The sequence below is a fragment of the Sorghum bicolor genome, chromosome 6 (genome assembly GCF_000003195.3).
Source record: "Sorghum bicolor cultivar BTx623 chromosome 6, Sorghum_bicolor_NCBIv3, whole genome shotgun sequence".
Taxonomy (NCBI): domain Eukaryota; kingdom Viridiplantae; phylum Streptophyta; class Magnoliopsida; order Poales; family Poaceae; genus Sorghum; species Sorghum bicolor.
In genome coordinates, this window is record NC_012875.2 from 896,051 (window position 1) to 968,139 (window position 72,089).

The 72,089-nt window shown below is 44.7% G+C and overlaps 3 protein-coding genes and 2 long non-coding RNA genes across 5 annotated transcripts; all 5 read left to right on the forward strand.

Annotated features, from left to right (window-relative positions):
• Positions 18,651–23,333, forward strand: LOC8057346 (serine carboxypeptidase-like 51). Its single transcript, XM_021464058.1, has 13 exons — positions 18,651–18,781; positions 18,920–19,124; positions 19,263–19,387; positions 19,550–19,657; positions 19,781–20,021; positions 20,202–20,245; positions 20,364–20,431; positions 20,925–21,030; positions 21,750–21,940; positions 22,024–22,144; positions 22,691–22,743; positions 22,838–22,988; positions 23,060–23,333. The coding sequence occupies exons 2-13, from the start codon at positions 18,953–18,955 to the stop codon at positions 23,141–23,143; spliced, it is 1,464 nt and encodes a 487-aa protein (XP_021319733.1). The 5' UTR covers positions 18,651–18,781; positions 18,920–18,952; the 3' UTR covers positions 23,144–23,333.
• On the forward strand, positions 28,069–28,565 carry LOC110436237. The gene is made up of 3 exons (XR_002454044.1): positions 28,069–28,155; positions 28,317–28,381; positions 28,525–28,565. It is a non-coding gene; the product is annotated as an uncharacterized LOC110436237 (long non-coding RNA).
• On the forward strand, positions 30,617–33,050 carry LOC8057347. The gene is made up of 2 exons (XR_002454043.1): positions 30,617–30,899; positions 32,766–33,050. It is a non-coding gene; the product is annotated as an uncharacterized LOC8057347 (long non-coding RNA).
• On the forward strand, positions 39,008–39,657 carry LOC8066530. Its single transcript, XM_002445988.2, has one exon. The coding sequence runs from the start codon at positions 39,097–39,099 to the stop codon at positions 39,511–39,513; it is 417 nt and encodes a 138-aa protein (XP_002446033.1). The 5' UTR covers positions 39,008–39,096; the 3' UTR covers positions 39,514–39,657.
• On the forward strand, positions 55,872–56,559 carry LOC8065955. Its single transcript, XM_002445989.2, has one exon. The coding sequence runs from the start codon at positions 55,977–55,979 to the stop codon at positions 56,406–56,408; it is 432 nt and encodes a 143-aa protein (XP_002446034.1). The 5' UTR covers positions 55,872–55,976; the 3' UTR covers positions 56,409–56,559.

A 72,089-nucleotide genomic window follows, 5' to 3' on the forward strand; every position in this document is an offset into this window, starting at 1 on the left:
TGATTTGATGATGAACCAGGTTCTACCATATGTTCAGAAGGCTTTTAAATTTGCTCTGCATACTGGTACTAGCTAAACCGTTTTGCCATCTCTTTATCTTTATTGTGCAAAGAATTCTCAACATGAAAACACAAAGACAAAGGTCTGATCTTCTGCAAAGCTATAGATTGCTTAGCTTTGATGCGGCATGCATGGTTTAGACAGACGATAGAAGAGGCCATGTGTCGTCACACAAGTGGATAACATGAAGCACACGTAGATGGCAATGTGGTACTGCCGTGCCCATATGGCCGCCCAGGGGCCCGAAGAAGATGATTGATGGATGCCAATTAGAAAGCTAGCAATGAAGTGAGCCTTTGTGGATGCCGCCCAAGCACGCCAATGTTATCATGGATGTGAAGTAGCTGCTATCGATGGATGCCAAGCTAGCTAGCAAAGTGGGAAGCTAGAGATGGAGTGAGCCTTTGGCCGTCAAAGCCAGCACACGATGATATCTTGGTGGCTCTACATATATGAGTATATGAGAAAGACAAACTATGCATAGGAGCATGCATTATCACTGGAAAAAGAAGAGATACATATTCGATATGTCGAGATAAAGCCTTTGGTGAAAGCCAGCACGCAAGATGATATCCTGCTGGCTCGATCTGACAAGCTATATATGTATAGTAGCATGCATGCACGGCAAGCCATGGCCGCCACAGCCGAAGGGACGACGGACGGACTCCCAATTGGCGAAGAAGAACCGACGACGACGACACCAGAGAAGCCATCCTCAGAGGGTGGAGCAATATGCGCCGCCCTTGTCATCGGCGTGGTGTACTTGTCCATCAGTGTCGTGCACTTCTTCAGCCACGGGCAAAGGTTGTTCGACCAGCACGACCCCGTCGAGTACACCGTCGCCATCGCCGCCGTCTCCGGGCTCAACCCTGCCAAGGATCTCCACGCAGGGCTCCTCGACCCAGCGTTCAACCTGACCCTCCGCGTCGCCTCTCCTCGCACGGCGAAGGGCCGCGAGTGCGTGAACCCCGGCACCGCGGTGGAGGTGTCCTACCCACGGTCCGGGGTGCCGCTGGCCACGGGGACCGCGCCGGCGTTCTGCGTGGACGTCGGGGAGCGAAGGGAGGAAGGCTCCATGATCGCGTGGGGCGACGGCGTGCGCCTGCCGGAGCTCGTGCTGGACAGCCTCGCCGCCGACATGCTCCGTGGAGCGGCGGAGTTCGGCGTCAGGCTCACCCCGCTTCCGGACTGTCGCAGCTGTGAGAGGTTCTGCTCTGACACCGTGGACGTGGACATCGTGCTGGGCAAAGGTCGGCGGCGATCCGGCTCCATGTAATGTTTCCAAAGAAAGAGTCTGGTTTCCGCTTCCGCCGGTGAAACATCCCGGCGTCAGGGACTCGGCGGCCAATCCTCCACAGCCAACACCGTAAACGTAGCGATACAATATGGGCCTGCATGCTAGTCCTTTGACTTTCATGTTGTCCTGTTTTGCATTAGTAGTGTACTGCTTGGGATGTGTACTTTTTTATGCTTTCATTTGACTATTAGTTTGTATTCACTGTTCATGCATGAGATCATGCATGCGTTTGGTATGTCTTAGTGATTTCTTAATCATACACATTGTCTAAGGTTTTCGTTTTTTCTAACCAGTTTTAGAGCATCTCCAAGAGACTAGATAAATTTATATTATAAACTACAAGATTTAGCCATTGTGTACAATAAAAAACTCACTTAAAGCATAGAGTTCCATAACAACATTTGTATAGAATAGTTAGTGGAGGACGACATGCTGTATATGACAAGCGAAAGTTTAGGAATAACAACCTTGCTATTTTAGCAAACTAGATAAAAAAACATCTGTTGGACTTTAATTTCTGCTCTTAAAATATAAAAATAGTCTAGATAACATGGATAGCATATCTGTTGGAGTTGCTCTTATATAACGGAAAATTGCGGCTGTCACTTTTAATTCCAACCACGGGAGCATGATGAACTCTGATTGTTTTCACTGTTACTTACCAGCTACGACGAAAACTATAGGGTAACCAAGATTTTCAGTAGCTAGTACAATATATGCAAGAATCTAGCTAGCCAAACTTTGGCAAATAGTAAATCACCAACGGTAAGCTGCTCTTGCCACAGCAATGCTCAAATTGCCAGTTCTGGCCTGGGTCCTAATTCTTCTATTGTGGCCCGTTGTAGGCTGGATTAGGTTGATGGTTACGCTGAACATTTTTCTAAAAAAAGTTTGCTGTTTGATTTTCAACTAGAAACCGGTTGTTTAGGAAGCTAAAGGCTTTGTGTCTCTTCCAAAACTTCCGCCTCTTTTCAAGCAAACCAAAAAAAAATCAAACTCATCTACAACCGATTGGAAACTTCATTCCAGAAAACTTCTTGTTTCATCGAGCAGCAAGGAAGAAGGGACGGCCACTGTCACTAAACCACAACACCGCATTAACATCAGATATCTGATGCTAAAAATTATATTTGCTAATGGATGATCTGTCACTAAAGATTACTTAAAGATCATCTGACGCTAATTCTCGATTAGGCTATAAAAGGTCTGTCGCTACAGATAATAATGTATAACGTCGAACTATCAAACGCTAAAAACCTATACAACGTCACTTGGTCGACGCTAAAACTAAATGGACCCCAGCCTGTTCACGCACCTCATCTCGCGGCCCACTGTCACACCAAATTTGGGCCTGGCGCCCACGATTAGAGAAACCCTAGATGCACCTGTCACCCCAAATTGTTCGTCTCTTGCGCGCCGCTGTTCCCCGCGTCGTCACGCTCTCCCTACCCAAAGCCCGCTAGCCCTCTCCGAGCTCCTCCCAAATGCGAGCCACCCCACTCCAGAAGATTCCACTCTCAATCTCCTGCCCACCATAGCCCTCCATCTCGTCCAAAAACCTAGCCCGCCCCATCCCCAACGCTGCCAGTCGCTCGCCCTGTCGTCCCCTTGTCCCGCCCTGCCCATCACAGCAAGCGTCAATGGAGCACACCGCCCCCTAATGGTGGAGCATATCGCCCCCAAGGCTGAACGCGCCACCTAGAGCAGCGTTTGTGGAGCACGCAAGCAGGAGCGCTTCGACGGTGGAGCAGCAGTTGTAGCCTTCGAGAGCACGCGAGTGGGAGCGCTTAGTGGAGGAACATGGGAGCGGCAGCCTCCGCCGGTGGAGCACACGATCAGAATTCTGATTTGTGCTTTTGTTGCAATTGGTATGTCCAAATACCCCACCCTAGCTAGGTCTTTCTTTTAAGTGGTAAAAAATAAAAAAATTTAATTTCGTTAAGTGGCGATTAAGTAATCTGCAACTAGTTGGTGTTGGAACATCAGTACGCAAGAAATCCTGACAGATGCTTTCTAGGCCTAAAGGCGTGTTGCTGACGTGAATCTTATTTCAGCTAAAGCTTTTGTTAGTTGTTCTTATTTCTGTCTCGTGATTCAGTAGTCATTAAGAGGTTCTGGATGATCTTGTCAGAGTTTTGGTCTTATGTTATCATTGTTCTAGATGGTTTCCCCATCTGCAGTATGTGTTGTAAACCGATACACTGTCTTTAAGCTTCAGTTATAGAGACGGGTCTGGACCTAAAATTCTAATAAAAAAATAATCTGCGTCTAGTGCATTAGCGGTACTTGCCACTTGAGAATTGTGTGTATATAAGTTGGCTAGTTACAGAAGCACAATTAACATTATGGTACAATTTCTGTCTACTTATTGAGTCACGATGACTCTAGAAATGCAGCCTGCACCATAACTGAATGTGCAGTACATAACATGCACACGAGTTTTTGATTTGTCCAGATCTCAAATGGATTGAGTTGCTTTTATCTATCAATGTGACTACAAGAATATAGTATAATAGTACATAACATGCACACGAATTAATGTTATGTAATATTTTGGTGTCTAACTTTAATTTGTTGGATAACTACAAGAATATATGTTATATAGTTGACTTTTATGTGATGTATGTGTGTATGTGATGGACCTTGAGCTTGAATTTGGGTATTAAATGTATTCTAATTGTATTTATTTATTTATTTGGCATATTTATATTGTTCTATTAAACAGTCTGACGCTATAAATACACGGTAACAAACTGTCTGACACTAGAAGTGTTGTCTGATGCTAAAAGTTAGCAACAGATTGTCTGACGCTATATATATTCAGGGCAACAAAGCGTTTGACGCTGAAGATTTTTAGCGTCAGGACTGACGCTATATGTTTTAGTGTCAGATCGTCTGCCGTTGTATCTGCTTTTAGTGTCAGGTTGTCTGCCGCTAATCTCAGTATTGTGGTGTAGTGTGTGCATTATTGCAATAGGTTTCTAAGATAGAACCAGCATTTCTCAAATTTCAACTAAAGTTAATGGTTTAGTTGGACTTGCTCATGAATTCCTTATAACACACATAACTATATAAGATCACACTATTTTTTGGTTCAATTTATTTGAAGACATAAATTTCAACTAAATAAGTATCTTTAGATTAACTATAAAATATAATTCTATTACTAAACCTGTTTGAAGACATAAATTTTGATACTTTTCTCAATAAAATAGGTAAACTTAAAAAAAATGTTTGACTAGTCTTAAACTTACGATTGTATTCTTTTTTGGATGTATAGACTAGGAGTACTATTATGTGATAGCATGTACTTATGTGAGGTGTGTTATTTTTATATCCACGATGTCACAGGCAGTGAAGACATTACAACTCTGCTTATATATACCCAATTTCCCACTAGAGCTTAATTACCATTCTTTTGTACTTGTGGTTTGAGGTTAATAACCTGGTTTGCTTTACGGCAATAGAACTCCTGCCTCACCACTGTAATCAAAGAATGTTTTCGGCACTGCTTCGATGAGTTATGATGTTCTTTATATGATAAGATCCTTTGATGTTGTTTGTGTGCAGCAACATGTAAATCTGAAAATACATTGATAATTTAGTAAAACACTATTTTCTTCTTTTTTTTTCTGGTACTACGTAGGCACAGATTTTAAAGCTATTGTTTACACATTGATCCATGCACGGGAAATAAAAAAATCTCCCAGCGTATGTGAAAACTCAAAATATCTGCATATCAAGAAAAATGATTATTGAAAGACCTGCGAAAGCTAATAAATCGCTCTTGTTTTGGTTAATATAAAATCACGGTTATCATGCTGCCCTACTTTTTTTCTCTAGAAAAAAACTATAAAGGCATGATTTGCATAGTGGTAAATCCATCTATCCACACACATACGTACTAGCAGCAAGAGGCAGAGTGAAAGAGATGTAGTAATGTACACATCAGCTAGAGAGAGAGAGAGAGAGAGAGAGAGAGAGAGAGAGAGAGAATCTTGGATAATGATGACAGTGTGCCTACTGCACATTTTGGGACTGAAGCTTGTTGGGGGGCGTTGATGCCAAAGGCGAATGACCGGGACGGAAGGGCACGCACAGGCCGGTCCTTTAATTTGGTGCCCACGATATGGTGCTGGCTCGGTTTTGGCAACCTAGCTATCTCGCGCATATGTTGTAGCTTGCATATATGCGACTGAGCCTGACTGCACAAATTAAAGAAGACGTTGCATGCCGCAGACGGGAGATGTGAAAGAAAGTCCCCTGTGCAACATAGAAAGGATAGCAAAGAGAGGCCACGGCTCTCCCACTCGACCATCTCCGGCTGCTTCACTCGTCGGTCACAGCAGCAAGCCGGCCAGGGCAAAGCAGGCAGGCCAAGCCAGAACGTACAGTCAAAACCATGCCCAGATTTTCAATTATGTTACATATATAATCATCGTCCTTTTGATTAATTGTTAGCATCTATATATATATATATATATCCGACCAGTACGAAGCAATGGAACAGGGGAAATCCTTTTTGCTGAGGAATGAACCCAAGAACCTCGCACATGGGTCCTCGTAATTGCCGACGAAAGGCTCTGGTGGAACCCTGCTACTGCTTAATTAATTTTAATTGTTCAACCATGCACTGATTTGATTGATCATTCCGTACGGTTGAAAGCCTACTGTACGGTCGATGGCATCTCGCTTTTGCTTTCTCGTCTGATGGCAATCATGCCCCCCTCGCTTATGATTTCGTGGGGACCTTTTTGAACAGTTTCACATGCATGCACATTGCATCGTATATAGCTGCATGCAATGCTCTCGCATGGTAATTAACAAAACAATCAACATATATATATAGCCGATGCATCCTATATATATTTCATTGTTTTTTTTTCCAAAAGAGTTTCCTCCCGGCTTTTATTAAAGTCATAACAGGGTATTCCAAAGTATACATGTCTGCAGGGGAATCCAGCTAAACAGAAAGCATATAAAGGCCTAAGGGCGCCTGGACTACACCCTATTACAAGGATTTTGTGATCCATAATATCGTCCTGTACTTGTTGGCAGGGGCAAACTTTTTTTCCTGTGTCAAAAGGTTGATGAGGAACCTAAAGGATCGCTAATGGTGCATAGTCACTATTATATTGCTGGAAAAAGACTGTTGGGAAACATTGCTACGTACACAGTAGTCTTTTATTACCTTTGGGCTACTTTTCTGTTTCTATTACACATTCTGCTTTTTGTTGTGCATAATCTCGATCAGTACCATGCACTGCATTAGTTTTGAATTACCAGTATATGTGAAAAAAACATATTACAGACACGTGTTCAGGGTGTTCACAGATCACTAAACGAGCGTCTGTAATAAGGACGGTTGCATTGCTTTTCTCTGAGGAACCCAAGAATCTCGCACATGCGTCCTCGCAATTGCCGACAAAAAGGATCTAATGGAACATTGTTTATATGTTTGATCATTATTCCGTACAACCTGAAAGCCTGCCGTACGGATGGAGGCATCTCGATCATTGCTTTTGTCTGATGCCAATATAATCATGGCCCCGTGCTTGTTATTTCGTGGGACCCTTTTGAACATCTTCATGCATGCAGATTGCACGTATATGGCTGCATGCACGAACTGGCCTTCCATGGTAATTAACAAAACAATATGTATCCTATTTCATTGTTTTTTTCAAAGAGTTTCCACTCGGCTTTTAATAAAGTCATAATAGCTAGGTTATTCCACACATATGTCTGCTGGGGAACCCAGCTAAACAGAAGGCAAATAAAGGCTTATGAAATGGACTACCCTGTTACAAGGATTAGTGATCCTGTACATCCCGGCAGATCGAGGTACCTAGCACAGAAAGATGCCACGATTTGTCTATGCCTGTTCTCCACAGAATATTCCGTTAACTAAAAAATATATATATATATATATATTAGTTAACGGAATATTCTGTGGAGAACAGGCATAGACAAATCGTGGCATCTTTCTGTGCTAGGCTGCGTGTCTTGAACAGCTCCACGAACTGCTTGCATTATGTATTACGGAGTGGCACAATTACAGATAAACAATATCTACATCAATAATACAGAAGTGCAAAACACCTGCGAAAACATTGAATCACTCTTGTTTTGGTCAGGATCATCACGTCCTACATTTTTGTCTAGCAAAATATCTGAAGGCAAGGCACATGCATGTGTCCCATCACAGGTGATGCATAGTGGTCATGATTTGGAATAAAACAAAAAAGAGTTGATGCATGTCTATCCACACACCATACACTAAAGAGAATACTAGCAGCTAGCTAGAGGGAGAGAGAAAGAGAAATACTAGACGCAGCTAGAAAGAGAGGAAGTTGGATGCATGATGATGTACTTGTGCCAACTCCTGGCTGCGTCAATACTATAATTGATGTGAAATCCTTTGTTTCGTTGTCGTTCTCGTTAGTATAAAATCGTAGTAGGATCCTGTCTTTTATTTCTCTAGAAAAGTTTTATAAACTAAAGGCAAAGAGTGCGAAATGGACGCATATATATTCCCTCACACGCACCGACATATATAGTGGTCATTCTTCTAAACTCAGGGTACAGTTTTATTTGTTTCTTAGTCAACTATTATTACTCCTTTTAAGTGGATGATCGAGTTTTACATTTTTTTTTGAAAGAACAGGAGAGGCTACAGGGACCTCTACTGAGAAATTTTTATTACCGTAACCAAGAAGATTACAAAATTGAGAGCAAACAGCAACCACGAAACAAAGCTAAAAAGACCAGGAGCCAAAGGACAGGCTCAACGCTCAAGACACAAAGAAGGAAACAAAGAAAATTGAACTTATTACACAACTTGCTCTAGCCATATCTCAATTCTGGGAAAATATTTTCACATTGATTTGGTTTTTGAAGCTCTGAAATCTTAGGAATGAGTTGGGGGTACTGACGACAGTGAGCCCAATGAGTCCCCAACAGGCTCTAGCAAAATCACAATCCAGGAAGAGATGATCGACAGTTTCCTCACAGTTTAAAGAGGGGTAAATTGAAAAGAGAGGTGAATGATTCAATTGATTTTGCAGCTTTGAGAGGGAGAGTTGGATTCTTTGCAAAATAGTGAAGCTCAGGAAATTCTAATTTCAAAGGTTGCCCTGCCCAACAATCATCCCAAAGGAGGCAAAGGCACCATCAGCCACAGCAACAGAGGCCATACCTTTGAATTTGTCAAGTAGTTTTAACACATCCCTCCATCAAAAGGAGCCCTTCTTAATCTAATTGTGGAGTTTGCCATTGGAGTAATTCTTTTCCCAAACAAGATGAACCCAGATGATGTCAGCTCTATTAAAGAACTTGTCTAACTGCTTTAGGAGGAGAGCCTGACTATGTGTTTTTAGGTCAATAACTCCCAGCCCTCCATCATTCTTAGATCTTGTAACCAGAGGCCAAGTAGCTTTAGCATTGATTTTGTTGCTTTCATCTGAGCCATGCCAAAGGCAATGTTTTCTGTATTTATCTACTTGTTCTCTAACTGTGACATGAAGCTAGAAGGTTCCCATAAAGACGGTAGGCAGAGATGAGAAGACAGTGTTAACCATTTGAAGCTTTCCTGCTTGGGAGAGAGTGCTCACTAGTCTTCTTTCACATCTATTAACCATGGGTAAGAGAAACCATCAATTCTGGGCTTAGTGAGCCCAAGTGGGAGCCCAAGATAGGTGAAGGGGAAAGTTCCAACAGAACACCCAAAAGTGGCAGCAAGGTGAGCAGTCTTTGCCTCAGATAGATTATTAGGAACAAGCATGGATTTGAAGAAGTTAACTTATTTAATGACAGTAGAGGCAGCAAAACTATTGAGGAGAGCTTTGAGCACAAAAAGTTGTCTTCCACATCCCTCCATGATAATTAATGTATCATCAACATATTGGAGGATGGGGAAGTCATTAGTGTATCTATGAGGAATGGGCAAACTAAGGAGTCCAAGATCTTTGGCTCTGTTGACAATTGACTGAAGCAAATCTACAACTAATTTTACATTACATAGTTGCTACAACGAAAGGTTGACAGGATAACCATAAACCATGCATGGAAGCACGCTACCCCACTGCTCCTCCCGCCTGCGTCTACCCCCTGCTTCTTCCAGCTCGGGTTGCCATGGCGAGCTCCCCCACGGGCGTTTGGTCCAATGGGGTCGAAGAGGCCATGGAGGCTGGCTCCCCTGGACGCCTTCTGGAGGCCCTGGCCCTCGGGCCACGCGGTGCCTCGGAGGTGTCCCCTGCTCGCAGATCTTGGGCGGTTCTGGATGGAGACAGCCTGCCGCCGCCGGGAGACTTCTTCGCCGGATCCCCGAGTCTTCTCCGTGCCTTCCTCGACCGCGGTCCTGTTGAGCGGGTGGCTCTCAGTGACTCGGAGGCCGACTCTGACCCGGAGCCCTCGCCGTCGCTTGCGCCATCGTCCTCGGCCTCCAGGCCGCCGCCGTTGCCTCCGGTTCGCCTGGGATTGGAGGCTGGCGAGCCGTCTCGCCGCCGTCGCACTCGTCACCGACGCCGTCGTCATGGCCGCAGGCCGCGCGGCCCCCCAGGACCGGCCAGGCAGCCCCCCCGGCGCCGGGGCGGCCATGCCGCGGCGGCGCTCGCCGACGACCCGCCCACAGCTGCTTCAGGAGGCCCTCACCGGCCGTCATGCTTCGTCGATGTCCCATCCTCCGCGGGAGCTCGGCGCCCCGGACGGCGAAGGCTTCTTCCGCGTCCAGAGCAGGCGCTCTCCGCTGCGCTCCCCTAGGGGGGACCTTCGTCTGGGCCGTCTTCCCCTCGGAGGGTGCCTCCGGAGCTTGAGGGGCGCTGCTTCCGTTGCCTCCGCGACGGCCACACCAAGGCAGACTGCACATTCCCAGAGCGTTGCTACAACTGCCGCTCGGAGGGGCACAAGGTGGCTGCCTGCCCACTTCCTCTGCATGCTGGTGTGCCTCGGGCAAAGCGCCGCCGACCTGCTTCTTCTTCGCCCACTCGTCAGCGTCGGGTTTTGCAGCGGCTCCCGCGTGGCGGTCGTAGCCGGGCGTCGGCGGACACGGTGTCCGCGGGGTCCTCCCCCGCACGGCTTCGCCGTGTCTGGCATCGGCTCCCGCGCGGCGGTTGTAGCCGGGCGTCGGCGGACACAGTGTCGGCCGGGTCGTCCTCCGCGGGGCGCTCTTCCCCGGCATCGCGGCCTTCTCCGTCGTCCTCCGCAGGCCGTTCTGCCCCGCCGTCGGAGCCCTCCCCACCACCTCCCCCACCTCCTCCGCCCCCTCCTCGGCAGCAAGGGCCTGTGGATTCCATCTTCGACCCACCGGCGCCAGAGTCCGACGTTGAGCGAGAGCGGTCTGTGCTGCGCGCCCCGGAGGAGCCTCGGCCGCTCTGTCCGTTTGTGGTCGTGCCTCGCTCCGTCCAAATTCAGGCCGCTGAAGACGACCTGGAGCGCGCGCTCACGGCGACGGTTGGGGGAACTAGACCGGCGGTCTCCGTTGCGGAGGTCCAGGACTACCTGCGAAGACGGTTCGCCCTCAACGACGATGAGTTTGATGTGAAGCATCACTATCCGGAAGACTTCGTTGTGCGTTTCCGGCATGGAGTAGACCGCCAGAGGGTCCTTGAGTCCCGACGCTCTGGAGTTTGGTTGCCACTGCTATGGAACCCGTGGCGCCGCACCACCGAAGGGCACCTAGGCCGCTTTCGCTTCAAGGTAGTAGTTGCACTGTCTGGGGTTCCCTTGCATGCCAGGAACCTCGACGTGGCTCAACGCATCCTCGGTTCGGCCTGTGGGAAATTGGAGTTCTCCAGCTTCAGAGACCGCCCTGACATCGACGACCGGGAGTTCTTCGTCTCCGCGTGGTGCTGGCACCCGAGGTTCATCCATGCGGAACAAGTCATTTGCATTCCAGAGCCCCACATCCCTGGTGTGCTGCCGCCAGAAGCGTGGGCACAAGACGCTCATCTGCCGGGCCTGCGTTACAGGGTTCGTGCGAGGCTGGTTGCCTATCAGGACTGGGCCTCGCCACCAGGCTCCCCTGGGCATGGTGGGGGGTTTGGAGACAGGGACCGCGGCGACGACGGAGAGGGCAGATCGTCGGGCGGTGGTGACAGCGAGGTGGATGACCACCCGTGTAGGCGGAGTCAGGACCAATCGCGTGGGTTGTGCGCCAACCTGCGCTGTGGCGCCGGTCCTTAACACCTCCGTGCGGGGCAAGCGGAGCTCTGGCAAGCAAGGCGGGGACGGATGATCCAGCCACGCCGGCCGCCTTGATTCGGGACATGGAGGACCGGCTTTGCCTTCCGTTGCAGAGCCCGCTGCTTCAAGGCCCACCGAGGCTTCGTAAGACGAAGACACCTGCGCCAACTATGCTGCGGCGTAGCGCCAGGCTCGCTAGGACCACGCGCGAGCCGGATTGCACCGTGCAGGCACGTGTGGTGTTGCTGAAGAAGCTGAGGCTTCAGCCCCCGGAGCAGACGTCTTTGGGCGCTGAGACAGTAACACTCTGCCGGAAGATCTTCCAGAATCCGCTTTCTGACGCTTGCCACGACAATCTGAAGGTGCTGCTGGGAGGCCGCTTCGACCCCATCGCCATGAATCTGAACATGATGGGCCTCGACGAGGAGGCGCCCCTGAACTGATGGCGTCAGGATGTTTTGAGGCCTAACATTTGTCTATCAATGAATTCTTCTTGTTTTATCTGGAACGTGCGGGGGCTCAACGGGCGAGCTCGCCGGGATGTGGTGCTCGCCTTCCTGTTGCAGCACCGGGCTTCGATTGTGTGTCTGCAAGAGACCAAACTTTCTGTAATTCCCGCTGGGACTGCTTGCGAGTTATTGGGTCCAAGTTTCGACTACGATTTTGTGCCTTCGATTGGCGTAGCTGGCGGAATTCTCTTGGGGTGGTGTCGGGACGCCTGGACACTTCACGATGTCCACAAGGGTGCGTACTCCCTGTCCATCAGGTTGAGTGCTGCCGGCTCGGATTCGCCTTGGTGGATCACAACAGTCTATGGCCCTCAAGACGACGCTGCCAAGGTTGAGTTCCTGGACGAGTTGCGTTCATTCAGAGCAGCACGCCAGGGTGCCTGGATGGTTTGTGGAGACTTCAATTTGACGTATCGTGTGGAGGACAAAAACAATGACCGAATTGATCGCCGTGCGATGCGAAGGTTTCGCTCCTTCTTCGATAGTGTGCAGCTTCAGGAGCTAGACTTAATCGGCTGGAGGTACACTTGGACCAATGGGCAGGTGCCTCCCACTCTGGTCAGGCTAGACCGAGCCTCCGCTTCGGTTTATTGGTTTGTGGTGTTTCCTATCCACTGCCTCAAGGCGCTCTCCTCCGATTGCTCTGACCACTGCCCGCTACTCCTACTTCTTGATTCTCGGCCAAGGGCAAAGAAGCGGTTCCGCTTTGAGTCCTTTTGGGTTTCTATGCCAGACTTCCTGGAGGTGGTGGCCGCGGCCTGGGCTGTGCCGGTGTTGGGCCTCGATGCTTTCAGAGCGATGGACGTCAAGCTGCGTGCTGTCTCTAAAGCCCTGCAGTCCTGGAGCGCTCGCAAGGTGGGAAGCGTGCGTCTGCAGCTGGCGCTTGCCAGGGAGGTCGTGCTCAGGCTTGACGAGGCGCAGGAGCTTAGGGACCTTGCGCCTAGGGAGCGAGCGTTGCACAGAACGCTCAAGCTACGTGTCCTCGGCCTTGCTTCGCTCGCCAGGACGATCGCCCGACAGCGCTCGAGACTGTCTTTCCTCGCGGAAGGAGATGCGAACACGCGTTTCTTCCACCTGCAAGCCTGCCACCGGGGAAGGAAAAACAGGATTGACTCACTCAACGTCCTGGGCGAGGAGGTGTCCTCTGAGGACGGCATGGCACAGGCTGCCTATGATCATTTCAACTCTGTCCTGGGCGAAGCTTTTGCCCGAACAAGGCGGCTGAACCTTGAAGCCCTAGGCCTTCCGTCCTTGGGCATCGACGTTCTGGAGAATGTTTTCACGGAGGATGAGATAAAAGGAGTGATTATGTCCATGCCCAACGACAAGGCCCCAGGGCCAGACGGCTTCACTGGCATATTCTATAAAAAAACTTGGGAAATCATCAAGCACGATGTCATGAGGGCCTTCCACGCGTTCTGGGCGTGTGACATGAGGAGCTTGCACCATCTAAATGATGCGCTAATGGTATTGCTCAAGAAGAAGGAAGTCCCTGCAGGACTTAAAGACTACCGGCCTATAAGCTTGGTCCATAGTCTCAGCAAGATAATCTCCAAATGTCTTGCTTGTAGACTGGCGCCGGTGTTAGGACAGCTGGTCGCTGCCAATCAGAGCGCGTTCATCAAGGGGCGGTGCATCCAGGACAACTTCCGGGCTGTCCGCTTATCTTGCAAGGCGCTGCACGGGTCGCGTCTGCCCTCGGTCATGTTGAAGATCGACATCGCAAAAGTCTTCGACTCTGTATCTTGGCCCTTTTTGCTGGAGGTTCTGCAACACTTGGGCTTTGGCGCCAGATGGAGAGACTGGATGGCGGCGATCCTGTCCACAGCCAGCACGAAGATTCTCTTAAACGGACTGCCGGGGAGACGCATTTGCCACGCCAGAGGACTCAGGCAGGGTGACCCTCTTTCCCCGATGCTATTCGTGCTCGTCATGGAGGCGTTCAGCCACCTGATTCTTTGGATGGATGACCACGGGCTGCTCTCCAGCCTGGACGTTCTTGGGCCAAGACAGCGGATCAGCTTGTATGCCGATGATGTGGTTCTCTTCGTGGCGCCCCTGGAGTCCGACCTGCTGGTCCTTCGGACGGCTTTGGACATCTTTGGCCAGGCCTCAGGCCTCTTCGCAAACTTAGAAAAGAGCATTGCAACGCCGCTGCACTGCAGGGATGATGAGATTCAGCGGGTCAATGACATCCTGGCGCTGGGCATCCCGTTGTCCATCTTCCGACTTAGGCGAACGGATGAGCAGGGGCTCATTGACATGGTTGCTGCTCGCATCCCGCGTTGGAAGGGCAACTTGCTCAACATCGCAGGTCGTACCGCTTTGGTCAGAAGCACGCTTTCAGCAGTCCCCGTGCATACGGCAATGGCGGTTTGCCTTTCGCAATGGGCACTTGGAAGAATTGATAAGATTCGCCGTGGCTTCATCTGGACTGGAACGACGTCGGCCTCTGGTGGCCGGTGCAGGGTGGCCTGGCCGGTGGTTTGTCGGCCAACTGATCTAGGGGGGCTGGGCGTCGCTGACCTGCAGCGTGCGGGTTTGGCGCTACGCTTAAGGTGGCCATGGCTACGGAGGACGGACACGGATCGACCGTGGCTTGGGCTACCCGACAAGGATGAGAAGGCGTCCGCGGAGTTCTTCAAGGCGGCCACGGTCGCTGCGGTGGGAGACGGGCGATCCACGCTGTTCTGGATCGACAATTGGATCGATGGGTCCTGCATCCGCTCCCTGGCGCCGGCCGTCTTCGGTGCTGTGCCCAAGCGCAGGCATGGAGTCACGGTAGCTGAAGCCCTGCAGAACTCCAGGTGGGTGCGCCACGTTACAGGTCCGCGTTCGGTGCGCCTCATTGCGGAGTTCGTCAACCTTACCAACATCGTTGAGCATACCATCCTCACTCCTGGAGTGCCCGACACCTTCTCCTGGCGCCTGAGTGCCGATCAGGCCTACTCGGCGTCTTCAGCTTACAGGGCCATGTTCATCGGCTGCTCCCGTCCGGTAGGAGCGCGCCAGCTTTGGAAGACGTCAGCGCCTCCTCGCGTCCGGTTGTTCTTCTGGTTGGTGATGCATGGCAAATGTTGGACGGCGCATAGGAGGTGGCGCCATGGTTTGCAAGATGAGTGCACTTGTGTCCTTTGCGATCAAGAGGACGAGACGATGGACCATCTGCTGCTTGGCTGTGTTTTCAGTCGCCAAGTCTGGCAGCTCTGCCTTGCAGCGTTCAAATTGCAGGGGTTAGTCGTCGTTCGGGAATGTAGGGCAATGCTCTGGTGGACTGACTCCAGGAGGGGACTGCCCAAGGTACTGCGCCGCGCCTTCGACTCGCTTTTCTTCCTAGTCGGCTGGTCCCTGTGGAAGGAGCGCAACGCGAGAACCTTTGGAGGGTCTCCGCGCTCGCCGGCGCTGCTCCTTCAGGCGATCCTCGACGAGGCCGACTTCTGGACCGCGGCAGGGTTTCGCCGCCTCTCGGCTGTGTGCTGCCGTCGGTCGCAGCCTTAGGGCGTGCCTGCTTTCCCTCGTAGCGCCTTTTCTTTCTATGTAATTTAAAACCTTTGTCGTGCCAGTAGTTGTAGGGCTTCTTCGGTAATCTACGGATTACTGCCGGTGTATGGATTCTTCTTCTGCTTAATGAAATACATGCGGTCGCATGATCTCAAAAAAAAAATGCATGGAAGCACAAATTGTGCTGCTATGACTGCTGTAATGCAACAAAAACACCGGATATATGTTTATTATTTGATGATAATGGAAGCAAAAAATATAGTTGCACCATGGGATGATGGTATCCTATTGGCAGTTGCCATCTCAATTGTTAGTTCAGTGCGTGGTGTCTGCAATTGCCCACTAACAAGCTAAGGACTCAACTAGAGTGTAAGAGCTAGCTAGGCACCACATGCAGGCTCGGTTGATGACAAAGGGATGGAGGGCACGCGTAGGGGGCCCTTCGTGTTGATGGAAGGCCCTACTATGTGTACTACTCCTAGATGCATTGCATGCGTCCCTGAATGATCAAAATATTCAAATTAAAGACGACAGGTGGATGGAAGATGTGAAAGAAAGATTCGTCCCACTCCCACCAGCTTCACTAGTCACACAGTCACAGCTGCAATAAGGACAGCACAAGGCAGGTTAAGCCGGATCAAAAGGGTCTAATTAGAACGATGCCTAACTTTTTCTAATCATCCTTTTGGTTAATGGGCATGTTTGTTTGTTATTAGCAGGTAGCCGGGCAGGACATGGGCTGGTACGATATATGTTGTTGGAGTCGTAATTAATTTGCAGTTGTGAGGGAGCAGCTAAGAGCCTAAGACTAGGATTATTTATAGAGAAGGAGAGTGAGTTCTTGTCCCATGGATCACCAACCTTGTGTCGTACGTGATCCTTCTGTGGTTAGTGGCCCTCTTTATTTCATGTCACAAGTTTGAGCAGCGCGATGGGCTATGATGCATACTCATGTACTGTTGCTGGCGAAAGCCTGAAAGCCTTGCTGTAGGCCTGTAGCAACCTTTTGCCTTTTGGTGTCTTTTCTCTTTTTGAATATTAGGCACATTATTTTAATCCTTCAATCCTGATCGAACTGATTATTTAAGTCGTGGAACCTAGGGACAGTCGAAAGCATCTTCTCATTGCTTTTTCACTTTTCTGTGTTTACTTTGTGGGGACGCTTGAACAGCTCCATGCATGCCGATTGTATTGTCAGGTACGTAGTATATGAATAATTGCTGATCTCTGCTTATTCTTGCATTCCTTTTTTACTTCGTGGAAATGTCTTCTTCACAAACTACAAAATACAAATACACCACAACACTAAAATTAGCGATGGATGATCTGACTATAAAAATGGATGCAGTGATGGATAATCTAATGGTAAAATCTTATAGCGTCATTCTTCTATAGACGCTTTTAAGTCCTGATGCTAAAAATCTTTAGCATCAGACAATACTTTTAGCATAGATACTTAACTTATACATTAGATGGAAACAACATGATAGAGGAACAAAAGCAAATACGAATAGACATATATAATACAAGTTTTCCAGCAGGAAGAGAGACACTATATAATACTCTCTCCATCCCAAATTATAAGGCACTCCAAGAATCTTAGAGAGTAAAAACATCTCAAGTTTGACCAAAATTATAGAAGGAATTATAAAGATTTATGAGATCAAGTAGATATACTATAAAAATATATTTAATAAATAATATAATGATATTTAGTTGGTATCATAAATGTTATTATTTTATCATATAAATTTGATCAAACTTTAGATGGTTTGACTCTCCAAGATTTTTGGAATGATTTATAATTTTTTATGGAGGAAGTACTCTTCAGTAGACGTATTTGTCGCCATATTACACAAAATTTCTTTGGAAGAGTCAGTTTTATTACACAAAACCGCTTTGCCATCTTTTTAATTATCTTCATGTGCAAAGAATTCTCTCGACATGAAAACATAGAGACAAAGTCCTGATCTACTGGAATGCTATAGATTGCTTAGCTTTGTTGCTGCATGATTTAAAAGCATGATAGAGGAGGCCATGTGTCGTCACACGGGTGGACAGCATCAGCATGGAGCACGTAGTTGGTAATGTGTGCTATTGCCGTGGCCATGGCCGGCCGCCGAGGGTCCGAAGAAGAAGATTGATGGATGCCAATTAGAACGCTAGCGATGAAGTGGGCCTTTAATTTGGTGGAAGAGCCGCGCCAGCACTCGGATGCATGTTAAAACATGAATGATCTGAATAGCTGCAATCGATGGATGCCAAGCGGAAAGCTAGAGATGGAGTGAGCCTTTGGCCGTGAAAGCCAGCACGCGATGATATTCTGCTGGCTTGATCTGACAAGCTATGTATAGTCGCTTGCATTAATACCGGAAAGAGAGAAGAGATACATATACGATATGTCGAGATGGAGTGAGCCTTTGGTGAAAGCCAGCACATGATGATATCCTCTATCTCACAAGCTATGCATATACAGTAGCATACATGGCCACAGGAAAAAAGAAGAAGCATATACGATGTGTCGACCAAAGCATGTTCACCCTCCCCATGCATGTTCACCCTGGGTAGTCACCACCTGACCACTGCTCTTATTGTATGTTGGACCAGAGAGCAGCATCATATCCATGCCTTTGTCAAGTTGTTTATGGGAAGCGGTTGGATAGGATCCTACTTAGACTTGTATTTATAGAAAAGATAAGAACGGATGAATGGAAACAATCAAGACAAAACATAAAACAGTGGAAGGTTACACATCTGCTACTACAAGTTGTGGCATATTCTGGCTGGAAAGAGATTCAAGCGGAGAACTACCATGACAATGGGGTCATAAAGAGGCTTTTGGTTGGGTCTCCAATCACTGCTGTCTGCGTGACCAGACAAACAACCAGATATGTATCCAAGAGCTTTATTAATTTTTGAGGGGTTGATTTCAGCTAGTATTATTTCAATTATTGCTAGTTGGAATAGAATGTTTGGGCGTCACACTGTACCACCGTACTATTCTTGACTACAGTTTATATCTCCTGCGTGGATCGCAAGCCGAGCCACTCCTCTATATAAGAAAGGCCACCATAGCCCTAGCTTCGCCCAAGCACTGTTCGGGATCTCGCCGCAAGCACAGCAGGAAGGTGCCTGAAGTGAGGTTTGGAAGGTGCCGATCGACACCCTTCCCTCTTCTCCGTCGAGCCCCGGCCGCACCGCTCCTGTCTCGTCTCCGTCCGCAAAACCGCCTAAGGTGAGATTGCCGTACGTCGCCCGCTCTATCTCTCGATCTGTGCTCTCTCTTTGCTCAGTAGTGGATCCAATCCAAGATGCATATATATTGATTATTCTTCCCCTTCGTTCTCGCGCTCCTCCTGACGCATGCAAGCAGGCAGCGCCGCGCATTCTCCGGCGAGCACTTGTCATGGCAGGCCGCCCATCTTGGTCTGTCCGGTGCTCGTCGCTGGTTTCCATGGAGATCCGTCCAGTGTGCCTGCTGCTTCTACTCCTGCTTCCTGGAGCTTCAGCTGGTGAGCCGACCTCCAAGGAGACACCAGATGGGAGCCAGAAGTGGGGCTACGTGGTACCTCGTCACGGTGAGTAACTCAGCAAACTCTCGGCCGGCCATGCATGCATGTCCCCGGCCTCCTCCCTCCATCCAAGTTCGTTGCTAGCTGTTGAAAATAATTGAACCATGCATTCTGTGAAATTTGTTTGCTTGTATATATGTGCAGAGGTGAACATGTTCTACTGGTGGTTTAGGAGCCCACAGCGCCCATCTGCATCCGCCTCCGCCTCTGCCTCTGGCTCGGCCACATCCAAGCCATGGCCGACCGTCCTCTGGTTGCAGGGCGGCCCGGTAATAAGCACTGCTTTCTGACTGTAGTTCTTTTTTTATTTAGCAAGGATGAATCCAGCCTTTATATATGGCCGACACTAGCATTAATTACTAATCATATGCATGCCCTTGTTCTCGTGATGTTTACGTACAAATCAATATAGTAATCTTGTTAAATGACAGGGAGGTTCTGGCTCAGGCCGGGGCAACTTCCTTGAGATCGGGCCATTGGACATCAACTTGAAGCGGAGGAAATTCACGTGGCTCAGAGTCGCTGACCTCATTTTCGTAGTGAGTTCCTTCATTTTTTTCTAGCTGTTTTCTTCCATTTGTTCCAAGATGTACGATGATGGAGTCACGAGCTGATGTGTGTGTGATACTGATGATGACAATGCTGCATGGTGGAAATTACAGGACAGCCCGGTTGACGTTGGGTTCAGCTACACTGACAACCCGAGAGCCCTGGCGAAGACAGATGCGCAGGTGGCCGCAGACCTGTTCGGCGTCATAAAGATGCTGCTCAAGGAGTTGGCCAGCCTGCCGAACAGCCCTCTCTACCTGGTGGGCGAGTCTTACGGCGGGAAGACTGCTGCCATGGTGGGTGTTCTTCTGGCAAGGGCCATCCAAGACCGAACCATCGATATCACTCTCGGAGGTAAGCATATATATATATATATATATATATATATATATATATATATATATATATATATATATATATATATTCATCCCAACTTGTACGTACTCATCAGAGCTCGATAATTCTTGAAAAAAATAAACAGCACAGAGAGCACAGTACAGCACTAGCATGACCTATATCTGTGTTCACCAACAGGTGTTGGCATTGGAGACGGCTGGATCTCTCCAGGAGATTTCTCGGTAAATTAACCATAGCCCATCATTTTTAATTTGTTTGGCGAGTCTCTATGCAACTAGAACCATGCATGTGTTATATGTGCTGTAAACTCCTTGTTTGATATTATACATGTATGTACAGAGTTCGTATGGACCGCTGCTATACTCCGTGTCTAGGCTGAACGATAACGCCGTCGCAGATGTCAACAAGTAAGCAAATAATTCCACCTAATCTTCCACATTATTGGGTTGAAAATTAATCTTGGCACATGTGATACAACAGAGAGATCATGTTGTGTTCATAAAGGCTTAGTGTGTTGGTTTAAATAAGGTTGATGTTTGCTTGCATCTTAAGGCATAGTCAATAGCGGCCGAATTAGTGGTGTATTATATTTAAGGAATTAGTGGTGTCTATTTGTGCTAGACATTCAGGGTTCTCTCTCGTATCTGATGTCACAACATTTGGGAGTACAGGAAAAAGAAATACGTATTTTTCACAACATTAATTTGGCATTTCACTTTTGTGTCCTCGTTTCTGCTACTATGATGGTGTCTTGTGTGTGACAACTGAGAACGCCCTGATTCAGAATCTAACAGATGATTTATACCAACATCTACCTTTTGAATCAATTATTTAATTCATCTCCAAAAATTTTGTTGGCTTGTTTGGTGAACCCTGACCTGATTTCTCATTTGTTCTCAGAATGGGGGTGATGGTGAACGAGCAGATGGCTGCAGGGCAGTTTGCCAAAGCCCAACAAACTTGGACGGACCAGTTAGATCTCATTGACTCGCAGAGTGACGGCGTGGTAAGTATTTGTTTAACCATCATATCAGTAGCAACAATTCACATCTGGAATACAAATGGATGAAAATACTCATCAGAGTGGCAAATTAACGTCTAAAAATCTCTCAATTGTAATTAATGATTTTCCTTCTAGCATAGTGCGACTTAATTTTCTGTTGCAACGGTCTTATATCCAATAAATAAAAGTCTTAAGTAATCTGCTTGTCCCAGTACTTGTGTTGCACTGATGAAGACGTACGCTGCAGTGATGGCATTATTGTGACCATAAGCTTAGTTTTTGCCTCGCAGGTTTATGACAACTTTGATTTATTAACCATACTGAATTAATTTGTAATGGTTGGTCATTAGGAGAAAATATTCTTTTGCTTACATTAAATGCATTTTGAACATATATCTATGTGAAGTGAGCCATTTCGACTTTCCTTAATTATATTGTTTTGTTTTGAGATATCAATGTCAATAAGATAGAAAATTACAAGGACAGACTTAATGTTCATATCGAATCAAAGCAGAAAAATGAAATTTCTTATGAATGTGAGGATGTGACACTCATTGATTATTGATTAGGACTTATTCACACTTGTCAAGCTCGATCTATGTTAGATGTGCAATGTATTATCCATTAATATGCAATCAATTGATTCAGTGCGAAATATGCCTATGATAAAATTGTTACATGTGCATATATATCTCATGCTAGATTTTTTTTTGTATTTGCAGAACCAGGACAACTTCTTGCTTGACGTGGGCATGAATCCTGTGTTGGAAAGTTCTTTGTGTTTAACAGGCAGCCAGTTGATGTATCATGGCAGCCTTAAATCTAACACCACTGCTCTGGTCTCCATTGATATTGATGAGTTTATGAACAAACGCATCAAGCCAACGCTCCAGATAATTCCTAAATCCAAAGTGTAAGCATCTCCTTTGCACAATATTCTCACATTTTATACATATAAATATTCTTTTTAATTTGGACCAATTGTATTGCACACAGGTGGGAGGAAGCGACGCTTGCAGTCTATGAACAATTGAAAAACGACTTCATGAGACCCGCAATCGATGAAGTTGATGAGCTACTTGCTCGTGGGGTTAATGTCACAATTTATCAGGGACAGGTTAGTAGTAATACCACTACCTCTGTAGTTTTTAAGGCGTTATTATATGGGCTACTCGTTGGCCCAGAAATGCTAGCAATTCTGCCCTAAAAATTTACAAAACAATTAGTACCTATCCCTAAATTTGATTTGAAATCATGAATAGTAATGCATGCGTGAAATTAAAGGGAAACCATATAATTACAGACATACTTTTTTTGTGAATATATAGTTCACCTTACTAACATGAAAATATATGCTAGTACAATATTAATTAGAATCCTCATGTAGAATTCCACCCTGTGAACTGTTTTTTTTTTCATGGAACACCGCCCAGTGAACTGTAGATATATAGAGAGAAGATCAATGTGCAAAGTTTACATTGTTAACATGGGAATTTCCTCAAAGTCTATGATTAATATATTTGACAGAGATGGATACGTACATATTATGTTATGTTAATATCTTTAAACAAACTATATATATATATATATATGCTTTTGATTCTCACTGAAATCTAAAAATTACTATACTTTTCTTGTATTAAATAAATTATACTTTTTCTAGCTCGATGTGATCGTCCCAGCTGTCGGTGCAGAAGCATGGGTTAAGAAGCTCAAGTAAGCAACCTCCCCTGCCATTTAGTTAACCTTGCTTTTTTGCAAAATTATGTTGTGTGTGGCTTTGAGATCCCTGATTTGATCCGTGTTTCAGATGGGATGGCATTAACCATTTCCTGAGCTTGCGAAGGAGTCCCTTACATTACTGTGACACTGCTGCTAAATATTGTTCCCAGCAGATTAGGGCATATGTAAGGTCTCATGAAAACCTTGCTTTCTACTGGGTTCTTGGAGCCGGTCACATGGTAAGTCTAATCCATATACATGTGTATCCATATTATAGATCCTTACTAAATATGCCATGGTTTGTCTACAGGTCCCTGTTGACCAGCCTTACCCTGCGTTCAGAACCATTGCAAGTATCACAGACTCTTCAGGTGACATAGATGATGTATATTGATGGGATGACAATGTGAGCTGAGCTGTTATGTAACTGCTAAACTAGTTGAATTAGCATCCTACCTGACTTGTATGTGCACTGCTACTGAAATATTCTTTAGATGAATGCTGAACTACTGATCGCCTCATGCATGCGAAGTGAGGCCGTGAATTGTGTGTGCCCATCCATGTGCGTTGTGAATTTATTGAGAACCACCTCTATGATTATATTTATCACCTCTTTGCTTTTCCTTGTTAAATTGTTGCCAATTTCAAAATCACTATACCAGCTCCTGCTCGGAATTGTTGAACTCCGATGGCCGGACCATCACTACTGATGGTGATACATCAGGAGCCACAAACAGTTTACAGAAGGTTGGCATATACCATATCTCTTGCATGCTGATCAACAACACTGATAGAGATAGCCTGATAGGAGGATTATTTTCCATTATTTTCTAGTATGTTTTCACTGGATAATTAAGCTGGTTTTACCAGTGCTGACATACTATCAAAAACTTATATATTCTCTTTCCTATAAAACCACAGTATAACTCTTATCTTCATAGTAAAAGATAATAAAAAAACTTGACGATCCTACTGAAACTTTTGGCCATAGAATGCAATTCATTGTTTTCTCCTCGTACAAATGCTAAGAAAGTCAAACACTTGGTCCTGCACACATTCCAATTCATTGTTTTTCATAGTTTATTAATTGTTCCAAAAATTGAGGGAAAGTTCGTTAGAATTCTTATACGGTGGTCTACGCATCGCAGGTTAGAATAGAATTGACATTTGCAATATACACACTAGTACTACCAATAATTAACTCTTGTGTGTACTTATTACAAACTTTATTAATTACACCAAATAACAATTTCACAGACAGGTGATCGATGGTCACATGCGTCATGCCCAGCCCTATTGCTGCTAACCGAATAATTTCTTGTGTGTACTTACAAACTTTATATTAATTACACCAAATAACAATTTCACAAACTGCTGCCTCGGCTACTAATCGAATATAATAAATGCATGTTTGCAGTAGTAGGGTTTAGTATTGCTATTTTAATAAATAATTACGGAACTAATTGGAATGAAAAAATAACACATATAGGACCCTGTTGGCAACTGTATGGCTGACAGGAGGACCATGAGCAAACCAGCAGCCGATCGACTGGTACCAATCAGATAGGCAATTGTCAATGGGTTATGCCACATGTACCAAATACCATCCTCGTAGATGCAATTTGTGCCAATATAATTATCGGCAATTGGAACCTCCTATTTGTATTTAGGGACCTATACAAATGTGGTAGTCTTTTGACGTAGATGTTAAAAATCAAGCTTATTTCAATTTGTTTGGGTCTATAATCATTAGTGCCATCCGGTGAGCTTCTCTTGAAAGGGTACGTACATCACGCTTTCGAGAATGGTCTCTGTAAGCTTATTAGTGACTCGCCTAGAGAGTTATCAGTGACGCGGAAACACGTTAGTTATGTTGCATCTGGAATTTTAGAATATTAGTGACGCGTAAAAAGCGTCACGAATGACCCATCAAGAGTGACGTGTATTCCAACCCGCGTCACTATGACCCTTCATCAGTGATGTGTCCAACCAAAACGCGTCACCATTATGTTATCATTAGAGACATTTTTGTCTAGACTCGTCACTAATGATTACTTCCAAAAACAAAAAAAAATAGAAATCTGGATCCACCGTGCACATTTCTGAAGTCTGTTTCTCAAAAATGTACAATGTAAATTTCTGAAGCCTGTATTTCACAAACATAATACATTGTGCATTTCTGAAGCCTGTGTTTCACATAGTACATTTCTGACATTAAAACACTGCACAATCGAATTAAAAAGGAAGTAGAAAGGATTAGAATTATATAAGACTTCTCATGATCAAAATACATAACAACAATATGCATGGTTCATGGTACAACAATTTTGTTTACATAACCACATAAAATTGCACACATCAACAATAAAATGAATCTGAGATACTTGGCTTCTTTGAATTCCCAAAATAGTGCTGCTTTTTTTGCGAACGACTAACGAACATTCAGGTTATAACAAATCTGCATGACACACTAAGAAAAGGTTCGACAAAACCCCTTAACTCAGTCAGGATATATATACCTTGCATAGGACTAAAACACTTTAGTCCAATTCCATTCCCGTATATTTACACCTCAGCAGGTTCCACTTCTCCTACAAAATAATAAGATAACAGTACTGTTTGCTTTATGGGACTCGAGAAAATAATCAGCCATGCCCCCATGCTAATAACTCAGACAGCGTTATGTGATATGAATTTACTGAAAAATGTGAACTCAGCATATTTCTGCTGGAAAGCGAGAGCTAGCTGACATGTATGTCATATTTTACCAGCAGCACCTGATGTGTCTATCGTTTTTCCCTTCACTGTTCGGTATATCTACATCAAAGTAAAGAAAATAAGAAAACAAAGACATGGAAATATTAGACTGATCCTTGTGCTGCCATTTGGTTTGCTCTTGCAACGTGCTAAGGAAAACACATTAACTGTGGTTGATATATATTACTATCTAGTTAAATGATTCGGATGACAGAGACAAGTACTTGGCAACAACTATTCAGCCAAACATTGCTATTTTGACTAATGAAGCGAAGATCCAATGATCTATACCTGCAAAAGAAAGGGAAAAAGGAGAGTACAAGTGGAACGCATCAGATGAACACATTTTCAAATATATATTATTAATACTGAACTTCATCTTTATGAGCAAAGTTATATTTTTAGCTGTTAAATGTACAGACATGCTAGATCTTGGTAGTTGTAATATACAGCCAAGGAAATTGAATAAAAAAGGATAAAAGGATAGAGTACTCACAGCCATCAAATTACTTGCAAGGAGAATTAACATGGTATTGCCCATCTTCAGTTATCAATTGAACATGATATATATTTCCCACCACTTTGCATCCCTCATCCTCATTGCCCAACTCAATGGATTTGTCTCCCCTGCCACAAATAACCAGTTTACTACCATGAAGATAAAATCCAACTATCATCTTTTTTTAACACAGCAACTATACATCATATATTAGACTGATAATCCACTACCCAGAACAGCAGTTTTTTTCTTTATCTAGAATCATATTGAGTGAAATTTCAGCTGTACCAGTGACCAGAGTTCAGTATGTTCTTTTCTTCTTCAACATATTTATAAATGACATAGCTGGTCCATTGGCTATGATACTTTATGCAGAACTGCACGACAATTCTTCAGTACCTAGACATTTCTAATTATTTGGTGTTCCACTTGGGATAGTTAATCTAAATTAAGACAACTCCAGTATGACAGTTGAAGCTACTATGATAGTTTCAGAAGCTCATGTTACCATGAAAGATAGAAATTATGCATCCAGTTGGCGACACTAGCAATGCAATTTACAACTGAAAAATACCTCTGTTTTCACATTAAGCGGTATCTGAACACAATTTTTTCCTTCGTTGTGGCTTGCCATATCACGTCTGTCATTGCTGTTCTGTGTTGACCTGATGCTCTGATAGAGCCCCTTCCATGGCTCAACAGCCAATGTATGATCATTCGCGGCAATCTTGACGCATCTGCTCACAAGCCAGACAAAGAACATGGTATATAAGCCTAACCATAGTATGTGATTTATATTTATATATTATAATTATTATTTATTTATTGTTATAATATTATTTATAATTTATTATTATAATACTAATACACCGGTTGTGAACTTTGCTACAACCACACCAATAATTGTCCACCACAGTCATGAACTATCTTACAGCCACCCAAAAGATTGCAACTAAGATGAGCTTAAGCTTTCAAATGAACGGATAAGATTTTACTTTAAACTCTCCTTTCTCTTCCTCACTCAAATCCAATGGATGAGATTCCTCGGACCAAACCTCATCGCTTAACGGTTTAACCCTCACTCGTCCCATCCCGCACGCACGCAAACCGCGACGCGCGACTCTCCCTCTTCTCGACACCGACTCTCCATCTCCTCGAGATCGACCAATCTCTCCCTTGACGTGATTGGTCTCCAGTCCCTCTCCCAGACGTCTTCTCTCCCATGCCATCAATATAATCCTCCAGGGCACCACGCCGCCACGCCCTAAGCACCAAGCCACCGCGCCCGGGGATGCACGCCGCCGCCGGGAATGCACGCTGTGGCCAGAGCACATCCGTGGCAGCCACCACGATGCGGCCGTCGTCAACTGCGGCGTGCCCGACTACGGCGGCACTCACCGGTGTCGTCAACTACCTGGACAAGAAGGCCAAGGCCAAGTCCCGACGCCCGTTATCTTCCTGCTTTACTGTGGAGGTATGCACGCTTTGTTTAGTTCTGAATCTGAGTATCAGAAAAATGTACTGGCACGAGTACATCTACTGAGTACATCTCACATAATATGTACTTATTTTTGTTCATAGCTAAACTTTGGATGGTCTAGAGGGGATCTGGATGATTCTACTGGTAGTGATCTCTCGCGCCATCACTCTGCCAGGGACTCACCGGCCAGGGCATGCATGCCGCCAGACCAGGACGCCAGACGCCAGGGAAGTAAGTCTAATTGCTTTAGGTTTGCAGATTGCAAATGAACAAGTACTCCATCATTGAGTTGATTGTACTACAGGTCATCCGATATGGCGGATAGGCGACAAACCCGCCCTACATTTATAGCGACATATCATGCACCATCGGACGTGGTAAGTTCATTGCCATCGCTCCAGGTCATATAGTGATATTTTCTCTATTTTGCCTTTTTTTTTTGCAACGAGAGTTAGGTTACAAGAACTAACTGACTAACCCCTACATACCTTGTATTAGTTTTATTTTCTGTGAATTTAAGTTAACTTGCTGTTCGGGGTATCTAACTGCCGGTTGCTGTACTATGCAGGGATGAGCTATTAGATTTGTTTCATAAAAAGAATCTGTCATTTCTTAAATTAGATGGGTGCAGCAGGCTATGATGGTGTCAGTATTATCTCTACAGAGTTGAGTAAGTTATATACTTCCTTTGAATCTTACTTAATGTAAAAGGTTATATAACATGTACATCTGTTGCATACTGGTTCTCTTTGTTGTGTCCTTAATTAACTTGCCTGAGTCATCATGTCAAACGCACTAATGATATTTCTGTTTTTACCTCTGAAAACTCAGATTCAAGTAGCTCTTCTGGAAGTGATACAGATGCCAAAGCTCCTCAACAAAACATCGGATCAAAGGTTCTTATATATCTCTTTTTAATTTGAATCCTTTTCAGAGTAGCAGAAGTTTCAATCAAATTTATCTCTTTTTGTTGATGCAAAGGATATTTTAAGACACTACCTCAATGGTTCTCTCTCTCTATTCTGTTGTCTGCATGCAGAAAAAAAATTCTACCTGTGGATGGCTTCAATAAGAAAAAGGGTAAGTTTTGCTTGATAGGTGTATCAATATTTGGAATCTCAATCAAACACTCCTATTTTCTGCCTACTAACATAACCTTATGGAACCCAACACAAAACTCATCGAGAATAATGATGCAATGATACATACATGTCCAGAGCCCATACCTTTTTTTTGAAAAATAAAGTATTTAACACTTTTTTCTAGATGGGATAATTAGCACATGTGCAATTACTGTCTTGAGTGTGTGAGCTGATGGATTTGATTTTTATATCCAATATAGTGATTCAGGTTACACTTGGCCTGAGAATTATCAAACCAATTGGTTGAACTGCCCTTTTAATCTTATGAACATCAATCTGTTAGCAGTGTCAGTGGGGGAGTAATATTTTCCAAACATTTACACAGCCATGAGAACTATCTCTATTTTCTTTTTTTTGTTGTAGCAAGAGTCATGTTACAAGTACTGATTAACTCGTACCAATATTAGATTATTTTTCTGTTCAGGGTATCTAACTGACAGTTGCTGTTATATGCAGAGATGGCCTATTAGGTTTGTCTCGAAAAACAAACAATCTCTATCATGTCTTAAACTAGATGGCTGCAATAGGTTATCACTACAGGAAACGCAAGCTTTGCCTAGAGCTTGGCTTTGCCGAGAGCCAGGTCATCCTCTCGGCAAAGAGCCTTCGCGACGGCTAGGCTCTCGGCAAAGAGAGGCTCTAGGCAAAGGTCAGCTTTGCCGAGAGCATGGCTCTCGGCAAAGGCAAGCTCTCGGCAAAGGTACCGCGCCGTGAGCGGCTGCTATAGTCGTCAGCTTTGCCGAGAGCCACGTCGTTAGGCTCTCGGCAAAGAGGTGGCCTTTGCCGAGGGCAACGACTGGCTCTCGGCAAAGACCCCCTTTGCCGAGAACTTGCACTTGCCCTCGGCAAAGAGTGAAGTTTTTTTTAAAATTTTGGGCCTAGACTTTTTCTATAGGCCTTGCATATTATATACAAGCACATGTTCAAATTTGAGAGCTTTTTATAACATTTTGCTATATTTCATAAATTAATTTATTTTCTTTGCATTTTTTTGAAAAAGTAAATTTGAACTGCAGGTATATGAAATAATAAAATATAGCCATACGAAAAATGATACTCATGTTTGAGAGTGCATTTTGAGGCTATATCCATAAACTCACCCAAAAGTTTGAATGTCTTTTATACGAAACATAACCATCCATGTGTCGTTGATGTGATTTTTAATTATATAAATTTCAAATGAACTTCAAAAATAACAAAACTTGGGGACATGTCTTGTTATCTCATTTGGAGGCTGTGGTAAAAAATTCATAAGGTTTCGAGTAAGTTGCGACTCCAGATGTCTAAAATCCAAACATCTCCGCATGTGATCCTATTTTGATCACATGTAGAGATGTCTGGGTTTTATACATTCGGTGTCGCAACTTGCTCGAAACCTTATGAATTTTTTACCACAGTCTCCACATGCGATAACACGACGCGTCGCTAAGTTTCGTGATTTTTTGACTTCATTTGAATTACGTGAAAAAATTTAAAGAAATTTTGAATATTATCTTGACCATTATTTTTCAATATTCCATGTACTTGCAGTGCAAATTTGAATTACGTGAAAAAATTTAAAGAAACAAGATTAATTAGTTAAATATAGCAAAAAAAGTCAAATTGATGTCAAATTTTGAAATGTATTTAGAAATTGGGTCACAAGGACACAAAAGAAAACTCAGGTCTGAAATAAAATAAAAATAAAAAAGTCAAACACCTCTTTGCCGAGAGCCTGCCCACCTGGCGCTCGGCAAAGTGTCTTTGCCGAGAGCCAAGCCCATATGGTTCTCGGCAAAGGTGTTTTAAAAAAAAAGATCAGTCTATTTCTTTGCCGAGAGCCTGTCTCTGTGGCTCTCGGCAAAGGTTATTTTCCAAAAAAAAATTTCTCCTTATCCCCACCCAGCCCAACCCCGCACCTAACCCTAACGCACACACGCGCCCACCCTGCAAGCGCCGCCCGCGCGCCGCCGAAGCTGCTCCCCGTGCCCCACCGGTGCCGACCAAATCTGCCGCGCGCCGCCGACCCACACCGCCCCCGCCCCTGACCCGCCCCCGCCACTGACCCGCCCCTCCCCGGCCCTGTGCGCCACCGCCGCCTCGCCGCATCTCGCACGGACGCCGAAGCCTAGGAGGAGGAGGAGGAGGGACCGGAAGACAAGAGGAGGAGAAGAGCAGACCGCCGCCTCGTCGCATCCCCGCCCCTGGCCCGCCCCTCCCTCACTGTGCGTCTTCGTCTCCTCTTGCGGACTGCGGTGGCAGCCGCCGGCGATCCCCGATCGGCGACACTCAGGTACCCACCCACTGCTCTTCCAACCCCACCGATTTGTGCTGCGTGTACGGGGGATTTTTTTATTTTTATTTATCTCAGCCCTGCCTCCAACTGATTACTGCAGGAATAGTGTGGGGGCTAGATATTCGAGTATTCTGTGAACCAGTTGGTGGCTCCTCGCGTATATCCTTTAAGTTTCATTTGGTTTGGATCAGTTTCAAAATAAAATCTTATGAACTTTGTGGTATACTGGTATTGAAGCTTCTAGCTAGTGCTGAATTTTTGTTCTGCTATCAAGGCTAACTCTGAACAATTTGGGCATTCAAGTTGTATTACTGTTGTGGTATACTGGGAATTTGTATTACTTGTAGAAGAGCAGAGGGGGGAACATCGGTTGGTAAATGAACTAGTTGTGTGGTGATCCTAGGATAAAAATGCCCAGCAGCTGTTTGTTGCGAATGAACTTCCACTTTGTGTGTTCGTCAAAGTTGAAATTAGTGACTTGTTTGCGACTAGTTCCATTAGTCTTTCTCAAGGGTTTGTTCAGTTAATTTTTGATCCGAGGAGACCGAAAGAGATAGAGAAAGATTTTGACTTGTATGATAAAAGCTCCCTCAGTCCCCTTGGATTGGGGCTAACTGAATAAGCTCTAATTGTGCACGGGGATTGTTCTTGAATTATGAACTGACACACCAACATTAACCGGGAGCATAATAATGCCTACCGTTCGAGGATTGTTTCTAGATTCTCGTATGCTGCCTTGTAAGATTCAGAGTTTCAGACAGTTTATTCTCCCTAAACCTGTGCACGTCGCACAACACGGGTGCAGGCATGTTGGCCTTCCACTTTTATTAAACCACAACTGTTGCACATAGTAGTCACTGTTGTATTGCCACCTATTTTTATGTTTTTGGTCCATGGGTATATTGCAGCCTGTTAGGTCAATGTGTTATATACCTTATTTTTTTTCTTTGAATGCTGAGCCTGTTGTTTTTGTGATCTAGCCTAAAATAGATGTTGCTGATATGTAAATAGGCCAAACCACCACCCTTGTACAACTGATGGTTACTTTTTGAGATGAATGCTTATTTTTTTGAAAGATCGGTAGATGAATACTATATTCTGTATCAATTCATAGTCCAGTCATAGGATTCATATTTTGCATGGGTGAAATAATTACAAAACAGCTGGACTATATTTTTTATGACATGGCATTGTGTGCATATATACTTCTGAACTGTATTTATTTTTACAATTTCATCGCATTAATGCCAATGCCCTAATTTAAGACGGCATTAGTCTTCTTAGGATTCTAGTACTGCTGGTAGCAGAGATGTATTTTTTTTCCTTTTCGTGGCTAGTAATGCATGGTTGAATGTTCTGAAAACTGTCTTTGTTAATGCTCCTGCAGTATAAAAGCTTATAATCTGATAGTACAGCTTGGTTAAACTGTCTTTGTTAATGCTCCTGCATGGTTGAATGCTCCAACAGTATAAAAGCTGGTAGCAGAGATGTATAAAAGTTTATAAATTGCCTTTGTTAACACTGTAAACTGATAGTACATCAACTCATTAATTTCCAGGACATATATATACGAAATATGAATTCAGTTTGGTGAGCCTTCTATATATTCTCAATGCTATAAAAACTTAGAGTTAGAGATGTCTTATGTTTTGATGTTATGTGACACAACTTAACCCTCATCCTTCCCACTGTAGTGTGTTTATGTATACGTTGAGTGTGTAGGTTGAGTGAGGTTCAAAATATATTGAATCAAGGTGTTCCTTTTTAGCCTTAGTTGTTTTTGGAGTGTGTGTTTTTTATCATTGGTTTTTAGTTTTCATGTCTCTTTTAGGCCTAACATATCACTTTTATTTTTTAATACAGCTGAACGCTGCTAAAGTCATTGCTGTTGGCCCTGGTGATCGTGATAGGGATGGTAAGCTGATCCCTGTATCTCTAAGTGAAGGCGACACTATTCTGCTTCCGGACTATGGTGGAACAAAGGTGAAGCTTGCTGAAAGAGTATGTTAACATATGCATGTCATTTTGACTTGGCACTATATTCTCTCTCCCCTCCCTTTTCTGTTGTTGTTGCTTTGTACACCTAAATCAGAGAATTCAAGAACAGAAACACCTGGATATTTGTCATTGACGGTCTTCTTGCCCGAATTGTGGATGTGTGGCCTTCGTGCCATATATGTGAAATGTGGATGTGTGGCCTTCGTGTCATATATGTGCTCTCAGCAAAGATTTTTTTTTAAAAAAATAAAAAGTCTTTGCCGAGAGCCTGCCTTTGCCGAGAGCCACTCTGGCAGGCTCTCGGCAAAGACTTTTTTTTTAAAAAAACAAAAAGTCTTTGCCGAGAGCCTGCCTGGACGGCTCTCGGCAAAGTCCTCCTTTGCCGAGAGCCAGTCTAGCAGGCTCTCGGCAAAGACTCTTTTTTTAAAAAAATAAAAAGTCTTTGCCGAGAGCCTGCAAGCACGGCTCTCGGCAAAGACGACGTCAACATTGACGTTCCTCGATGGCGCCGTGGGCTTTGCCGAGGGCGTTTCTGGCCCTCGGCAAAGTCTTTGCCGAGAGCCTGCCACGTGGCTCTCGGCAAAGAATTCTTTGTCGAGAGCTTCTTTGCCGAGAGCTATTTGCCGAAAGCCACGTGGCAGGCTCTCGGCAAAAACTTTGCCGAGGGCTTTTAGGCCTTTGCCGAGGGCTCCTGACTCTCGGCAAAGAAGCCAGATCCAGTAGTGATGGTGGCGTCAGTATTAGCTCTACAAAGTTAAGTCTGTGCTTGTTAGTTTGGGCTATAAGCAAATGAAGAATTGTACAGATTTAGTTTTCTATTTTCCGTTGGCTGCACGACAGCAGCATTCAGAACCGTATTCAGATTTTGCTGGCTGCTGGCTGAAGGCCGCACGGCAGCAGCATCCATAATTCCACATCATATTTATTTATTTCCTTGCCTGTCATATACATCTACTGCACAGATAATTTGTTCTTAGTTTTGGGCTATAAGAGATTGAAAATTGTACAAACTGAAAATTGGTGAAATGGTTTGCTCTCTGCATATATATATGCACATCACTACCGGACTCACGAGCTTTGCCGTGTGCCTCAGGCACACGGCAAAATGCCCAAAGCACACGGCAAAGCATTTGCCGTGAGCTGCACACGGCAAAGAGTGCAACACCATAATTTCCTGTTCTAACCATCAAATATTGTTTCTCATCCAAATTAGCATCATGAGCGAGCTATAAACAACTTAACTTAAGACTAGAACATAAGATTAGATCCGAATTACAAGTTGAAATAATAATTAAAGTCAAAGGAACACTAATTAACTAATAAATAAGAAAAAAAGTTATAGTTCACCGTGTGCTATTTATCGAGCACACGGCGAAGACAGTCTTTGCCGTGCGCCCCAGACTAGCACACGGCAAAGAACCAAGGGTTGCCGTGAGCCCCCCGTTGGCACACGGCAAAGAGTTGCCGGCAGCCAACGGAGGCCGACGGCGTCAGAATTTTGCCGTGAGCCCCATTCTGGCACACGACAAAGATTGGATTCAACGTGTGTTTTATTTTCGCCGTGCGTTTTTTCTCAGCACACGGCAAATGGATTGACTTCACCGTGAGCTCTTCTGTTTAGCTCACGGCGCAGGACGTAAACGCCGAGTGTTTGAGCTTTGCCGTGTGCTGGTCTGGGGGGCGCACGGCAAATCTTCTCTTTGCCGTGTGCCTGTAGGTTTGCGCATGGCAAACCTACAGGCACACGGCAACGTCCGGTTTTCCGGTAGTGCATGATGATATACTGTGGGTAGCTAGCTATTTTACCTTTGCCTACATGATATAGGGTTTAAACAAACTTGTCAAATACTCCTTTTGAACATGGATGGACCTAATTAACTCTTTTATTTTGGTGTTCCATACCCTGTTTTTGGATTATTCATTTATAATAATAAGTTCTCAATATTTCTCTTGGCTGATAACAGAGGACAAAAATAACAGAATAATCAGATTAAGATTATTATATATTAATTTCAGCTAGCAGTTCCTGTTTTCGTGTCTGAACTTCAGTACTTATTCTCATCAAAATTATATAGCAGCTAGCATGAATGCATCTATCCCTGTTTTTCAGTGTGCGGACATCCACGCTTCTTCTTGCTGTATTTTTTGTTTCCATATCTACTTCTCATATACGTATGGTACGTAAAATTTAGTATGTTTTACCAATGGCTTTATACTTATGCTTTACCAGGCTTCTCATATCATGCTAGCTGCTCGTGAAGCAGATGCCCTACTGGTTTAGGATGAGTCTACCAGGAATCAGCAAGAAGGTTAACAAAATAGATTTTCTTAGGCAGCTGCCAACAATAATGCTCTCCAGTATCAAGAGCAAAACCCTTAGCAAGGTGGAAGAACCCCTGCAGGCTCAGGCTCCCTCAACCCATTTGGGTCCCTTTTGCTGTGGTTGCTAGGAGGCGGTGCTTCTGATGGCATAGTTTCTTCTCTATGTTCAGAGATGTCCGTGATTACAGTCGTCAAATGCTCAGTGTAGTTTTGATATGTATGTCTGTGATGTGATTCTCTGTTATTCTAGCTACTCTGAGCTCATCCATCATGCCATAAGGGCTATTGATTCGTGATGTAAGGAAAGCTTTCCTAATTGTGTAATTGCAACCTTATAATTTTTCTTTTATATGAAAAAAAATGGTGCTCCACTCAGCTTTGGTGTTACCACTGTAGAATTTTTTTTTTGAAAGAACTGGCAGGAGCTCTGCCTTTCATTATAGGTAGTAGCAAGAGTTTAAATACAAGCAGTCCTCATAAGGAGAAAAAGAACATACTAAGAGAGGCACAAATAAAGGGGCAACACTCTAGCCGGTTATCCTTAGGGCCCTCCTTCTTTGATCAATGTCCTTCTTGATCCTTGTCGCCACCCCTTTTACTGATTCAAACACATTGCTGAAGATACGTTGGTTTCGTTCTTTCCACAAGTTCCAGCAGGTATAGATGACCATGCCATTGAATTTCCTTCTCTGATCTTTGTTGACTTTGGATGCAGCTTGTGCCCACCATGTGTGGAAGTGATTGGGCTCATCCTGTGTTTGCAACAGCTCTGTGTTAACACTTTCCCAAGCGAAAATTTGGTTCCAAATAGCTTTGGCGAAGGTACAGTTGAAGCAGAGATGTATACTCCGATGGATGACAGAAAATGGTTGTTTTCAAATGCATCTTTAGAATAAAGCCGTGGCGTTAGCACGGGCATTATACTAGTATTACCTAGTGCACGGCTGCTGCTCGCCTATCTATAGTAAGTAAATCATGCTTACATTTGCTATATGGTCAAAGTAACTTGTTCTCTCGAGGCCAATTGTGTGTTACTTATACACACGAAATCAGCGGAAAATGATTATAAAATTGGCACTGCTAAAACAAAAATCTGAACTCTGAGTTTGGGATCAAATTTACCAAACTTTAGGACCTTTTATCTCCTAAACCGTTGAGAGTTAGACCTGAAAATTTAAACCAAAATGATAGAGGATGATTGTTGTTAAAGCCGATTAAGTTGTTTACACATGAAACTGAGATGCAGGAATCAATGAACAGGATTGATGGAGGCTCCAAACCTGAGCCCAGTACTGAATCAGTGGCAACAGCTTCACAGACACACACCTTGTCGAAGTCCACAGCTAGGCGGCCGCCTAATCGCCACCATCTTCCAAAGTGTCACCAGGCAGGTTGCCAAGCTCCAGCACGGAACATGCACATATAACAAAGAACATAGATTATTCAGGACCACGGTTGGAGGCGAAGAAGCAGCGGACGGCACCCGCAGCACCGCACGTGGTTGGGTCGGCACGGCAGGTCCTGCGGCAGTAGGGGCATGGGGCAGTGCTAAAAATGAAGTAGAGTGTGTGAGTGTGTTGTTCATATGTCTACTTCTCTGAATTGCAATCTAAGTAGCATTGCAATCTAAGTATGCTACTTTGCTTGATGAGTATGGTGAGCTGAAGGCATGATGATGAGCGAGTTCAGGCGGGGAACTGGCACATCGGGTGTAGACTTTGCTATAGGTGGAAAGGGTGAAAATTTTTATGGCAAGGTTGGTGAGTTTAGTGGTTTGAACCCAAATAAGAAACCATCCACTACTCTCAAGTTGATCAAGTTTAGTCCACCTGAGCCTTGAAAACCCACTATCAAAGATGGAGTGTTTGAAGAACCTCCAAAAGCTCCACATCAGAAACAAGTGTGTATTCCAAAACCTAACCATCTCAGGAACCCACTTGATACTCTACCCAATGTCTTTGAGGATCCTCTTCCTAAAGCCAAGAAGCCACAAAGAGTGAACCATACCCACAAAAGAGTGAGCCAACAACCACCCAAGAGAGAGGTGAGGTATCACTGTGAGTATTGCCATAGAGATGGTCACCTTGCCGAGTTTTGCTTTAGGAGGAAGAGAGATGAGAGGCGAGAGTATGAGTTGAACAACCAGAACATGTACCGCCTGCACCATGGCGTATATATATATATATATATATATATATATATAAAATCTTGTCACACCGAATCCAGAAATTCATATAAAATAAGAAAAAAATTCTCGTAATTACTTGATTCAATTAAAAATTGCTGTCAATATTAATGATGGAAGACGTGCATGCATAGTGTATTTGCTTCTTGGGCTCACCGTGTTTAGTTTTTGGACTCTACTGTATTTGCTTTTTGGGCCAAAATAATAGTACTAATCTAATAATCTAGTTTCTAATACTACTAGTAATACACACGTATATTGGAGGGGGCCTAGTTACGTGGGGGGCTGGAGTGGCTGCCCCGTGTTCACAATGCTAATTAAAAAGAAAAGGCACAATGAATCAGAATATGTGAAACATATGGAGAGGTTTGCCTTATGAGTTCCGACCACCGCTGCTCTCCATCGGAAGTCTTGATTGTTTCTCTCTGAGTTCCTGCTGATTGAAGCTGAAGCTATGTAGATCCCAATGTTTCAACACTTCTTTAAGAACATGCTCTGGTAAGAGGAATTTGACAATTGAAGGAGCAGTCAAGATGAGAGAATAATGCGTTTTCCTTATCGAGACTGAAGGTTTTGAAAAGAAGTTTGATCCGGGCTACCCAACAATTACTTTTTATTGAAGTCACATGAAGCTTCCACAAGTTTGCATTACAACAAGGCTTCAATTTGACAATGGAACAATAGCAAAGGATAGATCTAAGTTTGAGTGCAAGTATCTCAAGTAAGTCTACAATTTTTATAAATCAAGGGTTGATTTACAACTGGTATCAAGATGAGGGATTTAGTCCAAATGTCCCTGTTCTTCAATTGATCACAATTGATATTAATCAACCATGGTTTTGGATGAGTTGGATGAATAGTAAGGCATCCAAGCAAGCTTAGCTGTGGGAACCTTGCTGTATGTGTACTTATTACTTAATTTGTATTCAAATTTAAGCTTAGTTTTGGTTATGTTGTCACCATCACTAAAAATGAGGAGATTGTAAGAATAAATTAAGGATCAATGAAAAAAAAGTTCTACCCACCAGAAATAAATGTTGTGACAAAAAGGAAAACTGTTCTAAGAGAAATTGAAAAATGTTTCACCCTAAAGACGAAATTGTTCAGCTTGTTTCAGCAAAAGAATGGTAGTACACTTAGCTTAATTTCTTTGTTAATTGGAGGATCAGTTTGATGGAATGGTTATTAGGGAAATATAAAGACAATTAAAACAATAGGTTTAATTTCCTTGTTAATTGGAGGATTGTTTTGATGGAAATGTAATTAGGAAAAAATTGAAGGAAATTAAAACAATAAGCTTAGTTTCCTTGTTAATTGGAGGATTGTTTTGATGGAAATGTAATTAGGAAAAATTAAAGGCAATTAAAATATAACTGTTATGTTTTTGTCTAACCGGCTTTAATTGTATAATTAAGAGGCTATGAAGGCGACCCCAATAACTCATATATAACAGGTGGACCATTTTGATCAAGCAGTAATGTAATTAGGCAAAAATAAATGCAATTAAAAACATAACTATATATTCTCGGTTTTGCTGACGGGCTATATATACTGAGGCTAGGAGCAGGGCCACCACACAACACTATATATCCTAGTAGTTTTAATTTATATACTATACATACACACACACAGAGAGACACTCTTGTTTGTGCTCGTGGGTATAACAATAGCAAGTCTGCACCAGCAGCCATGGCCAAGCAGTTTCTTGTCCTCGCCGTCCTATTCGTGGCCTGCAAAATAGCTGCGGCCACAACAGTGTACGATGTTTTGGAGCAGAACAATTTACCACGGGGCCTTTTACCGCTTGGCGTCAAGTCATATGTGCTCCACCCAGACGGTGCTTTGGAGGTGACACTCCCTAAGGAGTGCAACTTCTTTATCACAGTGGGTGGAACGAAATTACAGTTTCGGTACGGCACCAGCGTCAACGGCATCATCAAGTCCGGCTCCATCAGCCGTGTGTCCGGGGTGAGGTTTCAGGTGAAGTTCGCGTGGCTCGGCATCAATCAGGTCAGTCACACAGGGAATCAGATCAATCTTCAGGTCGAGAGGTCCACAAAGTCTTTCCCTGCCAGCGCTTTCTCACAGAGCCCCAGCTGCAACTGATGAGTCTCCCATTTGCGAAGCAGCTACCATGTGTGCTGCTTGGTGCTAAGCACATGCATAGTCTTGTTCATCCTAGCTTCTTGTGTTTCTTGGGCTCATATGCCTGCCTATATGAAGTCATTATGATAATAATAATTTGAGAGTTTCCTATATGACGGTGTTTTGTTTGCCTAGTATCTACTTCCTGTGTGACGAAAGCTAGTCGGCAGTCTACCTTGGGGTATACCCACGGTAGTAGTTTATCGGTAGACGGTGCGCAAACTACGAACTCGATGGTGACGCAAGACACGGACAAGCTTTTTATCCAGGTTCGGCCGCCGAGTTGGCGTAATACCTACGTCCTGCGTCTGGTTGTATTGATTTGTGTTGAGAGAATATGATGTCCTAGGGGGGTCCCTTGCCCCTCCTTATATAGTCTGGAGGGCAGGGTTACATATCTGGAAACTAATCCTAGTCGGTTACAATTGCCATGGATAATTCGATATCAATTCCTATTCTAACCGACTAGAATCCTGCTTGATCTCCACATCTTGTTTCCTTGCGCGAAACTCCAGGTTGTCGGATCAAACCTTGAACTCGTCTCGTAATGGGCCAAGCCTCCTGGCCGAAGTCTAGCCGTAAGGGTATAGGGGTTTATACCCCCACAGCTAGTCCCCGAGCACCATGTATTGTGATGTAACACGCCGTCTTGAGCTTCTTCGATCAGTGAGACTCGACGTCTTCAATAAGTGGGAAAGTCGCCCAAACAGTTGCAACGGTTCTTTGACCAACTCAAAAGACAGTTGATCAACATTGGCATCGAAGAAGCGAGTTGTTCGAAGAATGCATGGTGATCTAAATTAAAAAAGATTTCTTTCCTGGTGAAGTGTGCCCACTTTACCTTTTTGAAAGGTATAAACATCAAAAAAGCAAGCGAATTCACCGCTAGGTGAAGTGTGCCCACTTAGTCCCCGAGCCTGGTAGTAGGTGACGTAGGCACGTGGTGCCAGGGTCAAAATAAAAGTCCTCAAAGAAATTCTGTAACTGAGATGCATCGCCAGATGCATCGTACCGATGTAGTCCCCGAGCTTGCTGGAAGGCGAAGTATGAGCCTTGTAGCAAGGTCTAAATAACTGAATTTACCAGTCCGTCTGCAATTGAATAGACTAATCGACCAGTCCCCAAGCACCAAGTGCGCTCCTCAAATTGGTGGGCTGGTCGACCAGTCCCCGAGCGTATAGTGCTCGGTGGTCGGTGCAGTCCCCAAGTTCATAAATTGGTGAGCTGGTCGACCAGTCCCCGAGCGTATATTGCTCGGTGGTCGGTGCAGTCCTTGAAGGTCCGAGCTGATAGACTGGGCGACCAGTCCCCGAGCGTCGAGTGCTCGGTGGTCGGCACAGTCCTTGAAGGTCCGAGCTGATAGACTGGGCGACCAGTCCCCGAGCGTCGAGTGCTCGGTGGTCGGTGCAGTCCTTGAAGTTCCGAGCTGATAGACTGGACGACCAGTCCCCGAGCGTCGAGTGCGTCTTCCTATTTTGGATCCAGGTTAGCCCCGAGCTGAAAGAAGTGCGCTCACGTTGTCCCTTAGAAACCTGACGAGCGCGTCTTCCTATTTTGGATCCAGGTTAGCCCCGATGAGGGCTGTCTTCTCGGGGTTGCCTTCGACCAGCTGCACTTCTTTGTACTCCTTGGATTTCGAGTTCTTTCTGGCTGTCTCCTGCTCAGGTAATCGGAGCTGGTCGGGAGGCAGCTGTGCGGCTTGGTTTGCTGTTTCCGCCATGCGGATTGAGAGGTCGATTGCCTCGGTGATCTTGAAGCTTTCTTCTTCGCAGGTGTACGCGGTGTAGACGTTGCCTCTGATGGTGAGGACACCCTTCTCCGTGGGCATCTTAAGGACTAGGTATGAGTAGTGCGGGACTGCCATGAACTTTGTCAGCGATGGGCGGCCCAGTATGGCGTGATAGGTCCCGTCGAAATCCGCGACTACGAAGTTGATGAACTCCGTCCGGAAGTGATCGGGTGTGCCGAATTGGACAGGCAATGTTATCTGTCCGAGGGGCACCGAACTTTGACCTGGCAAAACCCCCCAGAATTGGGCGTCGTAAGGTTTTAGTTGTGCCGGTGATATCTTGAGGGCGGGCAGGCTGTTGCGGAAAAGGATGTCGATGGAGCTTCCCCCGTCCACGAGCACGCGCTCGAATCTGATGCTATTGATGCAGGGATCAAGAATCGGTGGGAAACGACCCGGCTCTGGGATAGCGGCCCACTGGTCCTTCCTGCTGAACGAGATCTCCCTGTGGGACCACGCGGGAAATTTCGGATCTGCAATCAGCCCGTCCGTGCTGTCTATGTTGAGGCAGGCTCTCTTTAACAGCTTTCTTTCTCGCTTGGACTCAGTGGAGACCTTGCCCCCGAAAATGGAGTGGACCACGTCGGTGGGGCTGACGTATTGGTGTCGGGGGTCCCTGTCTTGGTCCTCATCCTCATCTTCGTGGTCGTGCCCGTCGCGCTTGTTATTTTTCTTGGCGGAGTCCTCTTGGGCGGCCCGCCGTGTATAGATACTTTTGAGGACGCGGCACTCTTCCATGGTATGGTTAGACTTTGGGTGTAGCTGGCACGGTCCCTTCAACGTTTTGTTGTAGTCGTCTTGGTAGTCCCGTCGTCCATTGGGACGTTTGACCGTATTTACTTCGTGGTCGTAGTCGCGGGGGCGTTTTCCTCTGAAGTCGTCGCGCCGCCGATCCCAACCCTCACGGTGATCGCGGTTGTCGGAGCGGCGGTGATTTCTGCTGTCGTAGCGACCACGACCGTCATCTCGCCGGGGAGGCTGGTCGGGACCTCTCGCATCGTCTCGGATTAGTTTTTCTGCGTCGTCGGCATCGGCGTAATTTTTAGCCGTGGCGAGGAGCTCTGCTACCGTTGTTGGACGTTTACGCAACAACTTGTTCCTCAGCGCTTCGTGGAATCGCAGGCCCTTGATGAAGGCTGAGATGGCCTCGTCGTGAGAAATCTTCGGGATTTTGAGGCGCATATCCGAGAATCGTCGGATGTAATCGCGCAGAGGCTCGTTCCTCCTGTCCCTTATCCTTTCAAGGTCATACTTGTTTCCAGGCTGCTCGCATGTGGCGATGAAGTTGTCGATGAAAGCCTGGCGCAGCTCTTCCCAAGAGTCGAAGGAGTCCTCGGGCAAGCCGAGAAGCCACTGATGACCAGCCTGGTCGAGAACTACGGGGAAGTAGTTGGCCATGACGTGCTCATCCCCTGCCGCTGATCGGACGGCGATTTCATAGAGGGTGATCCAGTTCTCTGGATTTTCCTTGCCGTCGTATTTTTTAAGTTTTTCGAGCTTGAAATTGCGGGGCCACACGACCTGGCGGAGGTGTGAGGAGAACTGTCTTAGGCCCGGAGGACCGTGCGTTGCATCGTACTCGATGCGGCGCAGGTTTTCGTGGACTGCCCTCTCTGCGGCGCGCCTGTTGATGCGGTCCCGGGCATCTTTGGGAGGGATGTTGTGGCGGAGATCCCTGTGTTGATTTTCTTCTTGGCCGCGTGCGCGGTTCTGCTGGCGGCGGCCATCGGCGTCCCGACCACCATCATCGCGCCGTGAGTCCCCTCGACGGTTGTCGGGGGAGCGGCTGCGGTGACGCCTGCTGGGTGAGGCCCGGCTACGATTAGTCTGGTCGGAGGCGGCTCCCGTATAAGAGACGTCCTGGACTCTCTTGAGCAGAGTGGCTGTCTGTCCCATTGCGGCGATCAGGTGTGCTCGGATGCTGGTCCGGACTCCCTGGCATTCGGGGGTATCAGGAAGCCGATCTAGGTTAGCCATGGCAACAGCCACGTTGGCGCTTGGCGTTTTGTAGACTGGCTGGTCCCCGACCATGTCAAAGGCATCGTTGAGATTATTTGGTGGCATTTGTTGTTGCTCGTCCGCACGTCGTCGGGCGCGCTCGGCGTTACGCTGTTCGCAGAGTTGCCTCTGGTCATCTGTTTCCCCATCGACGTCGGGTTCGTCGGCGCTGACATTGAACACAATATCCCCTCGACGGGGGGGGGGGGGGGGGGGGAATATCGGGAATTGGTCGAAACCCGGAGGGTGTGAAGGAAAATCCAGGTCGTAGTCCTCATCTTCGGTGTTTATAACCTCGGTGGGGACGGAGCCGGTGCTTGAGTTGGTGCTGGAAACCTGGTCGTCCCGTACTTCTCGGATGGTCACCATGTTGACGTGGTGACGATTGTTCCTTGTCGGCAACCAACCCGCCTTGCTGAAAACGGATTGGACATGCTGTGAGTAAACAGAGGCCGAGTTGTTCAGGCCGCGAGGATAGTCTTCCTTTTTGAGCTCGACGGATCGTCCTGAGGGGGTTGAGGTCATCATCAGGGACGTTCCCAGCCGTTCGTGTGTGGCGACACGAGTTGGCCGGCGGGATTTCGAAAAATCCGCTCGAGCAGCTTGGTCGGGCCGGCGCAGAACTCCATCTATTAGTTGGGAGACTTCGAGTAGCTTGGAGTCAGTGCGATCGAGCGCTTGGAGGAGGTCCGAGCAGTCGATCTCCTTTCCCTTGTAGAGTGGGAACGGTGGTCGGGCGCTTGGTGCCGTCAAGCGTGTGGTCGGAGACGGCGTGATCTCAGATTGGATCTGGATCTCCTTCGGAACCGTGGTCGCGAAGCCGCCGCTGCACGTCGTCCACGTGATCCGGCCGACGGTGAACGTGAGGCCTTCGGGCACGGTCGCGGAAGCTGGGATCGTGACCATCTTGTTCGCCGGAAAAGTTGCACGCACACCCCCTACCTGGCGCGCCACTGTCGACGAAAGCTAGTCGGCAGTCTACCTTGGGGTATACCCACGGTAGTAGTTTATCGGTAGACGGTGCGCAAACTACGAACTCGATGGTGACGCAAGACACGGACAAGCTTTTTATCCAGGTTCGGCCGCCGAGTTGGCGTAATACCTACGTCCTGCGTCTGGTTGTATTGATTTGTGTTGAGAGAATATGATGTCCTAGGGGGGTCCCTTGCCCCTCCTTATATAGTCTGGAGGGCAGGGTTACAGATCTGGAAACTAATCCTAGTCGGTTACAATTGCCATGGATAATTCGATATCAATTCCTATTCTAACCGACTAGAATCCTGCTTGATCTCCACATCTTGTTTCCTTGCGCGAAACTCCAGGTTGTCGGATCAAACCTTGAACTCGTCTCGTAATGGGCCAAGCCTCCTGGCCGAAGTCTAGCCGTAAGGGTATAGGGGTTTATACCCCCACAGCTAGTCCCCGAGCACCATGTATTGTGATGTAACACGCCGTCTTGAGCTTCTTCGATCAGTGAGACTCGACGTCTTCAATAAGTGGGAAAGTCGCCCAAACAGTTGCAACGGTTCTTTGACCAACTCAAAAGACAGTTGATCAACATTGGCATCGAAGAAGCGAGTTGTTCGAAGAATGCATGGTGATCTAAATTAAAAAAGATTTCTTTCCTGGTGAAGTGTGCCCACTTTACCTTTTTGAAAGGTATAAACATCAAAAAAGCAAGCGAATTCACCGCTAGGTGAAGTGTGCCCACTTAGTCCCCGAGCCTGGTAGTAGGTGACGTAGGCACGTGGTGCCAGGGTCAAAATAAAAGTCCTCAAAGAAATTCTGTAACTGAGATGCATCGCCAGATGCATCGTACCGATGTAGTCCCCGAGCTTGCTGGAAGGCGAAGTATGAGCCTTGTAGCAAGGTCTAAATAACTGAATTTACCAGTCCGTCTGCAATTGAATAGACTAATCGACCAGTCCCCAAGCACCAAGTGCGCTCCTCAAATTGGTGGGCTGGTCGACCAGTCCCCGAGCGTATAGTGCTCGGTGGTCGGTGCAGTCCCCAAGTTCATAAATTGGTGAGCTGGTCGACCAGTCCCCGAGCGTATATTGCTCGGTGGTCGGTGCAGTCCTTGAAGGTCCGAGCTGATAGACTGGGCGACCAGTCCCCGAGCGTCGAGTGCTCGGTGGTCGGCACAGTCCTTGAAGGTCCGAGCTGATAGACTGGGCGACCAGTCCCCGAGCGTCGAGTGCTCGGTGGTCGGTGCAGTCCTTGAAGTTCCGAGCTGATAGACTGGACGACCAGTCCCCGAGCGTCGAGTGCGTCTTCCTATTTTGGATCCAGGTTAGCCCCGAGCTGAAAGAAGTGCGCTCACGTTGTCCCTTAGAAACCTGACGAGCGCGTCTTCCTATTTTGGATCCAGGTTAGCCCCGATGAGGGCTGTCTTCTCGGGGTTGCCTTCGACCAGCTGCACTTCTTTGTACTCCTTGGATTTCGAGTTCTTTCTGGCTGTCTCCTGCTCAGGTAATCGGAGCTGGTCGGGAGGCAGCTGTGCGGCTTGGTTTGCTGTTTCCGCCATGCGGATTGAGAGGTCGATTGCCTCGGTGATCTTGAAGCTTTCTTCTTCGCAGGTGTACGCGGTGTAGACGTTGCCTCTGATGGTGAGGACACCTCTTCGTGTATAACAATCTTCTCTCTACACACCTGACTCGGTGCTACGGTCTCCTTAGAACAGTTCTGAGCAAGCTGAATGTCTTCAGACCTTACAACTTCTCCATCGTAGTCTACCCATCTGTCCTTGATGATTTGCCTTCTCTGATTGCGGTTGCGTCGTTTCCTTCTTGTCCTGACCTGCTTAGAGTCTTCAACTATATAGTTAGGGTCAGTACAATAGCGACGTACCTTCTCAGAGGGGAAGTGCATGTGGACTTCTTCGGTTCCAATGTAGATGATTGCTTTAGCGGTGCTGAGGAACGGTCTCCTAAGGATGATGGATGGATCGTACTTGTCTTCTCCCATGTCAATAACCTTCAATCTTTCAGAATGTCTGATCTGCCATCTGGAGCTGAATGTATGTTGGTTGTAAGGACATGGTTCCATGCAGGAGCTGATAAGTGACTGCGGCCATTATGTTGACGTTAGATCCGGTGTCGTAGAGTGTCTTCTGAAAAGAATATCCGTTGATTGCGCACTCGATGCTTGGAACACCAGGGTCGTCCTTCTTGATCAAGAAAGGTGACTTGAGTTGACGATCTTGACCTCCTTGAGCTGCAGTGACCATCTTAGCTGACTCCGTACACATTTGCTTGTTCTTGTTCCTCCTGTTGGTCCTCTTCCTTGGTTCATGTCGGGATTGCTCTGGGATTTGTGTAGTCTTGTTTCTTGAAGGAAAATGTCTCCTTCTTCCCCTTGATGTAGAAACTGATCTTGGCAGCACTAGCGTAGATGACAGCTCCCGAGGTGTTCAGGAATGGCCTCCCTAGGATGATGGGTGCCCTCTCATCAGTATCAGTCTCTATCACCACGAAGTCTGCTAGGACGTACAAGGTACCAACTCGGACGTAAAGGTTCTTCAATATTCCCCTAGGCATAATGTTGACGCTAGAGCCAAAGTTGTAGAGTGCTTCTGGGAAGTCCACCATGCCAATGGAGATCGGGATGACGGGACGTCCTGGATTGTATCTCTTGACCGACAGAAGGTCAGTAATTACTTCCATAATAGGGTTACTCCAGTATTTACATCCTCAAGCATCTCAGGGCAGTGTTTGCATGAGTGTCCAGTATCTCCAGTGTGTTTGTGCTCATATATCAAGGTTCTTGGTGGAGTCTGGGAGTTGTAAAACTCCTTCATATTTTGCTCGAAGTGTACCTACTCATAGAGACAAGGCAGAGATCAAGTGCATGGGCCCTGTTGGTGGAAAACACCAACAGAACCAAAAGTGTATTTGTTCTTCTCTAACCTCAAGCATAGTGAGCAAGACAAAGTTGATGGATAATAAAATCATGAGTGTAGTATTTAACATTTGTCAGATTAGATTGCTCAACCTTATGGAAAGATAATCTATCTATATATATGTTTTGTTTATATCTTCCAAAGATTGAGTGTGCAAAATGATTAGGAGTGTGGAATCACAAAGGTGGAAGGACTAAACATGTTGAATCGATTGGGTTGGTTAATCTAGAGTTGTAGATCATACATGTTTGTCTCTTTTATTCTTGTGAACGCCAGAACCAAGGAGAAGCTTATAGAAGTGATAGTCAAGTACTTTAAGATGTTACCTTACTTGAAGAGTGATGGTACAGTATCACCTTGTGGAAGCTTTCCTTTCTTAGCAGTTGTGCATCGTGTTTGTGGCACCCTCCATGGATCATCTCTTGTGAGCTATGCCTTCCTTGTGTAAATTGTTAAACTTCATGTGTCTCTCTCTTTATCTCTAATGTGAGTTTATCTCAGGACTTCCCAGGTTGATATTGAAAGTTTTCCTACAGGGTTTAGTCCAACAAAATATCCCAATGTCTACACAAGCAGTTTTTAGTTCAATAACCAAACTAGACTCCATGTCTAATTAGATTAAGAGAGGCTGTTTAACCTAAGCACCATGCTTAATTTAAAAACCAATAGAAGTACTTCCAAACTAACACTTACTAGGATAAACAAAGGTAGCGTGATGGCTTTTATAGAGATCTACTCAAGTGGAGATAAAGTAGTGTGATTACTATTTAACAAATTGAGCATGTCTCAAAGGCAGGGACAACCAACATAGCAACATGGCAAATGATGTTTTTATATAAAGCACTCCCCCAAGCTTGAATTTTGCAAAATTCAAGTTTGGATGAATTTAATTCAATGTTGTATGATGATTGGTTGTACATACCTTGTGCTTGTCATTCATCCGATCTTCTTGCTCTAATCCTGAAAAGGTTAGTGACAAGAATACCCGAAGAAATTTTTTACAATTATCCTTATATGCTCAATACACAAGGTAATGTTGTAAATAATTAAGAGCTTATGTTACAATCTGATCAGTGCTTGTTTTAGGACACTAAGCTTGTCCTTGGGAAACCATCGATTTATGTCAGTGAAGTGGTTTCCCCTCCAACGCTGACCTATATCAAGATCGACTCAACGAGATCTACAATATTTAATATAGACATATACATCGACAACCGCCCTTTTAAAGTTTTTATAAATAGAAAGGATGAGGGGGTTGGAGATCTCGAATGTGGTGATGTTGGAGAGACCAATGGATTGTGAAGATGTTGCATATGAGAATGGAGTAAATGAAGTGGCTATGAAATAAATTCCATGCTCATTAATGCTTATAGTGAAATCCATGTGGTGTGGTGAAAATGGTAAGGTGAATGTGGTAAAAAGGGAAAAGAAAAAGGATACACGGACGACTTGGTTCGAAACTAGCACAGCTACCGTTTCCCGGCAACGGCGCCAGAAAGCTTGTTGGGTATTTTAAACGCAAACAGAAAAATCCGCAAGCGCACGGATAACGATGTAGCTTTCACCCGGGAGTATTCCAGAGTATCGATTTTCCACAAAGAACGTGAGTGTACTAATTAAGATCCAAGATCGCCCAAGGATAACTATATAATTATTTTTGGTGGGAAGAGAGGAAGTTTCCTGAGAGTTCTCTAGTTGATCTAAGAATCAAGAATTACTTCAAGATTATTTATATCGGGACATCAGAGCACTAACCACAGAAAGAGATGAGAAGGGGGCTAGGAAGGTCTGACTACGGTCCTACAAACACCGATCCGAACGAGGTGGAATACGTCGACCGTTAGGGCTGTCACTACCCTAAAGCTACCACAACAATCCGCAGGATTGGGTGCAATTCCAGGTAATTGCAAGACTAAACACCACGTCTAATCTATTAATTACTACTCTAATGTTTCAAAGATTAGAGCACTTGATGCAAGCGGGAATCCAATAAATAACTTGAATGTAAATAAAAGTAATTAGAGAACTCAAGAATTATGAATTGAAGAACCTGGAGAACGATGAAGAACGAACCAGTTGCTGCAAAAGTACAATGTTGAGGAAGATCCGACAGATCCGGCTCCTCCTCCGCTCTCCTCTTCTCTCTCCCTATTTTCCAGATTACAACTAGAACTAACTAGAACAAGAACTAGAGGAACTAGAACTAGAACTAGATGAACTAGAACTAGATCTAGATAAACTAGAGGTAGAACTAGAAGAACTAGAGGGATCCTCTCTACTTGGATGAAGAATTGAAACCCTAGCTTTGATTCTGTAGAAGAGGTATCATCTCCAGGGGCCAGGGGGTCTGATTTTATAGTCCCTTCAAGTGAATCTGGGCCGTCGGATCAAACCGACATTGATTGAACGGTTATTGTTGATCCTTTAGGTCGGTGGAGCAATATCCCGAAAGAGAGTCCTGATTGGACTCTGGCTGAGGGCGGGCGCCCAGGAAAGGAGGGCAGGCGCCCTGTCCCTATGTCCTCTCGGCCTCCGCTTCGGTCCCGTGGCTTCTGGAGTCTTCTAGATGATAGAAAATTGCGCGGCACGTTAATATCTCTATGTAAACCCGACGTGTGGGCCTTTCTTTTATATTTTCTGATAACCCCCTGCAGAAATAGACAAACACCAAAACTCGTGGAATTCTGTCAGATAAAACCCTAAGTCTAGGTGTTGGTTCCATTTAGATCCTTTTCCATGATTGGTTGACGGTTAAATGTGAGCATTAAGGACCGTTAACACCCTCGTGTTCCCTAGCGCTCCGTAACGCCCTACTCGTGAACTCCGGCGAGCTCAGAGCTCCCGGCAATGGCGCCCGCCGCCGGAGGTCGCTGTCGGCCACCGCCCAGCGCCCAGGAGCGCTCTCCACCACCAATTGGACGATCAATGGCCCACATTAGAAGGTACCGTTTCGGCTGTGAAATTTTCTAAAGAGACCCCGAGCTTTTGTTAAATAGTACCCGCAGTCCTTAAGCGTAATGCGGTAATACGCTTTCACCATTTGAAAACGTAGAGTCTTGCGGTTTGAAGTAAAATACGTTTTCTGAATTCACAGTTTTGCCATTGAATTTGTTTAGCTCACAAAATCTTCATTTTAAATCCGATTTAATCCATTCAAATTGCGTTGGTTTCGTAATCACGAGCTCTACATGTTAGTAACACTATTTTCTCAGTTTGAAACCTTTTTATTTCGTGATCCTATTTAATCAATTACTTTTCTATATAAAATCTTAGAAAATTCATAACTTCTCCGTTTTAGCTCCGATTTTTCGTGATCTTTACCTTCGTGCGATCGTAGCGCTGTGTAGAGTATTTTTATAAACTTTTATCTTTAATTTCTCACTGCTGGTGTAATGTTCTAATTGTGGCTTTGTTTGCTTCGTGTATGATTGCCTGCATTGGATTGCGTGTTATGGTTGATGTTTGGGAATAGTCGGTGAGCCGTACGTTGGTGAGCAAGGTCAATCTGTTGACGACCAGCAGCAGGCTCAGGAGAGCTTTGATCAAGGCAAGTATAACTGGGGATTATCCTTGTTACCTATACACAATTAATACAATATATCATATGCATGTGTCCACCTTGATGACCTTAGCAAAATCATAGATGATTGTTATCCTAAATTCCTTGTTACCTATTTTGGATATGCATTTGGGTAGTTCTTGCTAGTGCTTGAATATAATCCATGATCTTGTAACATGAATGTATGGATATACAATAAACAATAAAATAAGCTTTCTAGCAACTTGAACATAAAGGGTGGAAAGAACTCTGGCTTTTGCTGGATTGATCTTGACCCTCCATAAGGACTTATCCCTTGGCAAAAGCTGGGACAACTCGTACAACCATGAGGGCTATATGGCTCTGGCTTTAGTCAAGTATGAGTAAGCTTTTCTAGCTTGTTAGAGGTTACCCAAAAGGGCGGAGGGGCTGAACCGTTTTGGGTATAGTGCGAGCCCCTGTCCTTATGTGTATAGGCTGCGCGTCATTGTGCCATTTGGAAGGGGGTATCTATATCTGCACGCAAAGGAAACCTTGCGGCCCTAAGTTGTTAGACGAACCATTAAAAGACTTCATAATGAACCCTGTCGGCTTTCCTTGGAAGTGAGCTAAGAGGTCGACGGGCCTCGGGCGAAAGGGTAAATCATGACTCATGGGTAAAGATGTACAACCTCTGCAGAGTGTTAAATCTGGTATACTAGCCGTGCCCACGGATACGGGCGGCCCGGAAAACTGACGGAATAGATGGACACTGATGAACATGAGTAATGATGATAAATGATGGTTTATTATGTTGTTTATATGTGTTATTCATAATTCCTGTGTACAATTGATCATGTGGTTATGGGATTAATTATGCTACCTTGATAATTGCTATCCAATGATTAAATATGCTATCTACATATAAAAGCTAAATGCAGTCAAATCAGTGTCAGCTTATTGAGCCTCATGAACCCCTGGTTATACTTATTGAGTACGATATGTGCTCACTCTTGCAATTTCCCCCACACCTCAGGAGAATTTTTGGGCTTGTGATCAACCAGTCAGTTGGATCCTGTGGAGAGAAGTTAATACCCGAAGTTTAGAGTTGTGTATCCGCTGTTTGATGCTAAAGGTTATCTCTTTTATATTATGTACGTTATATATTTATGCATTGTCTTTTGATATTATCCCTTATTTGTAGCTATATGTGAGATTTGGCTTTTAGAACTCACATATGGTGTATATCTGGTTTTGTCCTTAAAATCGGGTATTACAGCTCCCCTGCCATCCCCATTTTGAAAAACTTGCCAAAGGAAGACCTTAACTTTTAAAGGCATTCTAAATCCCCAAATCATCTCAGTAACTTGTCTTTGACTCCCCCATGAGTAAGACAATATAAAGCGATTTAGTTGAGAAATTCCTAGATTTTTCAAGAACCCAACTAACTTCATCATCTCCTAAACCATCTAGACTCACATCTTGTAGCACTTCATGCAGATCATTCCATTCATCCAGTATAGCCCCATGTAGACTTCTTCTATGAGGGATATCCCATCCACTCTCATTCCACATACTTTTCACTGTAGCTTCTGGATTTTGACATATTTCAAAAATATGTCTATACTGTATTTTCAAAGTCCTCCAAACCAAGTGTCATGACAAAAACGAACAACACCCCCTTTATGAACATTATACTCAGCACCCCATTTATATAAATGCTTCACAACCGTCAGTGGAAACATTTATTCAGAAAATATAAAATCGATCCAAGTCGCACATTTTTCACGTAAAATCGAGTGCTACGCAGTCGGTAGGATTCAAACCAACGACCTCACCCTTGCGCGTAACCTCCTGTACCACTCTACCCATTACTCATTTGTGTCTATATTAGAGTTTGGTTCCCCACATATTATTCTAAACCGAGCATATATTCAATGTTTGAGGCCCTAAACAAATTCAAATAAAAAAGTTGTCAACTATAAAGTTTCATAACTTTTCCAGATCTACAACTTTTATATTGGTTTTCTCCATCCGAGCTCGTTTACAAAATTTGAATTTCAAATTGGATAAATTCAAACATAGTTTTCGATGACAAGATGATTTCAAATAAAAAATTTATCAACTGTAGAGTTTCATAACTTTTCGAGATCTACAACTTTCATTTTGGTGGTTTTTCATATGAGATCATTTGTAATTAATTTCGAATTATTTATGTAGGCGGTGTTTTTAACAAACTGCCACTAAAAATCTGATTTTTAGTGGTGGTTTCTTAAGAAAACCACCAGTGCAAATATGTTTCCACTAGCGGTTCTTCAGTCAAGCGTGCCAATTTGTTTTCACAGGCATCTTTTAGTTGAAACCGCCTATAAAAAAGAATCTCCACCGCCAGCTTAGAGTTTTTTGTACTAGTGTGTTGAAACCACGTAGAGGCGATGATGGCTTGGACATGGAAGACCTAGCAAAAACGTTGACCAAATTGTTTGAACTGTCCTAGAAAGATAATAAAAAAACAAACATACTCCTAGTCTATAACTGCGAGCATGTGTTATGGGCCCTTATTTTTTGCTTCTTATTTTTTTAAAAAAAATTTCATTAACAAGGAATTTGTGATTGCAGTTTCCATTTCACACTAGTACAGAAAAGCTCTATGGTGGCGGCAGTGTCTAATTTATACATGTGGTTTCAATTATCGCGCGCTAGTAGAAAGAAAACGGTTGGCCTGACTCAAGAACCAAGAACCACCAGTGGAAACGTAATTGCACTGGCCAGTTCATCCTCATAGATATCAAATCTTGTGCAATCATGTGTTGAGGTATGGGACTCAATGAAATGGCCACTGTCTCAGATCAGTCCCATACTCACAATGTTAAATAAGCAAGTGAACCCAATAACATATTATTTTCTAATCACATTGAATATTCTAATGTCATTGCCTTTCACACTTTACAATATGACACAGTATCAAGGCAAAAATAGATGGGGACAATAAGACCCTATTCAAGGTTGATCATTCAGCATTATTTCAAAACCTAGAATAGCTGATGGCAAATAATGAATGCGGATTCTAGATAATATGGGCAATGCTCCATTACCTCTTCATGAAAACAAAGCAAGGAGATGATAGGGTGTGTATGCTTTACCATTTCATGTATATATCGCTTAATTCAACAAAATGATCTACTGTTTTGTCTTACATTTGTGCCTTCCGGTATCATCTTGCTTGGAGACAACGCAAGAAACTTAGCCACCAAAAGCTGTTAGACTTGAAGGTCAAAGGATTCCAAGAGGACTAGCAGCCTTCACCTTAGCCGAGATATTGACTAACGTTGGATCATTCTCCATTGCACGGTCGAAGAAGTCTAAGGCACAATATGATAAAGAGATGCTCGATAGACTATTATAATAGGGATGTTAATGGATCTGTGATAATGTCTCTGTCTTTGATAGGTATATTTTCATTGTAATTGTGACATTTGTAATATAAATCTTGATGGATTTGTGATGTATGTGAGTCTAGTCTACATTATCGTAACCATAGGAAATATAAAGTATCACACAAAAATAAAATAAACTATTAAATAACAAAATCCAAAGTAAGGTCACAACCAGATCACCTAAAAATTGCACTGATGATAGGCATACCACTGTACTGAGCCGGTAGTGTTTCCCAAATCAACTTCCGGTTGTAGCCCTGAACCAGCAGTGATCACAGGAGTATGGCTTGGGTGATGAACCGGTAGTGTTGTTCGACTCATCAACAATGCCGATTGGAACCATGAACCTGCAGTGTTGGCTCACTGCCAATTGGTTAGGGATCAAAACGAATCGGATACATACGGATATCACTGATATCATATTTGTTTTCATATTTTTGGTCAGATTCGAATACGGATAATATCAACCATGTCGGATAAAATATGATTGGATGTCGACATCACAAATATACGATTTAAGTATTCGGATACGGATACGGTATTGGATGTTGAATATTCGGACTCGAATACAGACACATCTAAACCCCTCTAAACGAATTCGGTCTCGAATACGGTCGGAAAATATCCGTACCGTTTTCATCCCTACAATTGGTGTAACAAACAGACAATGAAGATTGTTATAATCACTACCGGTTCAAAAAAAATTGGCAGTAATAGAAAATAAGCCACATCACTACCGATTTTATATGGCTAGTTCAAATTCTGGCAGTGATGGCTTATGTACCTGCATTGTTGGCTCACAGCCATTTGGTGTAACAAACTGGCAGTGAACATTGTGATCACTACTGGTTCAAAAAAATGGCACTACGAAAGCAACATCACTGCTGATTTCGTACAGCCAGTTCAAATTCTGGCCGTGTCGGGGGTTGGAACTGACAGTGATGTCCTATTCAGTAGTAGTGAGAGCTGACAGTTAGTTGCTAAAAATTAGCTCCTCAATCAAACAAGTCTAGCTAATAGTTTAACTAATTATTAACTGAATGGCGAACTAACAACTACTCATCCCTTCATTTTTCAAATAATAAGATGCTTTGTCTTTTTTGAATACATCATTTTTTTATGTATCTAGACATAATGTCTATCTAAATACATATAAAAAGCTATGTATCAAGGATAACCAAAAGGTCTTACAATTCAAAATAAAAGGAGTATTTTACTAGTTGGACCTTTTTTCGAAAATTTTACTAGTTGGACCAAACTAATTAATAGCATCTAATATTAAGTATAAACCATTTTTAGCTAACTAACTATTAGCAGCTAATACCTAAGAGATCCAAATAGGGCCTACTTAATTTCTTTATTAACTAGAGGATGGTTTCGTTGGAATGGTCTTTAGGCTGAAAATTAAGGAGGCGATTAAAACAATTACCTTAACCTCCTTATGAATTGGGAGTACGGTCTTGATGGAATGGTAAAATAGGCTAAAATAAATGCAATTAAAACATAATTGTTATGAGGCTATAACGTACGGGAACAACATTGATTGTTGTGATTTTGATGAAGGGGTAATTGGGCGAAAATGAATGCAATTAAAACATAACTGTTCAGTGCTTGGCTAACTAGCTATATATACTGAGGCTACGAGGATTGCCACCCCACAACACTAGCTATCCTAGTGCTTAATTATATAAAAAAAGCTATCCTAGTGCTTATATACAATACACACTTGTTTGTGCTCGTGGTTAATAGCTAGCTAGTAGTAGTAGTATACACCAAGCAGCCATGGCCAAACAGTCTCTTCTCCTGGCCATCCTATTCGTGGCCTGTATGCTGGAGGCCAACTCAAAAATAGCTGCAGCTTCGACAGCTTACGACGTTCTACAGCAGAACAACTTGCCGCAGGGGCTGTTACCGCTTGGCGTGAAGTCATATGTCCTCAAGGGCAGCGCTTTGTCTGTGAGTCTCGGCAGGGAGTGCAACTTCTTGGTCACTGTTGGTGGCAAGCAATTCAAGTTCAGGTACGCCAGCACCGTCAGCGGGGTGATCAAATCTGGCTCCATCACTGGCGTGAATGGCGTGCGCCTACAGGTGGAGTTCGCGTGGCTCGGGGTCAACCAAGTCAGTCGCGCTGGTAACCAGATCACTATCCAGCTGGAGAAGTCCTCCCAGTCTTTCCCTGTCAGCGGTTTTTCACAGAGCCCCCGGTGCACCTGATCAGTCTCTAATTTCTGAAGCAGCATTTGTGGAGTAGTACAAGTGCTTGCCAATAGTTTTGTTCATCCTTCATGCATGTGTTTCTTAGGCTCATATATATGCTGCTTATATGGAGTGATTATAATAATAAAGTAGAGTGTTTTCCAGTAAATACAGTCATGGTGTTTTGATTGACCAATATCCACTTGAATGCTACTTGCGATGTGATGCATAGAACCTGTAACATTCTATAAAAAAAACAGGAAGTCCTCGATATTAATCTACATGAAAATAAGACGTATAGTATTTTACATCCTATATGGACACTACTACAAAATTTCCTTTGCGTGGCGTTACCCTTTTCTGACCGGAGACCGACACACCTACCGGCCACCTCCGTTGTTCCAAGCCAGGCTGCCCTCCCAAAACCCGCCTTGGTTAAACTTTAACATAGGCGGTCACAATTTTACATCCTGTGTTATTGCCCTCCCACCCTCGTTAGAGGCCAGCACGGGGGAGGTTGAGGGTTTTCCACATGTATGAAAGAACCAAGGCTGGAACTAGTAGGACACACAAGAATGTGACAATAAATCTTTGAATAAATAGACATTAATCCATCATCGGCCGGGTATTGATAGACCGTACCCGGGGACGAGGTGAAATTACACGATCATCTGCTCACTGGGATAGCCTATACTCCCACCACCAACTCCCGTAACAGAGATCCTCATGCCATCTTCAGGGTTGCTGCCTCCCGTCTTCCATGAGGCGGAGGGTCTCTCTCCTGGTGGGGCTTTATATGTTCACCGATGATGCACCTGCAGCTGCAAAAGATTAGGGGTAACCTTTGTTGGCGGCCTGGCCATGCCTTCCCCCACCCAGCTGCGTTAGGGATCTACCTTCACCCAAAACCTCCGCGTCCCAGACCTTCGGATGTTGAAGGACGAAGGTTCTGGGCGAACCTGACATCAACGTGGCTCGTGTGACATGTTGTGCATGCAGGAGCCAGGCCAACATCGGAGATCACGGACGATGAAGGACGTATCCTTCGGACTCCCCATGACGGAGGATGCACCAAAGTGCGTCCAGGAGAGACACGGGAGTCAAGGATGAGGCAGATAACCTTCATCACCCCTGCGGCGGAGGTTCGCCGGTCGTCTGGAGGTTCAGGCCCCAGCAAGTTCAGGGTCCCGAGCAGACGGCGCGCGTGGAGCTCGTGGTTCAAAATTACTCAAGTGGCCCTGCAGGCGGTAGACTGCAGTGCTGGAATATGCCAGGATATTCCGCCACCGTCATGGGGCATTTTTGTAACAGATCTAAGTCGGTATCTACACCCTGTATAAAGGGAATGTAAATGCCCATGAAAAGAGGAAGATTGAAAGTCATTTATTGTGATACCTACTGTTCTGGGGGTAGAGAGCCCGTTGGTCGTAACAATTGAGCCACTCACTGCCGCGCGTGAGCAGGCCATTCACTCAACATGCTGTTAGCTGATGCAGGCAGCATTTCCCAACAACCTTAGCATGAGAAACTTTGTTGCACCATTACTCATTCTGGGGCCTCTACTAAGAGCAGCCGAAGGTCCTGCGAGCGGGTCTGGGCGGCTTGCGAGAGGCACTTCCACCAACAGCTCTGTTGACCATGAGATGAATCTGTTAAGAGCAATGATATCCTACCTGTGAGATTTTTCTTTTACCTGGTGGCTCTATGTTAACTATAGGATTTTATTTTCTAATGGCTTCCCCCAACAGCTCTGTTGACTGCGAGATGAATCTGTTAAGAGCTACAATCCTACATGTGAGCCTTTGTGCCATTTTTCTTGAAGTTGGTGGCTCCACGTTATGTATGGCGCTTCTATTTTCTAAGTGCGCGCAATCCCTCTGGTGGATACAAGGCAGCCCACCAGCTTTCCCCTTGCTAACCCCAAATTAAATATGCACTTATCGGGGTTGAGTTTGAGTCATGCTGCGCAGAAGTTGCTGAAGGCTCTGGCGAGGTCATTGATATGGTATTGTTTTAACTTGCTTTGGACAACAGATATATGATTTGTTTTGATCACCATTGTGATATGACCACGCCACCAAGCAAGATGTCACAAGCTCCAAGTCAAGCTACACCAACTCAAGTTTCACCTACACCGACACCAGCTCAAGTCATCGATGGACCGATTACACGTAGTCGTGCAAAGAAGCTACAACAAGAGGTCTACGCGCTACTTTGTGAGATTCATTTTAACATTAATGATAATTATATACTACCTAAGTGTTGTACCTTGATTGTACTCAGGTATATAGAAGAAGAGAAGGAAGAATCGGACCATGAAGAACGGACCAGTGCAAGTTCCAGAAGAAGTCAAAAACGGACCAGTGCAAAGAATCTTCATAACTTTTTGCTCACAAAAGCTATGAAGGTCCATGAGCATTTGTTGGAAAGCTTGACAAGTCTACTTTCCAATGAATCTAGTGGCGACCAGTTTGGATACTCCATATTGCCTGCAGACCAGAATTAGTACAGACTGCTCAGAAGGTCAACAGTCTGTCGTGACAGAATGTTGGTACAACTTGCCAAGTAAAACTGTACCAATCTACAAATTTTTGTGCTGGTTGGCATACATTTCTGGAAAGCCCTTTGAGTCTAGTTTCACACCCAAGAAACGGTTCATCATTTGGACTTCCCAATAAAAAGTTATGGTCAGTTTATTAGAAACTGCTCTGGAGGCCAACAGTCACGCGAAGCCACTTCGGGAATCCATTTCGAGGGGACCTTTCACATTGTCTTCCCTCAGAAACTCTATTTCGTTTTCATACTAGTAGGGCTGTTGCTAGTATAAATACCACCTAAGACTCATTGTAATCTCAGACTTTGATAATTGAAATACAGAACCCCTTTGTTCAGCTGCGTGCTAACAAATCCAGAGAGTGATCTCTACCCCTTTGTGTAACACCCAAAAATTTTGTTTCTTTTTAAATAGATGAAATGAATTTAAATGAATTTATTTTGTGAGCATTTTCAATATAGGGAAAATAAATAAAATTTGGAGAAATTAAAATTTGTTATAAACTTAGAGAAATGTTTATGTTGCATTCATGCCGGAGCATTTCTTTTATGTGATGAGTGTTTTGAAAACAAATGTCAAACTGATTAAAAATCCATTTGGAAAATGCATTGAAAAAAATTGTTAAAAAAAAAAGAATTTTCCCTTTCCCTTCCCCTTTTCGGCCTGGAGGCCCAGCATCCCCCCCTCCCCCGCGCCCCTTCTTGGGCCGGCCCAGCCGCCTCCCCCTCCCTTCCCCCTCTCTCTCTCTCACCCGCTGACAGGCCGGGCCCGCCTGTCAGCTCTCTCTTCCCCAACCGTCACCCCCGCTCTTCTCTCTCTATCGGTTTGGAAACCGCAAGGCCGAAGCCCGCGCCCACGATTCCCCCCCCCCCCCCGCGCCTCGGCTTCAGTTGGAGAAACCCCCCCGTGCGCCCGAGCCCTGTTCCTTCTCCCCCATTCCCCCTCCTCGCCCCCGTTTTCCTCTCATTCTAGCGCAGAAAGGAACTGCCAGAGCAGCAAGCGCCGCCGCGCGTCGTTCCTCCGTTTGGAGCCCTTTTGCCGCGTTTCGTCCCCTTGGTGAGCATCGCCTCCTTCCTCGCTTCCTCCCGGTGCTCGTTTCGTTCCGTTTCGTGGTCGCTAGGGTCGGTTTCGGCGAACTCCGTCGAGCTCCATGGCCGCCGGCCATGGAGCGGGTCACGTTTGGTCTCCCCGGCCGCGCTAAGGTTGGAATCGAGTTCGCCGCGACCTCCTCTCTCTCCCGGTAGTTTCGGTTCGCAAAACCATGCCCCGTAGCGCCCTATCGATTTTCGCCGGTGAGCTTGGGTCGGCCAACAATGGCCGCCGCCGCGCCCTTCTTCCCCTCCGGCCGGCGCGCCGCTCCTCTTCCCCCCCTCTGTTTTCTTCTCTAATCTCGGCCCTGCGTTCGCGATCGGACGATCCAAGGTGCACCGTACCCCTTCGGGGGGAAATTTTGCTTAAAGAGCCCCTCCCAGATTTCGAAATTCGGCCGCGGTCCTTGGCGTATTTCGCTGTTTACGTCTTGCTGTTTGGAAAACGTAAACTCTATCGATTTAGGTCAAAATACGTTTTTCAGGAAATTGCAGAAATGCCACTGAACTTGTTTTGGCCATAAAATATTCGTTATAGCTCCGATTTGATCCGTTCAAATTGCGTTAGATTCGTAATTAAAATCTCTACATGTTAGTACTACTGTTTTTGTAGTTTGCAACTTTTTATTTTCAGGGTTAGGTTTAATTAATTAATTGCCTATAGGAAATCGTCGGAAAGTCGTAACTTGGTCGTTTTAGCTCCGATTTTCGTGATCTTCGTACCAATGTGATCGTAGCGAATCGTAGGTTCTGTTTTTAAGTATTTTATTTCATTTTGATCTGTTGGTGTACTGTTCTAATTAAATGATTGTTTGCTTGTATGAATGAACCTGGATGCGTGTTGTTGTGTGGTACCGATCGAGCGCAGACGGTGACGTGTCCGTGGGTGATCCATTTTACTACGAGGAGCAGCAGGACCAGCAGCAGTTCCCCTTCACTGAAGGCAAGTATAACATGGCTTTCCCTTGTACACCTATTCACTTAATTAATTACGCATCTGCATGTGTCTAATTTGGTGACCCTAAGGACATCCTAGCTACCTGACTATATATTTATGACACCTATGGGTAGAATACATGTGGGTAGCTTTGCTAGTGCTTTAATTAATTGAGAATTTACTATCACTCTGACTTTAATGAGTATGATGATAAATGTTGGGAAAAAGGGCTATGGTGCAATTGACTTCGGTCGAGTTGACCTAGACCCTCCGTAAGGACTTCTCTGTAAGCGACTATCCGGGACTTACAGTGCAACCGTGATGGTTATATGGCTCTAACTTTAGCTCAGTAATAGGATCTCATCTAGCTGGTTAGAGGCTACCCGAAAGGGCGCAAGAGGGGCTTGCCACTTTGGGTATAGAACTGCTTCTGTTCCTATGTGTATAGCCGTGATGGAAATGTGCCATAGGAAAGGGGAGTTCTCTATATCTGCCTGCCGAGGAAACCTCGTGGCCCTAGCTGGTTAGACGTGGCCTATGGAAGGCTTCATAGTGTTCCTTGCCCGCTCACCTTGGCAGTGTTAGTGGGTCTTGCAAACCCCGGGCATATGGGTAACACGACTTACGGGAAAAGTGCACACCTCTGCGCAGAGTATGATCAAACTGGTATACTAGCCGTGCTCTCGGACATGAGCGGCCTTGGACCCTTACGGAATAGTTGGGTGTGGATGGTTATGGGAAATAACTTATGAAAATCTGACGCATTGATCGTGATGATTAATGTGGTTTAACCGTGATGGTGATGATGTTAGCCGTGAAGGTTAACGGTGTTATTATCATGTGCTCATTTGGGCTAATCGGGAGCTTAAGCATAATTGATGATTAAATAGGATTAAAACATTGACCAATTAAAATGCTAACTGCAGTAGCCAGTGTCTGACCTTTTTGAGTCGCATAAAATCCTATGTTATGCTTGCGGAGTACGAGATGTACTCACGCTTGTCTTTATCTTTCTTTTTGGACAAAATCCCGGATGGGTAACAGATGACAGCTTCTACGAGGAATTCCCTGAGGACTTCTAGGTTGGCGATCCCCCAGTCGGTCGTCCCTGTGTTGGAGTTATCTTTCATAGCTAGTATGAGTTTATTTTTTTCCGTTTGTCGCAGACCTTGATATATTTGTGTTGTAATAACGATATGTAAGACACTTGTGATGATACATTTGTAATTTGTCGACTTGTGTGCGCGACTATTCCTGGGGCGCACATGAGCTTATTGTACTCAAATTTATCCTTAAATTTGGGTGTGACACTTTGCTCTTGTGATTTCCTCGCGGGATTACATAGGCGGCGGCTTCATCCGCTCCCAATTGGTGCTCCTACTCCCTTCAAGGTATTCCTTGATTGATTGTAGGCTGTGTTGGTTGGTTCCTTGAGAGTGTGGTTGGGCGAATCCTCGATTCAGGTTGCCGGTTAAAGACGGTGGTTGGCTTCGAGTTTTATTTGCCAGGTTGCACTAGTTATCGCTGCTTGCAGCAAGTTATCCGGCTGTTCTTCAGCTAGTTATCGGTGTTCTTCCTACGTCGTGAAGATCGGGACAACGTGACGCATCATCTGGTATCAAAGCTTTCGTTACCACGGTAGGAATTTTATCCCTAGCTACATATATATTTTGCTTCGTCCTACCCACCAAAAAGCCAGAAAAATATATTGCTTAGACCTTTGTTTCAATCTGTTATTTTAGTGAGTTCGGTTAAGTCGCAGTCCATTAGAGTCTTTGTTATAGTTGCTGATCATTTATCCTTCGCGTGTTCTTTGTGCCTCTTTTATATCTAAAAATCCCCAAAAAAAAATCTCTATAGCCTATATCATCCTTTGTGTTAACTTTGATCCTATCTAGCTACGTTGTTGTTTTATTTCTGTCTTTAGTTGTGCAAGTATCATAATCTGATCCCTGTTTTTAGTTCTATATATATAAAAAAAAGTGTGTCAAAAAAAAGAAAAGAAAGTGCAAAAAAAAAAGTGAAGTGAAAAAAAAAAGTTGAGAAAGGTTCAGAGAGAAAGTCTGAAAGATTAGTTGGTTTATGTGCACAAGTGCTGAAAGTTTCATATCAAGTTCTACAACCAGTTTGCTATCTTTGTTTGGTGCAAAACTTTGGTTGGGTCTGATTGCAACACTTGCATCCCAATCATACTCCTTGTTTGCATCAGTTCTGAAATTTCTTTGTGTGTGTGTGATCTATTTATACACTTCGAATCTTTTGATCAGCACTAGGCAGAGAACTTCTAGTTTGGATGGTTACTTAACTTTACAACAACTAGAATTCAGATTGCATTCCTTGTGTATTACTCCCCACCAAGCTCCACATAAAAAAACCATCGTAATCGGTACTCTCTGTTCTTGTATTCGCCTCGCCATCACTTTCAGTTGCCACCACACATTTGTTTTCATTGTAATCTGCAGCAGAGGAATTCATAAGAGCCTTGGTGGTTAGAGAGGTGAGTTGTGAGGGCCACCAAATTTTCATATTCCACAAATACAAATTATTTGTATTCAGCTAACCTTACAGGAAGATGGGTGATGGAATAGAGGATTGTGTCACTTTGGCACAATTTAATGAACTCCGACAAAGCATAGAAGAAAAGCAAGATAGGTTGACACAAGATCTTCAGAACCTTATGACTGAAATCAGAAGGCGTCGCCAACCTCATGATGGAGCAAGCAACCATGGTGAAGATGGAGATATGAGTGATAGAAGTGCTGCTAGTAGAAGCTCAAGGGAACAAGGAAGGAAGAACCGAGGTAGGGGAAGAGGTCAAGGTCGAAGAAATCATGATAATGAAGAATCTGAAAAAGAGGATGATGATGATCATTCTCAATATCGATATGGTCGTCGACATCGTAGAAGAGGCAATCATGAGGAGAGGCTAAGAAAACTGAAGTTTACCATGCCAAAGTTTGATGGTGGGTCTGATCCTGAAGCTTATTTCACTTGGGAGCTGAAAGTGGATAAAATCTTTCGCTTGCATAAATATTCAGAAGAGAAGAAGCTGGCAATGGCATCTCTGGAGTTTGAAGGATATGCTCTAATATGGTGGGAGCAGCTCCTCAGTGATCGTGAAGAAGATGGAAGACATCCTATTGCAACTTGGGATGAAATGAAGAGAGAAATGAGAAGTCGTTTTGTGCCGAAGCACTATCGGCGTGATCTTTTTGATAAATTGCAGAATTTGAAGCAAGGAAGTCTTTCTGTTGAAGAGTATTATAAGGAGATGGAGAAATCTATGATTAGAGCCAATGTGTATGAAGATGAAGAGCAAACTATTGCACGTTTTATGGCTGGGCTGCATCGCAATATTCAGCGCATTGTTGAGTTTCAGCCATACCGATATCTTATTGATTTGGTACATCAAGCAACCAAAGTTGAACGTCAATTGCAGCAAGAAGCTAAGAGCAGCAGGTCCTTGTCCTTTGGTATGAGGAACATCTCTGGAGGAAGCAAATCAATCACCAAGTTTTCTGCTGAACCATCCCTGGTGAAATGCTCGAGTGGAGGCTCACGATCTAATTTTCAGGGTACTTTTAGTGGAAAGAACACTGCTGTCCCAAGTTCAAAACCAGCAGCATCAAACACTACTTCAGTGGGTTCCACTTCCAAGAGTAGTGGAATTCAGTGCTTCAAGTGTGGAGGCCGTGGACATGTATCAAGAAAGTGTCCAAATAATCGTGTGGTCATTGTGAATGATAGTGGAGAATTTGAATCAGCTAGTGAAGAGGAAGCTGAGGAAGAACATGTTGGTGAAGCCCATGAAGATGAGGAACATACTGGCTGTGAATTTGAGCATGGTGCTGCTCTTGTGGTGACTCAAATCTTGAGTGTTCAAATGAAAGAAGCTGAAAATGGGCAGCGACATAATTTATTTCAAACCAGAGCAAAGGTACATGATAAGGTGGTGAAGGTGATTATTGATGGAGGGAGCTGCCATAATCTTGCTAGTCGTGAGATGGCTGATAAACTTGGCCTGAAGCTGCTACGACACCCTCATCCATATCATGTACAGTGGCTGAATGATTCGGGAGATATCAAGATTGGATATAAAGTAAACATTCCATTCAAGATTGGTGAATATGTTGACACAGTAGAGTGTGATGTGGCGCCCATGTCGGTGTGTCACTTGCTGCTTGGAAGGCCATGGCAATATGATCGATATAGCCAACATTGTGGGAGAACAAATCAGTTTACTATCAATCTAACGGGAAAGAAGTTTGTTCTCAAGCCTATGACACCCCAACAAATCATGGCTGAACATTTACAAAAGAAATCTGAAATTGTTCCAGTGAGTAGAGAGGAAGGAGAGCAAAAGAAATTGAGTGCCATCCACAATTCGGTGAGTGAGTGCCACAAGCCAAATTTGAGGGAGAAAAAGAAAGGAGAGGGAGAGAATTTAGTCATGCTAGCCACAAAATCTGAAATGAGAGAAGTGAGGAACAACCCCGAACAAGTGCTCTTTGTACTTGTATATAAAGACATTTTAATTTCAGCTAACGACATGACCTCTCTTCCTAGTGTTGTGTCTTATCTTTTGCATGACTATGGAGATGTTTTTCCAGAAGAAACACCGGCGGGACTACCTCCAATTCGTGGGATTGAGCATCAAATTGATCTCATTCCAGGGGCTGCACTACCTAATCGACCACCATACCGAACCAATCCAGAAGAAGCAAAGGAGATACAAAGGCAAGTGCAAGAACTTCTTGATAAAGGTTTTGTTCGTGAAAGTTTAAGTCCTTGTGCTGTTCCTGTAATTTTAGTACCTAAGAAAGATGGTTCTTGGAGAATGTGTGTTGATTGTAGAGCTATAAATAACATCACTGTTCGCTATCGCCATCCTATCCCACGTTTAGATGACATGCTTGATGAATTAAGTGGTTCCAACATATTCACTAAAATTGATTTGAGAAGTGGATACCATCAAATAAGAATGAAAACAGGGGATGAATGGAAAACTGCATTTAAAACAAAATTTGGGCTGTATGAATGGTTAGTTATGCCTTTTGGTTTGACTAATGCTCCTAGTACCTTCATGAGATTAATGAACCATGTCTTGAGAGCTTTCATTGGAAAATTTGTTGTTGTCTACTTCGATGATATCTTAATTTACAGCAAGTCTTTTGAGGAACATGTGAATCATATTCGGCAAGTCTTGGAAGAGCTTGGAAAGGAGAAAGTATTTGCTAATCTTGAGAAGTGCAGTTTTTGCACAGACCATGTTGTGTTTCTTGGCTTTGTTGTATCAGGAAAGGGCATAGAAGTGGATGAAAGCAAGGTGAAAGCCATCAAGGATTGGCCAACTCCAACAAATGTAAGTCAAGTAAGAAGTTTTCATGGCCTTACTGGTTTTTATAGAAGGTTTGTGAGAGATTTCAGTACCATCGCTGCTCCTTTGAATGAATTGACAAAGAAAGGTGTTGACTTTAAATGGGAAAAATCACAACAAAATGCATTTCAAGAATTAAAGAAACGTTTGACTGAAGCACCTGTACTTGTTCTTCCTGATTTCACTAAAACTTTTGAAATAGAATGTGATGCTAGTGGAATTGGGATAGGAGGAGTTTTAATGCAACAAGGAAAACCTGTAGCATATTTTAGTGAAAAACTAGGAGGTGCTCAACTGAATTATTCTGTGTATGATAAAGAATTATATGCTTTGGTGCGTGTGCTTGAAACATGGCAGCACTACTTATGGCCAAAAGAATTTGTTATTCACTCTGATCATGAAGCTTTGAAGTACTTGAAAGGACAAGCAAAACTGAACCGTCGTCATGCCAAATGGGTTGAGTTCATCGAAACATTTCCATACATTGTGAAATATAAGAAAGGTAAGGATAATGTTGTTGCTGATGCTCTGTCACGAAAGAGTGTGTTGCTAAACCAACTTGAGGTAAAGGTTTTGGGACTTGAAAGTTTGAAAGAACTGTACAGTAATGACCCTGAATTTTCAGAACCATATAATCATTGTAAAAATGGAAAAGGTTGGGAAAAGTATCATATACATGATGGATTTTTGTTTAGAGCTAACAAAATCTGTGTTCCAAATTCTTCGGTTAGATTGCTTTTGTTGCAGGAGTCTCATGGGGGAGGATTGACAGGCCATTTTGGACAAAGAAAAACCTATGAGCTGCTAGAAGATCATTTTTATTGGCCCAAGATGAGAAGAGATATCATCAGATTCGTGGAGCGATGCGTTACCTGTCACAAAGCTAAGTCTAAACTGAACCCTCATGGTTTATATACTCCTTTACCTACTCCTAAAACTCCTTGGGAAGACATAAGCATGGATTTTGTCTTGGGGTTGCCTAGAAGTCAGAAAGGAAAAGATTCAATTTTTGTTGTGGTTGATAGATTTTCAAAGAGCGACGATGCTTCACATATTGCTAATTTGTTCTTCAGGGAAATTGTGCGGCTGCATGGAATGCCTAGAACCATTGTATCTGATCGTGATGTCAAGTTTGTGAGCTATTTTTGGAAAACGTTATGGGCAAAGCTCGGAACCAAGCTTTTGTTCTCCACCACTTGTCACCCTCAAACCGATGGACAAACTGAAGTGGTGAATCGCACATTGTCAATGTTGCTGCGAACTATGATGAAAAAGAACCTGAAGGTTTGGGAGGAATGTTTGCCACATGTGGAGTTTACATATAACAGGGCAGTACACTCTACCACTAATATGTGTCCTTTTGAAATTGTATATGGGTTCAAACCTATTGCTCCGATAGATTTGTTGCCCCTTCCATTGCAGGAAAGAACCAATATGGAAGCCTCCAAGCGTGCTGCATACATCAAGAAGATACACGAGAAGACCAAGGAAGCAATTGAACTCAAGGCAGGACGCAAGGCTGCAAGTATGAACAAACATAGGAAGAAGGTGTTATTTGAACCCGGGGACTTGGTGTGGATACACTTGCGCAAGGATCGCTTTCCTCAACAGCGCAAATCAAAATTGCTGCCACGAGGAGATGGTCCATTTCGTGTTCTTGAGAAGATCAATGACAATGCATACAAGATTGATCTTCCTGCAAGTTATGGCGTGAGCAACTCCTTCAATGTTGCTGATCTCTCACCATTCACAAGGGAAGACACTTTAGAGTCGAGGACGACTCCTTTTCAAGGGGGGGAGGATGATATGACCACGCCACCAAGCAAGATGTCACAAGCTCCAAGTCAAGCTACACCAACTCAAGTTTCACCTACACCGACACCAGCTCAAGTCATCGATGGACCGATTACACGTAGTCGTGCAAAGAAGCTACAACAAGAGGTCCACGCGCTACTTTGTGAGATTCATTTTAACATTAATGATAATTATATACTACCTAAGTGTTGTACCTTGATTGTACTCAGGTATATAGAAGAAGAGAAGGAAGAATCGGACCATGAAGAACGGACCAGTGCAAGTTCCAGAAGAAGTCAAAAACGGACCAGTGGAAGTCAAAAACGGACCAGTGCAAAGAATCTTCATAACTTTTTGCTCACAAAAGCTATGAAGGTCTATGAGCATTTGTTGGAAAGTTTGACGAGTCTACTTTCCAATGAATCTAGTGGCGACTAGTTTGGATACTCCATATTGCCTGCAGACCAGAATTAGTACAGACTGCTCAGAAGGTCAACAGTCTGTCGTGACAGAATGTTGGTACAACTTGCCAAGTAAAACTGTACCAATCTACAAAGTTTCGTGCTGGTTGGCATACATTGCTGGAAAGCCCTTTGAGTCTAGTTTCACACCCAAGAAACGGTTCATCATTTGGACTTCCCAATAAAAAGTTATGGTCAGTTTATTAGAAACTGCTCTGGAGGCCAACAGTCACGCGAAGCCACTTCGGGAATCCATTTCGAGGGGACCTTTCACATTGTCTTCCCTCAGAAACTCTATTTCGTTTTCATACCTATCTAGCAGGGCTGTTGCTAGTATAAATACCACCTAAGACTCATTGTAATCTCAGACTTTGATAATTGAAATACAGAACCCCTTTGTTCAGCTGCGTGCTAACAAATCCAAAGAGTGATCTCTACCCCTTTGCTCTTGTGATTTCCTCGCGGGATTACATATAGGCGGCGGCTTCATCCGCTCCCAATTGGTGCTCCTACTCCCTTCAAGGTATTCCTTGATTGATTGTAGGCTGTGTTGGTTAGTTCCTTGAGAGTGTGGTTGGGCGAATCCTCGATTCAGGTTGCCGGTTAAAGACGGTGGTTGGCTTCGAGTTTTATTTGCCAGGTTGCACTAGTTATCGCTGCTTGCAGCAAGTTATCCGGCTGTTCTTCAGCTAGTTATCGGTGTTCTTCCTACGTCGTGAAGATCGGGACAACGTGACGCATCACATTGCATCTATATGGGGGTAATCTCACAATATAAAGTCTGAGCTGTCGAAGGTTAGTGGGAGATGTGACCACTGAGAGTTTTTATGTGGTCCCTCAGTTGCGACATTGTGGACCGTTCACACGTGCTCCTTGCGCTGCCTTTTGTTTCCATGGTCTTGTTTGATCTGCCTATTATTGCGAGGATGACCCCAAATATGGAAGTCGAGTTGTTGATTGTTATTCGTGTGCATTGGTTGGTTGGTTCAATTTTGACTTCTTGATGCTGATGTTGCTGAGGTTGTGCTGGTGGAGGTGCCAGAGGTGGAGCTAGATGGGGTTTTTTGTCATCTGCAATGGTGTTGGCGGATGTGCTACTATGTAGGTATGGGAGGGTGTGTGCAGTTGGTATTAGAAAGAGTGGTGGTGTGTGACGAAGTTGTTGTAGGTTTGTTGTGGGTGTTGGAAAGCCGGATATTTTGTGTACTAATGGGCTGGTTGTTCCGAGGGTATGCCGTAGTTTACTTGAGTGTAGTGGTAGGAGGAGGTAGCTGATTTGGGTGCCTTCGTGTGTGGTTGACTGGCTTTCGTGCAGCTGTTGCTTGCTGGGATTCTTGGAACTCTTTTCCAAACAACCGCACTTTTTTGTGCCGTGGCCTTTTCCGCGACCATAGAAACGTTTGTTGGAGGTGTCATTTATTTACTTATTTGTGACCGTTTGTTGGAGATGTATTGTTGATGGTGTTGACGTTGATCTGTTCAGTGCAAGGGTACCGCGGTCTTCGCTGTGGCCTTGGCAGAGTGTTTGGGCGTGTTTGGGATCTCTAGGCCTCGTCCTTCAGCCTGGTGTTAGCGTCAGCTCTGCAGTATTTTTCCATGCATGACCTCGTGTTAGTTCTGCGATATTTGTTGCGGGTTTCCTGGCAAGCCTCGAGGAATTTTGAAGTTCTCTTTGCTACAGTGTATTATTATAGAGCGGTAGAAATTAGCCTTGAATCAATTCAAATAGCACGACTTTGGTTTAAGTTGTTTCTCCGTCCCTTAGAGAAAATTTGAAAACATTTAAAAATCTGAAAGACTACGGTGGTTATGGTTTCAATGGAAACACGGGGAGAGCTTGGAACAAACTTGACCTACCGGTGGATAGTCGGGATAAAGATTTATTTGCGGCTTCCACGGTGGTGATGATAGGCGACGGGAAATGGGCGCAGTTCTGGACATCGTCTTAGGTCGGTGGGAGAACACCAAAGGGGACTGCACCAACATTGTTCCGCAAAGCCAGCAGGAAAAAATTAACAGTTCAAAAAGCCTTGGAAAACAATCGTTGGGTATCACACATCTTTCCTATAGTCACAGCACAAGAAATCAGAGAATACGTCAATTTTTTGGGAAGCCATTGGCCAAACCCAGTTACATGAGAACACGGAGGACATCTCATTTGTTGGCGCTGGACAGCGGACAGAGAATAGACAGTTAAAAGTGCATATGCCATTCAATTCCAAGGGACATTTAGCAAGCTGAAACTGCTACCGATCTGGAAAGCAAAGGCAGAGCCGAAATGTAGATTCTTTGCTTGGACACTGCTACACAAAAAAATCCTAACAGTCAACAATTTGATCAAACGGATTTGGCCAAATGACCCAATATGCAAGCTATGTGGTACAAATACCAACCCACCTTTGCAAGGACTGTAAAATGGGTTAACGTGTATTGCCTCCTAGGCTACACGGCTCCGTGTTATATATCGCTAGGAAGAGCCCCTAGCGTGGCTTACATTTTGTACAAAACTTTAACCGATTTGGCTGATTCTCATACCTGCGCCCGAGGCGGTGTGAACCTGATCGTTGTCGTGGTATTTGTACCTGACCGTGAGCCTCTCTAGGTCACCCGTGATATGATCACGGGCACACGTGTCGGTGTACCAGTTGGTGTCAACACCATAGCCGACACATGCGGACGATGCTTGGCGTTTTTCTTTGGTAGTACCCTGGAATGTGGCGTCAAAACGCTTGAAACAGCGTATGACGGTGTGGCCCTCAAGACCACACAACTGGCAAACCATCTCCTCATCAGATGTATTCTTCTGCCGATAACGACCTCCATTGTTGACGCCATTGTTGCGACCGCGGCCGCGACCGCGACCACCACCTCCACGCTTGAAGCCACCGCGACCACCACGGGCCGCAGCGTTTGCCAATGAAGAGCTCGAGTTCTCCCCGTTATTGGTGAGAAGACGTTGTTCCCAGCTCACGAGCTGGGTGTAGACCTGTCCGAGCGTGACTGGACCATCACGACCGGACACCTGGGAGACGACGGAATCAAAATCCCGGTCCAAGCCAGCAAGAATGTAGGAGATAATCTCCTCATCATCGAGCTTCTTCCCAGCTGCCGCCATGTCGTGTGCAAGAGCCTTCATCTTGCTGAAGAACTCAGCAATTGTCGAGGATCCCTTCTGCGCAGTGGCCATCGCCATGCGCGTGTTGATAACGCGCCCGCGGGACTGGGACGCATTCAAGTCGAGGATGGTCTTCCAGATCTCGGCGGCCGTGGTGCAAGATGCAATCTGCACCTGAACATCTCTGGAGAGCGAAGAGATGTTGTAGTTGAATACTTGTTGATCCTTGGCCACCCACTTGGACTAGTCAGGATTCAGAATGAGTTCATCAGGCGTCTCCTTCGCCTTGGGGATGAAATTCTCCGGCATGGCCGCTGTGCTGGCGTCGAGCAGATGCTCTACCTCCACACCACGAATAGCCGAGAGGACCTGC

Coding starts and splice junctions, on each gene's coding strand:
- LOC8065955 (XM_002445989.2), top strand. CDS start 55,977: ATGGCCAAACAGTCTCTTCTCCTGGCCATCCTATTCGTGGCCTGTATG.
- LOC8066530 (XM_002445988.2), top strand. CDS start 39,097: ATGGCCAAGCAGTTTCTTGTCCTCGCCGTCCTATTCGTGGCCTGCAAA.
- LOC8057346 (XM_021464058.1), top strand. CDS start 18,953: ATGGCAGGCCGCCCATCTTGGTCTGTCCGGTGCTCGTCGCTGGTTTCC. Junction 19,388..19,549: donor TCTGGTTGCAGGGCGGCCCG/GTAATAAGCACT, acceptor GTTAAATGACAG/GGAGGTTCTGGCTCAGGCCG. Junction 22,989..23,059: donor TTCTTGGAGCCGGTCACATG/GTAAGTCTAATC, acceptor GTTTGTCTACAG/GTCCCTGTTGACCAGCCTTA.